The sequence below is a fragment of the Megalopta genalis genome, unplaced genomic scaffold (genome assembly GCF_051020955.1).
Source record: "Megalopta genalis isolate 19385.01 unplaced genomic scaffold, iyMegGena1_principal scaffold0095, whole genome shotgun sequence".
Lineage (NCBI taxonomy): Eukaryota > Metazoa > Arthropoda > Insecta > Hymenoptera > Halictidae > Megalopta > Megalopta genalis.
In genome coordinates, this window is record NW_027476164.1 from 170580 (window position 1) to 241149 (window position 70570).

General features: G+C 46.4%; 8 protein-coding genes across 8 annotated transcripts; all 8 read right to left on the minus strand.

Annotated features, from left to right (window-relative positions):
- Positions 1–2168: 2168 nt before the first annotated feature.
- Positions 2169–3107, minus strand: LOC143262186 (uncharacterized). The gene has a single exon (XM_076528052.1). It carries the CDS (start codon positions 3105–3107, stop codon positions 2169–2171), a length of 939 nt encoding a protein of 312 aa, XP_076384167.1.
- Positions 3108–5276: 2169 nt separating this feature from the next.
- On the minus strand, positions 5277–6053 carry LOC143262187 (uncharacterized). The gene has a single exon (XM_076528053.1). It carries the CDS (start codon positions 6051–6053, stop codon positions 5277–5279), a length of 777 nt encoding a protein of 258 aa, XP_076384168.1.
- A 1766-nt stretch (positions 6054–7819) lies between these two features.
- On the minus strand, positions 7820–8848 carry LOC143262188 (uncharacterized). Its single transcript, XM_076528054.1, has one exon. It carries the CDS (start codon positions 8846–8848, stop codon positions 7820–7822), a length of 1029 nt encoding a protein of 342 aa, XP_076384169.1.
- Positions 8849–19450: 10602 nt separating this feature from the next.
- Positions 19451–21266, minus strand: LOC143262189 (uncharacterized). Its single transcript, XM_076528055.1, has 3 exons — positions 20902–21266; positions 20500–20847; positions 19451–20318 (listed from the first exon to the last, which is right to left on the minus strand). The coding sequence occupies exons 1-3, from the start codon at positions 21264–21266 to the stop codon at positions 19451–19453; spliced, it is 1581 nt and encodes a 526-aa protein (XP_076384170.1).
- Positions 21267–21829: 563 nt separating this feature from the next.
- LOC143262190 (uncharacterized) lies at positions 21830–22438 on the minus strand. The gene has a single exon (XM_076528056.1). It carries the CDS (start codon positions 22436–22438, stop codon positions 21830–21832), a length of 609 nt encoding a protein of 202 aa, XP_076384171.1.
- Positions 22439–37910: 15472 nt separating this feature from the next.
- Positions 37911–41384, minus strand: LOC143262191 (uncharacterized). The gene is made up of 3 exons (XM_076528057.1): positions 41267–41384; positions 39956–41173; positions 37911–39658 (listed from the first exon to the last, which is right to left on the minus strand). Exons 1-3 carry the CDS (start codon positions 41382–41384, stop codon positions 37911–37913), a joined length of 3084 nt encoding a protein of 1027 aa, XP_076384172.1.
- Positions 41385–52819: 11435 nt separating this feature from the next.
- On the minus strand, positions 52820–56725 carry LOC143262192 (uncharacterized). The gene is made up of 6 exons (XM_076528058.1): positions 56717–56725; positions 55863–56652; positions 55351–55812; positions 54660–55301; positions 54219–54401; positions 52820–54138 (listed from the first exon to the last, which is right to left on the minus strand). The coding sequence occupies exons 1-6, from the start codon at positions 56723–56725 to the stop codon at positions 52820–52822; spliced, it is 3405 nt and encodes a 1134-aa protein (XP_076384173.1).
- A 311-nt stretch (positions 56726–57036) lies between these two features.
- Positions 57037–57759, minus strand: LOC143262193 (uncharacterized). Its single transcript, XM_076528059.1, has 2 exons — positions 57566–57759; positions 57037–57523 (listed from the first exon to the last, which is right to left on the minus strand). The coding sequence occupies exons 1-2, from the start codon at positions 57757–57759 to the stop codon at positions 57037–57039; spliced, it is 681 nt and encodes a 226-aa protein (XP_076384174.1).
- Positions 57760–70570: the final 12811 nt, after the last annotated feature.

Genomic DNA, 70570 nt, shown 5'->3' on the forward strand with positions numbered 1-70570 from the left:
TTCTTCGCATGCAGTTGAAGCTAAATCATGCATAGAACAAGAATTTGAAGCTAAACTATTTGTTTCGCATGGATTTGAAGCTAAACAATGTGCTTCGAATGAATTTGAAGCTGAGTCATGTGTTTCGCATGGATTTGAAGCTAACTCGTTTGTTTCGCATGCAGTTGAAGCTAAATCATGTATATCACAAGTATTTGAATCTAAACCATTTGATTCGCATGAATATTAAGGTGAACCATGTGTATCGTATGAATTTGAGGTTAAATCATGTGTTTCGCTTGGATTTGAAGCTAACACGTCTGTTTCACATGCAGTTGAAGCTAATTCATGTATATCACAAATATTTGAAGCTGAACCATTTGTTTCGCATGGATTCGAAGATAAGCCTTCAACTTCGCATGAAATTGAAGCTAAATCATGTGTTTCGTTTGGACTTGAAACTAACTCGATTGTTTCTGCTGCTTATGAAGCTAAATCATGTATAACACAAGTATTTGAAGCTAAACCATTTGATTCGTTTGGATTCGAAGATAAGCCTTCTACTTCGCATTAATTTGAAGCTAAATCATATGATTCGCGTGGATCTGAAGATAACTCGTTTGTTTCGCATGCAGTTGAAGCTAAATCATGCATATCACAAGTATTTGAATCTAAACCATTTATTTCGCATGGATTCGAAGATAAGCATTGTACTTCGCATTGATTTGAATCTAAATGATGTGTTTCGCATGGATTTGAAGCTAGCTCGTTCATTTCGCCTGCATTTGAAGCTAAATCATTTATATCACAAGTATTTGCGCTAAACCATTTGTTTCGCATGGATTTGAAGCTAAACAATGTGTTTCGAATGAATTTGAAGCTAAATCATGTCGGTGTGGACGTGTGCTGTCTCAAAAGTGTGCTGATTCGTTGATGCTATTTTCGATGTGATTGTCTAGTTGGTTCGAAGTCCGCCCACGTGGACCCCGTTGCAGGAAAGTAACATTGTGGGGGATGGTTGATCCTCTCGTTGCCTTGTGTCTGCGAGTTTCGCGGGTTCGACTCTGACAGGTAATAATCCCAAGAAGTTCCGTAACTCTGGGCAATGGTAAACGGAAACTGGAGAACTTAATGTTGGAATTTGGCATGCTAGGCGAAAGTGGCAATATCCTTATGGATATTATATTATATATATTATAATACCTTTATAGGTATTGTCTTCGGATTTCTTGGGTTTAGTACTTGTCTTATAATCGGAAGGTGAGATATTTTACGGCACGGATTGCTAGAGACGTGGCTATCGTACGTAACTCGCACAAATGATGGACAAGAAAAGAATAAAGTAATAAAACAATTTGGCCGGTTCGGGCCGGCTGAACATCCTCCCCCCGTTGAGAGAGGGTATCGATCAATACTGCACTATATGTTTAAATCTGAATTGCAACCCAATAAACTGATTATGGTGTAGAGGCAGCAACAATGCTAGTGACGGGATTCTGATGTTTGTTTCTTGGTAGGACCAATAAGATTAGGTATGTCCTTCATCTCGCCGTATGGTATACAGAGTCGTTTGGACACCTGCATGTAGTTGAGCGCGGTGTCCGCTTTCAATGATCACGGACGTAATCCGTACCTTTGGGAGAATTAGGGGGTGTTCCTGGTTGAAGGGCATTGGTGAATGCTTTAAGCGTCCACCGACTCGCAGCATCCTGTCATCATCTAGGAAGGGGTTCAATTGTTGCAATTTACCCTTCACTGTCTGATTCTTGGTGAGGCATCGAATTTCTTCTGCGAAGAAAGTTGGACTTTGTTGGATGATTTCCACCGAAGACAATATGCAATGACTCGCTGCATCTTCGTCCATGATGAGTATCTCTCTAGAAAGGATATGTCTGATAGCATTGTCGCTAGACAGATTGCGGTTTTTTGCTCTAGAACTATCGACGGTACGGCACCTTCCCAGAGTGGCCAAATGGGTGGTTCTTCGTGTAGCCATTCTGGGCCGTGGTACCAGATTGATGATCGTAGGAATTCTTCTGGTGTTTGACCTCTTGAGATTAAGTCAGCGGGGTTATCGGTGGTAGGCACGTGGCTCCAATTTTCCACGTTGGTTTTGCTTTGAATTTCTGCGGCTCTGCTTGCTACGAATGTCTTTAAAAGATGTGGGGACGTTTGTAGCCAGTGGAGAACTATTGTAGATTCGGTCCAAAAGGTGGTATGTTTGATTGGTAGCTGCAGGGCCTCTCGTACTGTGTCTGGTATAATGATGATAGCAGAAGGGCGCCGCAAAGTTCGATGCGAGGAATTGACTGAGTCTTCAGAGGTGCGACCTTGCATTTCGCGACTAAAATGGTGACATGGACATGGCCATGTTCGTCAATTGAACGCATGTATATGCAAGCGCCAAAGGCGCGTTCACTGGCGTCACAAAAACCGCGCAATTCGAGTTCTTTTGCTCCGGTAGCGATGGTTTTCCTTTGGAACACGACATCGTTCAGGAGTGGTAGTCTCTGATAATATTGGATCCATTCGGTATGGATCTCCATCGGTAGTGACTCGTCCCAGTCTACCTCCATGGTCCAGAGCTTCTGGAGCAGAATCTTCGCCACAATGATTACCGGGCTCAGAAGCCCTAATGGGTCGTAGATCTTCGCGATTTCGGAACTTATTGACCTTTTGGTGATGGGTCCGATGGATTTGGATGTGGTGACCGCGTAAGAAATGGAGTCGTCCGATGAATTCCACACAACTCCGAGCGTTTTTATTGTGGATGACTCTCCGAGCTGAGGCCTTTTATTCAGGTTTTCCTCTGCCAAACCTTGCAATAGGGCTGGATGGTTAGACGCCCATTGTCGGATGTTTAACCCTGCTGTGTTTAGCAGGTTTGTTAAGTCTTCCCGTAATGAGAGAGCTTCATCAAGAGTCGACGCCCCCGTAATCGCGTCGTCGATATAGAAATCCCGGGTCAATGCCTGTGCCGCTTTGGGAAACTGATGTCCCTCGTCTTGCGCAAGCTGTGTGAGGCATCGAATCGCAAGATATGGTGCTGCGGAGAGTCCAAATGTGACGTGTTTAATTCGAATGTTTTCACGATTCCGGTACTGTCGCGCCAAAGGATGCGTTGGCATTTCCGGTCTTCTGGACGGACGAGAAATTGACGGTACATCTTTTCGATGTCACCTGTCAATACGTATTGGTGATTGTCGAGTCTAAGTAAAATATACAGAAGATCGTCTTGGATTTTTGTCCCAGTAAGCAGTGTGTCGTTGAGGGCAGTTCCTGACGTCGTAGCTGCTGACCCATCGAATACTACTCGCAACTTGGTGATTAGGCTCGTAGTTTTCATCACTACGTGATGTGGTAAATAATGGGGTGAGTAGCAGGGGCACTCCCCCCGATTACCCATCCTAGTCGAGTTTTTTGCATGTACAGATCTGGACCATTGGGAGGTGAAAGGTTGATCTGTCCAATGCTTAAGATAGAGAGAGCTGCCCCAGCGCCCAAGAGAAGATCGACTGGAGCGGAGAGATGGAAACTTGGGTCGGCCAAAAGAAGATTTTTTGACACGCTTATGCGAGATCGGTCAATTGTTTGACCGGGACTGCATGATGAAATGGTCGGGATAACGAGGAATGTTAACGTCCGTTGATAGTTGCTAATTCGAGATTTGATGGTAGCCGTAACCGCGTGTTTCGCGTAGGTCGTCATGGTATTGACAGCTCCAATGGGAAATAAACATTTATTATGTGGAAGTCCGAGTCTTTTTGCGAGAGATTCACTCATGAAATTAGTGGTTGCGCATGTGTCGATTAAGGTTCGGCATTGGATTGGTTGAGTCTGATTGTTCAAGATGGAAACCTGTGCTGTGACTAAGAGTTCATTTGTTATCGTGTTTGCAATGTAGGTGTGGTGGTTCTGTATTCCCGTCGGAGTTCAGAAGCCGCGAGTCATTGTGGTGATGAGGACTGGAATTCGTCGGGCCTCTTTGACCTCGTGGGTGAGTTAAATGGAACCGCGCGGTTCTGATTATTCTTAGGCTGATGCAACAATCTGTTTCGCACTTATCCGGCTCGAGGGACCAGAATGTGTCGCGGATCCGGCTCGAAGGACCAAAAATGTGTGTGCGAAGCGAGTCGAGCTTTTTCGACCCGCGATTGCGTTCGCTCGTTAGCGAATTTATGCCACGGATGAGGATTCTACGGAATACCTCGTGATCTGGCTCGAAGTATCAATGTAACGGTTGATACTGAGCCGAATTGCAATCTCCCACTATTCCGTCGGTGTGGTTCCTGCCCGATCGGCCGCGTCGTGGTCGTGAAGATTGACGAAGTGCCCGAAAGAGTCTGTCCGATTGACTCCGGATGAACGACTCGAACGATTCGAACGACTCCGTGTGAACTCGAGAGAGTGTCCGATTCACTGACTGCCCGAATGCACGACCCCTTATCACCGACTGTAATGTACTCGAGAGCTAGAGCTAGAGCGAGAGAGAGAGAGAGAGAGAGAGCCGCACCCCGACTGGTCGCGTTGTTTTATACAGGTTACCCCCACTTGAGATTCCTGAAGGAACCTTCACCTCCACGCCGGGATGCACTGATTGGTTTTTCGCGAATATTACGATTTTCCAATCAGTGTCCTCTAAACGTTTTGTCGCCACCCTCTCGTATCGTCCTACACGGGCCTTGTCTAGGAGAGGGGGGTGTCGCGTAGTTGCGTGGTCGGGAGGTCCCCTGGGGCCTGAGATATCGTCCCAGCTGTTACGCAGGGTTTGAAGCACTTGTTTTTTTTAAAGGAGCTGGAAAGCTATGGCTTTTCAGCGTGTCTTTTATTTTACAATATTCCACAAATTAATTCACACCGGTCTGGGACCTTGTCCGCCGCGCACAATATGCACCTCCGGATTACCGATTGTAATGTCAATCAATCACTGATGCGTGCATAATTAGCTCCCTACTTATACCCGCGTCTTATCTCTTGTAGGGACTGAGAGTGGGGCGGGAAAGGTCAGCGTTACACCAGCGACGGTTGGGACTAAACTTTCCCTAGACCCGTTAAAATTCTCAAGTTTTATGACGGGGTTGTTTTCCGGGCCTTTCGGGTCTACGACGCGTCGCGGTCATTAAAAAGACGGAAGACACTGCACAGATGTTCGGCAGATGGAAAAAAGGTTTCCGTCTCTTTAGATGATCCTCGCTCCCCCCGTTGAGCGACCGAGTCGGTCAATACACGATCAGCGTACCTATTAACTAAATAGATCGCGATGCACTGGGTTGCTTGCGGTATGTTTAAAAATGTCTCTAAACACTGTTCTCGATGGGCAGAGGTGCCAGTTGTCTCACGTTCCGCTTGTAGACTCCTTGGGAAGTCCGCACGGTCACGACCCTGGCGACGTCGTCCTTTCCTGGGTGAAGTTGTGCCACACAACCGAGACGCCACTGCAGTGGTGGAAGATTATCCTCCTTCAGGACGACGATGGTGCCCTCGGTGATGTTGGGCGACCCCTTGGTCCACCCTTGGCGAACGTTGAGTTGGTTGATGTATTCCTTGTACCGGCGGGACGAAAAGTCTTGTTTGACCTTTTGGATATGTTGCCAATTGAACAGTCGGTTGCTGGGCGTTTTTCTGAAATCAATCTCAGGAAAACTCGTCAAGGAATCACCAATCAAGAAGTGGCCAGGAGTGAGTGCGATGGGATCGTTCGGGTCGGAAGATAGAGGAGTCAAGGGTCTGGAATTGAGTTTGGCTTCGACCTCTATTACGAAGGTGTTGAACTGCTCGAATGAGAACAGTTCTTCTCCCACCACTCGCTTCACATGGTGTTTGAAGCATTTGACGGCGGCTTCCCAAAGGCCGCCAAAATTCGGAGACAGCGCCGAGATGAAGTGCCACGAGATTTGCTTCTCCGTTAGGAAGTGGCGGATTTTGTTCTCCCCATTGTGCAAGATCTCGTGTATCTCGGACATCATGTTGTTCGCACCAACGAAATTGGTGCCGTTGTCCGAATAGATCTTTTCACAGATCTCCCTCCGCGAAATGAATCGTCGCAAAGCCCCGATAAATGTCTCTGTGGTCATGTCGCTTACGACTTCAAGGTGTATTGCCTTCGTTGAGAAACAAATGAAGACGGCAACGAACACCTTGAGTCGAGTGCGATTGCGATGTCGTCGCTCCTTTATATAAAAGGGACCACAATAGTCCACGCCGCAATTGGAAAACGGGCGGTGCTCGGTCACTCGTGCGGCGGGTAGGTTTGCAGGTTGTGGCAGGTGGGTCCACACGGAAGCACTTGACGCACCGCCTCACGATCTTCCGCGTTGCGTTTCTGCCGTCGATGGGCCAATAGGCCTGCCGGACGGCGTATAGGGTAGTGGTGCTGCGTGGTGCTTCTCAAGGTGGGCCTGGCGGATGATGAGCTCGGTCACATGATGACTCTTCGGCAAGAGGATTGGATGTCGCTGATTGTAAGACAGCGTCGAATTTACGAGACGGCCTCCGACGTGTAGCAGTCCTTGGTGGTCGATGAACGGATTCAGCGGAAGGAGCTTGCTCTTCTTGTGAAGCTCGGTGCCGGATCTCAATGAACGAAGATTGTAGGATGCGGACGGTGGCCGATTGGATCTCTTCGATGGTGAGAGGTCCTCTGGATCCGGCGGATCTCGAATATCGCTTCAGGCCACGTTGATTTGCGTGTTGAAAGCCAGGTGGGTCCGTGGCGCCAGTGTTGGTTCTTGCTGAACTGCGCTGGTGCTTGTCCCCGGGATAGCAGATCCGCCGGGTTGTCGTGAAAACGTACGTGTCGCCACGCGTTTATGTTGGTTTTTCTCTGAACATCCGCTACGCGATGTAAAACGAATGTTTTGAGACAGCTGGATTCCTTGTGGATTCGGTCCAGAAGGTGATGGCTTCGGGATCGGTGCCGAGTGCCCCTTAAACCAAGGTCATCAAAATAGCCAGCAGAGAAGCTCCGCAAAGCTCCAGTCGTGCGAGCGGAACGGTCTTCAGTGGTGCCACTAGAGACCTTGCGCAGAGAAGATGTACCCGTATCCTGCCGCTGGTGCTGATGGATCGAACGTAGATACATGCTCCATACGCTCGCTCGCTGGCATCACAAAATCCGTGAAGCTCGATCTTGCGATGACCAGATTGGGTGACGTTTCTCGGAAACCTCTGCGAAGGTTTACCATTCGGTGTGTATGCCAACTGGAAGGTATTCGTCCCAATCGACCTTCAGTTGCCATAACTGCTGGATCATGAGCTTCGCGAGGTTAGTAACCGGTCCGAGGAGTCCCAGTAGATCGAAGATCTTTGCTACAGATGACAGGATGGAACGTTTCGTTACCCGTGTGGTAACGTTGTGATTCACGGTGAATCTGATGGTGTCCGCTGGTGCATCCCATACGACACCGAGGGTCTTGACGGTGGTCGCGTCGCCGAAGACCTTGGGATGTACTTGTTGGGCCGAGAGGTCGGTCAAAAGCCTGGGTTCGTTTGACCTCCATTGACGTATGTTAAGTCCTTCCTCCGCCAACGAGTTGATGACCTGATCGCGTACGGTCTGAGCTTCCTCCAATGTATTGGCACCAGTCAGCAAATCGTCGACGTACAAGTCCCTCTTCAACGTTCTTGAAGCTGCTGGAAATTGGGACTCTTCGTCGTTCGCTAGCTGGTGTATGCACCGAATTGCTAGGAATGAAGCTGCGGATAGCCCGAACGTGACCATATTCAGCTCATACGTGGTGACCTCGTGTCGTGCGTTTCTCCACAGGATCCGTTGGTACTTGCGATCCTCTGACCGAACGAGGAACTGGCGATACATTTTCTCGATGTCGCCAGTCAGCGCTTACACGTGCATGCGAAATCGCAGGAGTAGCAGCAACATGTCGTCCAGTATCGTGGGTCCTATCAGCAGCGCGTCGTTTAGTGATATGCCGCTACTCGATTTGGAGGAGCCGTCGAACACAACACGGACCTTTGTGGTCGCGCTCGATGACTTTACGACCGCATGGTGCGGCAGGTAGAAACCCGGTGACTGGGGTTCATCGGTTCCTACCTGAGTCAAATGTCCGAGCGCCAGGTATTCATTGATGACGGTCGAATACTCCGTCTTCAATGCAAGATCGCGCGAGAACGCCAAAAATCGATTTAGAGCGCGAGACCGTGATGCACCGATCATTGATTCCCTTCCGTTGAAGGACAGAGCTACGACGTACCGACCTGTTTCATTTAGCTGAAGATGTTGAGTGAAATGATCCTCGCATCGTTTCTCCTCGGACGAGAGGCGCCGTTCGGATGGTCCCTCTTCCAGTTCCCAAAATCTTTTGAGGTCGAAACTCAACTTCGTCAGGAAGGTTTTCCGCGTCGTTTGGTGTTTCCTTGCAGGTGCGCTCCCCCCGATGATCCATCCCAGTTGGGTTTTCTGGAGGACGAGATCCGGGTTGCCACGTGCAGACAAGTTGATTTGCCCTATACTGAGTGATGCGAGGGCAGGACAGCTTCCGATGAGCATGTCTACGGGCGCTGGACGGTAGAAGTGCGGATCAGCCAGTTGGATGTTAGCTAGGATGTTGAATTGATCACGGTCAATCGGCTCCTCCGGTACGAACCCCGCAATGCGTGGGATTGTGAAAAATGTCAAATCCCGCTTGTAGGTCGAAACACGGGATTTGATGGTGGTTTTCACAATCTTGTTTGTGACCGTTCTCATGGCGTTCAGCGTCTCGATGGTTGCCGCCGATTTTGTGACGGGAAGCTGGAATTTCGCGACGAACTCCTCTGTGGTGAAATTCGCATTAGCGTAGGTATCGACCAATGCTCGACATGGGATTGAGGGTTGATCGCGACCTGCGACCTCGACGATCGCCGTGGTCATCAACCCTTTGGTCGGTCCCTCGGTGGCTCGAACGCGAATCCCTTCCTACGGCTGCTTCCTTCTTCGTTTTCGTCGTGGTCATTCGGGTCTGTCCGTAGATTTCGGCGGATCTTCGTGTAACTTGGTGTTGTGCCGTTTTCCGCATGTTCTGCAATTCCCGGCGTTGCAGTCCTTAGCACGGTGGTCGAAACGCAAACAATTCAAGCATAGGTTCAATCTTGTTGCCGTCTCGATCCGTTTCCTGACTGGCATCTCTAGGAACGCCTTGCATTGGAAGACGGGATGCTCTGCTATCTTGCAGATTGCACAATTGTTACCTTTGGCAGTTACGAAGGCTTGCCCGCTTGCTCTATTCGCTGATTGCCTGGGATGTTGTCTCCTCTGTTTCGTCCGGAAGGAACCCGGTTTCTGAACGTATCGTGCGGTCTCGGCTTGGCCTTGTTGGACTGTGGGAGTCGAGGTTGAAGGCGTTTCGCAGTCCCTATACTGATGCGAGGTAAGATTCAAAAACTTGAAGATGTCCTCAATTTTGGGCATCTCCGTAGTCGTCAGGGTGCGTTCCCACATCCTTCGTATGTCTTGCCCCATGCGCGACATGGCGATGTTTGCGAGTAAGTCGCTTGCGATTTGTTCCCACGTCCGACCGAGAGCTTGCAACGACCGTACATGTAGTTGCATGTAATTGGTCAGATCCCGTATGGATTCGGAAGTCTCGTTCGGCATGGTCGGTGTGTCGCGATGAAGCGCAGCGTGATGAAGAATGAGGGCTCGCTTGTTTTCATATGTCTCGATCATATGAGTCCAAGCGGCTTCGTAATTTTCTTCACTGACGGTGAAGGCCTCAATCGTCGTCGCCGCTCTGCCGGTGAGCGAGAGGCGCAAGTAGTTAAGCTTTTGGATGTTACTTAACCCAGCGTGCGTGTGGATCATCGTCGTGAATGCGTCCTTGAACGTGACCCATTTCTCCAGCCGGCCGTCGAATTTCGGAAGGTCGATCCGCGGTAGCTTCACGGATAATCCCTTCGACAACGCGGACGGTGTAGGTGAGTCTCGCCTTGCGGGATTAAATGACTGCGCGTGAGTCTGGTCGACCCGTTCCGACGTGGTGACTGCGATGACGATGGCGTGATCATAGGCATCAGTCACCGTTGCTCGTTCTCCTTTGGCCGTGTCGAAGTCTTCTAGCAGACACAACTCATCCTGGATCTTGTTGAATTCTTCAAACTGTTGTCGAATGCGTTGTGTGCGTTCCCGGAGTTTGACACGCTCAATAACGGAGTCTGCGTATGACTCGACGTATTTTGTGAACAATGTCAATTGCGCCTTAAATGTTCGGCGCTTCGTTTTCAAGGAATGGACGTAGGTTTCGCCCTTGTCCATTCCGCTTGAGAGTGCACTAGTCGTTGCCATTGTAACGGGATCGGCTGCACTCTGGTTTTTCACTCTCGAATTGTATTTCCGTAGATCGCGAATCCGGCTCGAAGGACCAAAAATGTGTGTGCGAAGCGAGTCGAGAGCTTTTTCGACCCGCGATTGCGTTCGCTCGTTAGCAAATTTATGCCGCGGATGAGGATTCTACGGAATGCCTCGTGATCTGGCTCGGTTACGGTTGATACTGAGCAGAATTGCAATCTCCCACTGTTCCGTCGGTGTGGTTCCTGCCCGATCAGCCGCGTCGTGGTCGTGAAGATTGGCGAAGTGCCCGAATGAGTCTGTCCGATTGACTCCGGATGAACGACTCGAACGATTCGAACGACTCCGTGTGAACTCGAGAGAGTGTCCGATTCACTGACTGCCCGATTGCACGACCCCGTATCACCGACTGTAATGTACTCGAGAGATAGAGCTAGAGCGAGAGAGAGAGAGAGAGAGAGAGAGAGCTGCGCCCCGACTGGTCGCGTTGTTTTATACAGTTACCCCCACTTGAGATTCCTGAAGGAACCTCCACCGCCACGCCGGGATGCGCTAATTGGTTTTTCGCGAATATTACGATTTTCCAATCAGTGTCCTCTAAACGTTTTGTCGCCACCCACTCGTACCGTCCTACACGGGCCTTGTCTAGGAGAGGGGGGTGTCGCATAGTTGCGTGGTCGGGAAGTCCCCTGGGGCCTGAGATATCGTCCCAGCTGTAATGCTGACCCTTCCCGCCCCACTCTTAGTCCCAACAAGAGATAAGACGCGGATATAAGTAGGGAGCTAATAATGCGCGCAGCAGTGATTGATTGACATTACAATCGGTAATCCGGAGGTACATATTGTGCGCGGCGGACGAGGTCCCAGACCGGCATGAATTAATTTTTGTGGAATATTGTAAAATAAAATACACGCTGGAAAGCCATAGCTTTCCAGCTCCTTTTTAAAAAAACAAGTGCTTCAAACCCTGCATAACATTGGGGACAATCGTGGAGCGGAGATTTCTTTTTCGATGTCTACGTGGAAACTGCTGGTAAAAACTAGAGATTATATAAACAGTTGCTTCGACACGGACAAGAAGGAGTAACGAATCGACGAGAATTTATCGTTACAGATAGTTAATTTTAATGAAATGAATCTAGTCAAGTTGTTCAATTTTCATACACCGATCTATGTTACCAAACAGACGATGTATAATTTGTACAAATTAGAGTTATGCATCGATCATATGTATTTATGGTTACTGGAAAATATTCCGGAAATTCGAGATAGATTCATAAAGCTCGTCGATATTCTAAGAAGTATCGAGAATAGTAATAATAAGAATTACGCTGCCGCGATTCTCGCAAAAGAATCGTTCCAACAAAATTGTTTAATCGATTGTGAACTGCTAGCTCTATGTTTAGATTCAACCGTGTCGAAAGCGGATCGTTGAAAGTGTGGGAGAGATTAATCAGTATTAATGTAAAAACATTTACGCTAATGTAATTTTTTATTTTCTTCAATAAAAAGAAAAATACATTATATATGACAGATGATTTGTTTATCCACAATAACCATTTTACGTATATTTCATTTCCTTTTCTACGCAATACTTGTTCCACTAAATACACGTCGGCATACTTGGTAGCGCGTATCTCGTGTTCGTAAAATCCCCCAGCGATAGGTTTGTTCTTCGAGTCGGTCAACAGGTATGTGACGGGATTGGTTCGCTTCACCGTAATGATCCTAAATACTTCCGTCGACCAGTTCGGCGTGTATCCTTTGTCGAACGCAGTTTTGAACTTGCTTATGCGCACGTAGTTGCCAACATTGAATTTCGCAGGACCGGCGATCTTAACGTTGCTGTAGACGGTGGACAAGAGAGTTTTCGCATTTTTTCGATTCACGTCCGCTGATCGCATACGGATGGTACGATGTTTTCGATTATTATAATTTTCGATCAATGCGGGAAGCTCGTCGATCCATCGATACTTCCCGCTCAACGAGAAGAATTTCCACACGTTGTTCTTCAGCGTACGATTGAATCGCTCGACTATGGATGCTTTCATGGTGCTGTACGTGGAATAGTGTTTGACGTTGTGTTTTCTCAGATATTCTTGAAAATCTTTATTGTAGAACTCTTTCCCCATATCGGTCTGCAAATTGTTCGGTATTCTGCCATACTTTCTCAACACCGACGCGAAAGCTTTGCACACATCGTTGGCATTTTTACTTTTCAGAGGGACTACCCAGGCATATTTGCTAAATGTATGTTGAACCTCGACGATGTCGGCCTGCCAGAGATCGTCGAGTTCTCGCACGATCACTCGCCTGCGCGGGAAGAAACGCCTCGCTGGAGCGTGCAATTCGTTCACCAACTTTACTTTTTCATCGCTCATGATTACCACTGACACCTCTCTCTCTCTCCTGCTTTATCGGGTTCGCGGTCGCTTCAAAACGAAAGATGAATGAATTCTTCGTTTAACTTTATGCAATCGAGGTTTCTTCAGTTGCTCCTGCTGCCGCTGCCGTAACATTTTCCTCGTTTCTCGGTTCAATCATTATCTTCTGCTCTTTCGACGATGTTTCGTGCAGCGCTTGTTGTTGTTTAATCTGATGTATTTGTTGACAAACGTGGTCGAGTCTCAACTCAATATTTGTAAATCTATCGTTCCAATTTTCGTCCACGAATATTGTTTGATTGGTTTCGCAGCAATTTCAACGAATGCTCGTTCTATCGAACCACCTGTTAAATTTATCAACAGGCATTTCATTCATTACTGCAGTAACGAGTATCGAACTATTTAATTTATAATCAATCTGGCTTCGCGAAGTTCTTCGATTATGGATATTATTTCGTTGTCGTGACCAGTGTGCCCGGCATTTTTCGATGCCATCAGCAATTTCAAACGATCCACCAGCTCGTTCGGATCGTCCCAATGCACGTAATCGATCGGATTGTTGGTTACATGCATCATCGTTGGAATTTGTATACCCTTTCCGCTCAACGTTGAAAACATCGGTTCTATGATAGTTTTGTACTTGTAACCCTTATTCCCCATTATCTGGTTATCTCGTTGATGCGCGCGCGTAGCGATGAGAATGTTTCTGTAAATATTCTTATCGGTCTTGGTGTACAGGTTCTCGTCGGGTATTCTTTTGAATATCAATACGTAGAGACCTGGAGTTCCCTCGTACCTAATTTTAATTGATAACGATATCGTCGTTACTTTCAACATCAAACGTGGTGTTTCCAAGCATCAGTTTGTCATTGTGAAAATACACTCCGTACACGTTGTTCAAATTTTTCGGTGGTCCGCTAAAGAAATTTTGCAAGTATTTGCTCGCTAAAGGTCCAAGATTGTTGAACACGATTCAAAAGCTTTCTCCTGTTGCGCCGAAAGTATCGTAGGTATCGGTTCGAGCGCTTTATTGTCACCCACCTCGTTATCGTCACTGTTGCCACCGTCGTCGTCGTCGTACAACACATAGTCGATGTCATCGATTTTCTTCTTCAAATGCATCCTTGGCGTTAAAGCTGCTTCGTCATGCTTCCTCTTCTTCTTCTTCTTGTTCCATTTTCTCTCCACCTTCTTTGTAGAGAACAGCGACTGCGTCTGCGGATCCGATGGCCGATCCACGATCGGCGTATTATCGTTCGCTTCCGTAGCTGTATTTTGAACCAGCTGTTTCAACGGCACCACGATCGGACGTAAATTCGTCTCAATGTTCGACTCCGTATCCATTTTCCCAATCTTCAGGGCTAAACTCTTTTTACGTATGACGTCACTGGTCTTGGCTATTTCTTTGGTGATCGCGGCTCGTCGGTTTTTCTTAGACCGACGCATATCGAGCGGTACGATGCGACTCCGACGACTCTTGCGGTCCAAATGAGCCCCGATCACAGCACGACGAATTCGTTAAATCCGCGCCGGTAACGATCACGATTCGCAGGGCTGTCTTTGTCGATTACAAGGAATCCATACTTGTTTCGCCAACACCTTCTACAAAGTGCGTTGAACGTTTCGAACGACATATCTGTATTCACATGATCCTGATGAACGTGTCGCAGATTCGTGACATCTTGATTGAATAGAATCACTAGATTCGCATTTTCGCGAATCAAATGTTTAGGTATTCTCGCGTACGATTGCGACAGATAGAAACAATCGACGTGCGAATGTCCGCCCATCGCGAAATATTCTCTCATGACATCCTGTTCGTCGCAAGCAACGTCGTCAAAGATAAATGGAACGTTTATTTTGAAAGTGATGTAAGTCCTTTAAAAAAAAAATGATATATGACGTAATTTATGCTTAATTTAGTGTAAAATTTTTGTTTATAACTAGTTAGTATTTAATATCTTAAAAAATGCCAATGCTTTGTTCAATTTAAAATTGGTCGGTAAAAGAAATTGCGTAACCATTGATTATGAAAGTGGTGGAAGTCCAATTTCCATCACGATGCCAAGCCTATTACATACGAAAAATATAAGGATATGCAGCAGCTATTATCTTATATACCTCCTGTGCATCATGAATATTTCAAATATTTATATTTTTTATTATAATATTTTTATCAATATTTCAAAACATGAAGAGCATAAATAATTAATAATACCAATATCTTGTGTTAAGTTTAACAATATATAAATATAATTAACGTTCAAAATAAAAAATGCTAATCCTATTTTATTTCTTGTTATTATTTATAAACAAAATTGGATTAATATGAGATATATTTTAAGTGATATTTGTTATTTCAAAATTAAAATTAAATGATATTTACAATTGACTAATTATGAAAGTGATGTAAGTCCATTAGCAGCCTGGAAATTGTATATTATTTTAGTTAAATTCGCCTAAAAGAAATTTATATAATCAAATTACATCTTGATAAATTAGTAAAAACATTCCCAGACTTCACATAATTAACCTATATTTTTTAATTGTCAGATCTGCTAACATTCAATTTTCTCGAAACGAAAGAAAATGGACTTGCACCACTTTCAAAATAAACGGTCCAAATATTGAATTCGGTCGACTGGGGAATCACGTCCGCGTTGTCCTACATCCTCCACGGACGAGAGCAAGTTGCTCAAGTATTGATACTTTGGTTGACGCAGCGATTTCGAATACACGTACACGTTTGTGAATCGCAGCCCATTCGGACTCTCCAACAGACTAATCATAACGTTCGTTTTACCACATCTTGACGGGTCGCTTATCACGCACCGTATAGTACTCGGTAGCAACGATCCGTGTTTCCGAATTATCTCATCGTAGTCGTCGAACGTGCGGCAGGTCGGAACCCAGATATTCAAGGACTGTCGTACGAAACGCATGCCCTCTCGCTCTGTTTTCTAATGATAAAATTCCTTCTCAAACGACAAAGTATTTATACGAGAGCTCGAGCATCGTTGAATTGACTCGGAGACGTAGGAAACGCGCGGGCGTTGAAATGAACCCTTCCGGGGTTGTAAGGCCCGGATTGCACGGTGGACGCGTATGTTCTTAAGTCGCCGATTGATTGCCCGCCAAATTAATTTTGGGCTATCGGATTCAAGTTTCGGATTAGTGGTTGTGCGTACTGTTGCGTGATTTGAAGACTGAGGGCTTGTGCCTTGTGAATGATTGCTCGCGGGATGACTGCTCGCGTGTACCGGGAGAATTGCAATAGACCGTTTTTCGGGTTTGCTCGACTATTTATATGGGTAGTTCCTCGTCGGAACTTGTCCTGGAGGGGGTAGGAACGCTAGTCGCTGGGTCGTGGAATCTCTGCGACCCTGGTTCATGCCCCGGAAATTCCGTCAGGTCAACTCAGGTAGCGGGCCCCGTCGCGCGCTCGACGTCGGCTGACCCTTCGGAAATTCCGGGTTTATGGGACCTTATGGCTGTCAAGGAAAACGGCTTATTTACGATGAGCAAAAAAAAGGAAAAAACGTCTGCCTTGTGATTTTATGCTATGTCCGGATGGCATCCGGACAATCTGGACGCCAAATGGTTGTGAAAGTGTCCTTGACTGCAGCCCAACTATGGTCACGTCCGTGTCGTAAACCCGGTCGTAAAGACTCCACGTGTTTGTTCCTTCGCGATGGAACAATCGTAGATATCAGTCTCCCCGTATTCCAATGATAGAGCGATTCTCCATGACTGGTAAAAACAGCTCTGTATACCGTTACAGACTGGTAAAAACAGCTCTGTATGCCGTTACAGACTGGTAAAAACAGCTCTGTATACCGTTATAGACTGGTAAAAAACAGCTCTGATGAGGTTAGGTATGGGTCTGAAGAAGAAGAAGAAGAAGAAGAAGAAGGAGGAGGAGGAGGACCGACGAGCGGCCAAAGGAAAGAGAAAGAATGGTGGTAGAAACAGTGTCGAAAGAATTCTACCGATCGCCAAACGAGGCGGTTTTCTACCGCTGTTGTTACCTGCTTTGGGAGCTTTGGGAGCGTTGACAGGTGCTGCTGCTGGGGTGATCAAAACGATAAACGATGCGAAAGCTGCGAAGAAACAATTGGAAGAAGCGCGACGACACAATCGCGCTATGGAGGGCCGTGGAGTGTATCACACCGTACAAACGTGGAAAAGGAATGAAGAAAAGAAAAAAAAAGACAAAAGAAAGGAAAAAGATAACTCGGCGACGGACGTTGAATTGAAAATCGCCTGAATTGAAAATTACCGCATTTTCGTGGAGTTTTTATGCGCGATGAATTGCCGAAACAAGTATGGGTAAACGAACGAGGAACAGTGAATCTGGATAGCGGTCATGGTTCAGGAACGCACTGGGTCGCGTATATAAAGCATGGTTCGCAAGTCAGTTACTTCGATAGTTTTGGAGATCTTCGACCACCGATCGAATTGATTCGTTATTTCGGACCAAACGCGGCGATCTCGTATAATCACAAGATTTATCAAAGTTACGACGAAAGCGTGTGCGGGCAATTGTGTGTGAAATTTCTGCGAGGAACTCTGATATAGTCCGTCGCAAGAATGTCATACACGTTCACGTTATCAGGAAGAAGTAGCATGTTATCGTCCAAGTACTTCCCGCCTATAGATCTCAACAATGCTGATTACGAACTGGGCCTGCTCGATTTGCAAACTTATTACACGATACCAAACATCAGTTCAAATATCGGAAACAATAAATACTATTTCGGTGACGAGGGTGAGGAGATAATCATCCCGGACGGTTCGTACGAACTGGAGGCGATCAACGCTTACTTGAGGCGTGAGATAAGCGCGCGGTATCCTTCTCCAACCAAAGATAACAACGATGTAGAATATCCGCTGATCTTACGAGCGAACAACAACACTATGAAAAGCGAAATTAAAAGTGCATATAAGATAGATTTTACGAAACCTGACACCGTGGGTCCTATCCTAGGATTCTCTAGGAATCGCATTCTATCACCGCATGTATCGGACACTCCCGTGAATATCATTAACACGAATATTATTCGAATAGAATGGAACGTAACTACCAGTTCGTACGATAACAGGAAACTGGTTCACATGATACACGAATTCGCGCCCAACGTGTCGCCGGGGTATAAAATATCGGAAACGCCAGCACGAGTCATTTACCTTCCAATCGTTACACGATCAATGGATGATTTAACGATTCGCATCGTGGACCAGTCTGCACGTTTGATTGATTTTCGAAACGAAGAAATCACGGTACAGATGCATGTTCGTCGAACCGTCTCATTTTTTTTTTTTTTTTTTTCAGGAGGAGGGGAATGCATTGCGCACGCCGCCCTAAGATGTTGGTGGGCGGGAGTGTGGGACTCCCTGGCGAAAAGGGTGCAATACCAAGTATACCCACTAAACCCCTCCTCAGGCGTCAGCCTTTGCGCAGAGCACCCACCGCGGTGTCCCCTCTCGGGATTCCTGCACGGTGGGTGTCTGGATCACAAGTCAAAAACCGTTTAACTAAGGCCACGGTAAGCCTATACTAAACCTAAAGTCAGAAAAAGAAAACCTAAAAATTAAAACATAAAATAAACGCCTAGCCTTAAGGCTGAGGCCTGTGTCTCGTAAGGTTGCTTCGCACCCTGCGGTGCCGTCGTTTCTCTAGCCTGTCAAATTCCTCTCGCTGCTTGATCACGTCAGTGACGTAGCTAACGAGAGTAGTCCTTGTATCTTCGTCCTTAAGCAGCGTCATGAAGCTCCCGAGACTGATGGCGGTCCCCATCGCCCTTTCGGCGGCGCCCCTCTCGGCAGCGAAATGCCTGCACTCCAGGAGCGCGTGAACGGGGCCATCAGGCTCCCCCCCGCATGCCAGGCAGAGATCACTATCCGTAAAGCCCATCTGTAGCGCCGTGGTTTTACGACGCCTTTTTGACGCGCGGGGATCGAACGTCAACCCTACCGGGGTTGTAAGGCCCGGGCTTCACTTGTCTGAAGACGCGTCGGTTTGTAATGGTTATCGGTCCGATTGACCGATTTTGAATGAATGAGTGATTGAATTCCCGAGTCGAATGAGTCTCCGGTTGCGACGAGTGAGTCTCCGAACGATTGAGACTGTTCGACGCACGGGTGAGACTCCGTTATCGAGAATGTATAATAATATTGCTTGAAAATTACCGAACCACTCTTGAACCACTACTCGGATTGAATTACGACTGAATATATGACTCGCCTCGACTGCTCGCGTTTTTTTATGCCCTTTTCCCCACTTGAGATTCTTGAGGGAACCTCCACCTCCATGCCTGGATGCGCTGATTGGTTTTCTCGAAAATTACGATTTCCCAATCAGCGTCCTCCGAACGTTTCGTCACCACCCTCTCGTACCGTCCTGCACGGGCCTTGTCTTGAAGAGGGGTGCGACACGTAATTGCGTGGTTGGGGAGGTCCTCCGGGCCTTGAGATGTCATCCCCGCGACGGTTGGGACTAACTTTCCCAAGACACGTTCAAAAATCTCAAGTGTTTTGAGGGAGGTTTTTTCGGGCCTTTTGGATTTACGACACGTCGCGATCATTTGAAAAGAAGGAGATACTGCCCGGATGTTCGGCAGCTGCCAAAAAAGGTCTCCGTCTCCTCAGATGACCCACACTGGTCCGTGCCATAAACCCTTCACGAGAGAGGTCTGCGGGAGGTTCTACGTGACGGAACATGCTCCCCCCGTTGAGCGACAAATCGCTCAATGCCCTGTAGTTTGATTAAAGCTATCTTAAATTTACTTAAGAATAGCGACTGTCTCTAGTGGGTGTTCTCGACTGGTAGCGGCGCCAACTGTTTCACATTGCGCCTGTAAACACCGGTAGATGTTCGCACGGAAACAGCCCGGATGACATTGTCCTCCCCTGGATGAATCTTCTCGATGCGACCCAGGTGCCACTGAAGCGGTGGAAGATTGTCGTCTTTTAGAACGACGATGGTGCCTTCTCGGATGTCATGGGAGCCCTGGCTCCACCTTTGTCGTACGTTAAGGTGGTTGATGTACTCCTTATGCCACCGAGTCCAAAAGTCCTGCTTAACCTTTTGGATATGCTGCCACCTCGACAGCCGGTTCGTGGGCGTTGAAGTCAGATCGGCTTCCGGCAAGCTCGTCAATGGATTGCCAATTAAGAAGTGACCAGGTGTTAAGGCTAATGGATCGTGAGGATCTGAGGATAGGGGAGTTAAAGGGCGAGAATTCAAAATCGCTTCGACCTCAGTGATGAATGTATTGAATTGCTCGAACGTGAACAATTCATCCCCAACGACTCGCTTGACATGGTATTTGAATGATTTCACCGCGGCTTCCCATATCCCGCCGAAGTGTGGTGAAAGGGCAGGCATGAAGTGCCATGTAATTCCCTTGCCCGCGAGGAAATTTTCTACCCTGCTGTCCCCCTTCAAGATTTCTTGGAGTTCCCGTAATTCATTGTTAGCTCCCACGAAATTGGAGCCGTTATCGGAATAAATGTTGCGACATATGCCTCGACGCGCGATGAGACGTTTTAATGCCGCGATAAACGCTTCGGTCGTCATATCGCTCGCAACTTCCAGATGAACGGCCTTGGTAGTCAGACATATGAATACGGCAACGTAAATTTTTACTGGTGCGATTGCGGAAGCGCCGCTCCTTGATATGAAAGGGTCCGCAATAATCTACACCGCAGTTATAGAAGGGCCGCGTTTCGGTAACTCGGGAGGCAGGTAGATTTCCCATGATGTATTCGGGTGTAGGCGGATTCACCCTGAAACACCTGACGCATTGTCGCACGATTTTGCGAGTCGCGTTCCTTCCGTCGATCGGCCAGTACTTCTGTCGCACGGCATATAAGGTTGTTGTAATGCCGGCGTGATGACTGCTCACATGTTTGTCGCGAATGATCAAATTGGTGATATGGTGACCTTTGGGAAGCAAAATCGGATGTTTTTGGGCGTATTGTAATTTCGAGTTTTGCAGCCGGCCTCCCACGCGGAGTATACCCCTTTCATCGATGAAAGGGTGTAGCGGCAAAAGTTTGCTTTTCGCATGTAAATTTGACCCGGTTTTTAGTTTTTGCAGATCTTGGGCGAAAGCCGATGCTTGGACCAATCTGATTATTTGCTCGTTTGCCGATTGGAGCTCTTCGACTGTCAGAGGTCCTTTGTTCTTGCGAGGCTGTCTGAATCGTAAGCAATACGCGGTGATTCTAATTAACCGAGATATATCGGAATACCTGGTTAAGATTTCATCGGTATGGCTAACGGTAGCGAGACACTTTAGACGTTTCACCTCTGGCACATCTTCCGTGATGTCGAACTTCGATTTTGGCCATGTCGATTCGATAGTGGATAGCCATTCGGGTCCGTGTCGCCAATTCGAATCGCGAAGAAATTGGGCTGGTGATTGTCCCCTTGACAGTAGGTCGGCTGGGTTGTCTTGAGATCTCACGTGTCGCCAAGCAGCAATGTCTGTTTTGCCTTGTATGTCGGCCACCCTATTGGCTACGAATGTTTTTAAGGTGCATGGTTCCTTCTGGATCCAGTTCAAGACGATGGTAGAATCGGTCCAGAAGTTAACATGCTCGGTTTCGATGTGCATAGCCTCTCGGACTGTAACGTACAGTGATGCCAGAAGAACTGCACCGCACAGTTCTAAACGGGCGAGGCTTACGGTTTTTAGCGGGGCGACACGTGATTTGGCGCAAAGCAACTTGCTGACTATTTCTCCGCGGTTGTTGACTGAGCGCACGTATATGCATGCCCCATACGCACGTTCGCTTGCGTCACAAAATCCATGAAGTTCGAGCCTTTGCGCGGAAGGTTGACCGACGTTTCGATCAAACGAAATGTTGTTCAATTGCCCGATTTCTTCCACGAATGCGATCCACTCCGTGTGAAGACTGGCTGGCAGCGATTCGTCCCAATTCAATTTCAACTGCCATAGACGTTGCATGATTAATTTTGCTACGACAGTGACCGGTGCCAAGAGACCTAGCGGGTCGAAAATTCTTGCGATAGTCGACAAGATGGTCCGTTTCGTGATCTTTGTTGGAGCGTGGAAGTCGACGGCGTACGCGATTGAGTCGTTTCGCGCGTCCCACGCGATACCGAGCGTCTTCACCGTGGACTCGTCGAAGAATTTCGGATGGATCTGCTCCTTGTTTAAACCCTCAAGAAGTTCAGGGTCGTTGGAGATCCATTGACGGATGTTGAATTGAGTAGTTCCATGATTTCGTCGCGTAGATTCTTGGCCTCTTCATGGGTGTTCGCGCCGGTGAGGAGATCGTCGACATACAAGTCCCGCCTTATGGTTGTAGCTGCTCGTGGGAAGTCAGCTTGCTCGTCGTCTGCAAGCTGATGGATGCTTCGTATAGCCAGAAATGGTGCCGAGCACAGTCCGAATGTGACTGTGTTTAGCTCGTAATCGGCTATTTCGTTGCGCTCGTTTCTCCACAGAACTCGCTGATAACGACGATCCTCTGGCCGTATGAGAACTTGCCGGTACATCTTTTCGATGTCTCCGGTCAAGACGTACGTATGTAATCGAAATCGTATGAGCAGTGCGAAAATGTCGTCCTGAATGGTTGGCCCTGTGTTTAATGCGTCGTTCAGGGACAGCCCGCTGCTTGACTTCGCCGAACCATCGAAGACTACTCGAACCTTTGTCGTTGAGCTCGAAGTTTTGATGACCGCGTGATGGGGCAGGTAGAAACCATTCGCGTTTTGTGGTTTCGTGGTGCTCATGTGGCCGAGCGTCAAATATTCCTTCATGACCGCGGAATACTCTTCGCGCAATGACGGATCACGCTGAAGTTTGCGTTCAAGCGAAAGAAACCGATTAATGGCTTGCGTCCGAGTTTCGCCTATCAATGTTCTCTTCGCGTTGAACGGTAACGCGACGACGTAACGTCCGGTGTCGTCTCGTTTCACGAGTCGATGAAGTGGTCTTCGCACTCGCGTTCTTCGGCTGTTAAATGATGCTCACGCGGTCCCTCTTCGATGGTCCAGAATTTTGATATGTCGAAGTCGAAATTGCTTACAAATGTTCGATGCTTCACGCGCGACGAAGCAGACAAAACACTCCCCCCGATGATTCAACCGAATTGAGTTTTTTGCAAAATCAGATCCGGTCCGTTGGATGTTGACAGGTCGATTTGTCCGATGCTTAGGCTGGCTAGCGAAGGGCCGGTGCCTATTAACATGTCCACGGATGCTGGACGATGAAAACTCGGATCTGCCAATTTGAGATTGACCGGGATTCGCAATTTAGATCGGTCGATGTTCGTGTCCGGTATGGGTCCCGAAATGTTGGGGATTACCAAAAACGTGAGATCTCGTTGAAATCTTGACGTCTTCGATTTAATGGCGGTTGAAACGATTTTGTCGCTTAGCGTGTTCAGGTCGTTCAATGCTTCGATGGTTGCGGAAGCTGCCCTTTGTGGTAAACGTAATTTTTTCGCGAATCTTTGTGTGATGTAATTCGCGTTCGAGCAAGTATCTATCAAGGTTCGACATTCTAATGGTTTTTGGTCGCAGTCTAACGCGTCGACAACTGCGGTAGCCATTAGTTCGTTTGTCGCGATCTTGACGGACGGAGCGCTTTTCCGGATCCTGTATTTTCGCTTTCTTGTACGGCGCGGCTTCGACAGCGATGCGTTCTGTCATTGATTTTTATCGTCATCTAGATGAAGCTTCGTGTTATGTTGCTTGTTACATACACGACATTTCCCGGCCGTGCAGTCGTTGGTTTTGTGGCTGGAATTTAAACAATTTAGGCACACATTCGCCTTGCGTGCCATCGCGATCCGGTCGACAATCGGAGCATCCAGAAATTTGCTGCACTTAAACACGGGGTGCGCTCCGGCGTTGCAGATGTTGCAATTTCGTTTAGTCGCGCGATCCGACGGTGACGAACGTGAATCGTTGGCCGTCTCGACCTTGTAGTTCGTGTTGTTGGTGGCGAAAGTCCGGCGTTTCATTCGCGGAGATGGGATCTGACGAGATCGGATTGGATGCGCGTTCGTCCGAGGCTCAGATTTTGGGGGCGCGGTGTCATCGTCGTCGCATTGATGCGACGCGTTATGCAAATATTTGAACACATCCGCGATTTTTGGAACTTGGGTGTCGGCCAGAGTTCGTTCCCACGTTTTCTTCGTCTCCTTGCTCATTTTCGATATGAGGATACTCGCTAATAGATCGTTTGCGATATCCTCCCATGATCTACCGAGGGCTTGCAATGATCGTACATGAAGCTGCACGTGGTTGGCCAAGTCGCGGATTGATTCCGATGAATCGTCGGGCATTGCAGGGGTGTCTCGCAAGAGCGCGGCGTGGCGTAATACGAGTGCGCGTTCGTTATCGTACAGTTCCTTTAGGTGACTCCACGCTTCGTTATAATTGTCGTCGCATATTGTGAAGGCTTGAATCGCGGAAGCTGCCTTTCCGGTTAGCGACAATCGCAGATAATTTAGTTTTTGTACGTTGTTCAGCCCGGACTGTTGGTCGATTAAAGAACTGAACGCATCCTTGAATGTGAGCCAATTTTCCATTTTACCGTCGAATTTCGGAAGGTCGATTTTTGGCAAATTTACCGGGACTGCGTACGTCGATGCAGTTGATACCGGAGAATTTCGCGCGGAATTGTTCTCTCGAGACTGCGAGTCGAATGATCGCTGGAGAATGACTGCTGATGCCGTCACGTCGTCGTATGCGTCAGTCACTTCTTCGCGCTCGCGCTCTGATTCGTCGAAATCTTCTAACATCATAAGGACATCTTGATCCGCGTTAAAATTTTCGAATGACTTGCGGAGTCTGCCGATTCGATCATCTAATCTTATTCTGTCCTTTTCTGAATCGACGTATGATTCGATGAAATTCCGAAGCCACGTTATTTGTGACTTGAATGAGCGGCGTTTCATTTTTAGAGCGCGAATTTGTTGGTCTCGGTCTTCAACTGAGGTCGACATGTTAGATGATGCGATGTAAGAGGATGGGAATCACGAAAGGAATGATCACGTTCTTGTTAAGAAATAGCAAATCCTTTTGGACGAGCTTACCTTGTACGATGTCCTTGCGTGATGGAAGCGTCTCTGGACCGAATGACTGCCGAAGACGTATCTCGATACTCTGCAAGGCTGGCTGCTCGAGTCCTGGTGCGATTCCCAAATCCGGCTCGAAGCACCAAAATGTAGCGCCGTGGTTTTACGACGCCTTTTTGACGCGCGGGGATCGAACGTCAACCCTACCGGGGTTGTAAGGCCCGGGCTTCACTTGTCTGAAGACGCGTCGGTTTGTAATGGTTATCGGTCCGATTGACCGATTTTGAATGAATGAGTGATTGAATTCCCGAGTCGAATGAGTCTCCGGTTGCGACGAGTGAGTCTCCGAACGATTGAGACTGTTCGACGCACGGGTGAGACTCCGTTATCGAGAATGTATAATAATATTGCTTGAAAATTACCGAACCACTCTTGAACCACTACTCGGATTGAATTACGACTGAATATATGACTCGCCTCGACTGCTCGCGTTTTTTTATGCCCTTTTCCCCACTTGAGATTCTTGAGGGAACCTCCACCTCCATGCCTGGATGCGCTGATTGGTTTTCTCGAAAATTACGATTTCCCAATCAGCGTCCTCCGAACGTTTCGTCACCACCCTCTCGTACCGTCCTGCACGGGCCTTGTCTTGAAGAGGGGTGCGACACGTAATTGCGTGGTTGGGGAGGTCCTCCGGGCCTTGAGATGTCATCCCCGCGACGGTTGGGACTAACTTTCCCAAGACACGTTCAAAAATCTCAAGTGTTTTGAGGGAGGTTTTTTCGGGCCTTTTGGATTTACGACACGTCGCGATCATTTGAAAAGAAGGAGATACTGCCCGGATGATCGGCAGCTGCCAAAAAAGGTCTCCGTCTCCTCAGATGACCCACGCTGGTCCGTGCCATAAACCCTTCACGAGAGAGGTCTGCGGGAGGTTCTACGTGACGGAACACCATCCTCGCCAGGTACTCAGCGAAGCATACGTGCCCGGAGATAAACTGGGTTAGGCGAAAGCTGAGTACTTTAGGGCCCCACTGGATCCACTCGCTGATATTGGGAATCAAGCGGTGGGTCCAGCGTCCATGCCTTGCAGCATCCCATCTCGCTTGCCAACGCTGCTGCGTGACAAGCTTCTCCTCAGCCTTCACCCGCCCAGCCTCCGACACGAAGCACTCCGAGCCCCTGTCGAGGGTGGACAGCCTGCGGAAAATACGCAGCCTTTCCTCCGCCACCAACACCAGGGGCGGCACGCCCGCCAGAACGCAAACGGCGTCGAGGGACACGGTCCTGTACGACCTGGCTACTCGAGCCAGGATCGAACGCTGGACCGCGTTAATGGCCTTATCGTTGCCACACCTCGACGCCACGTGCGCCCAGACAGGGGTCGCGTAGAGGACCACCGACTCGACCACCCTATAGTAGAGCAGCCGAGCCCAGTAGCCCCCACCCCGGATGTTGGGAAGGATTCGGGCTAGCAGGCCCGCGTACTTGGCTGCCTTCTCGCAGCTTCGCCTGACATGCGCGCGGAAGCACTGATTTCCCTCGATCAGCAGCCCGAGGTAGCGCACGCAACCGCCGCTACGGAGGGACGCCGAACCGAGGGCAAGTTGAAGGGCCTCCGGCGCCTTCCTACTGGTCAGGTGCAGGACCTCAGTTTTCTCCTCCGCCAGCTCAAGATGTTTATCCCGAAACCACGCGTGGATGCGGGCGAGCGTTTGCTCGGCCAACGCAACCACGCGGTCGGCACTACGCGCGCCGACGAGAAGGGCGACGTCGTCGGCAAACCCTAAGACACTACAGTGCCTGGGAAGAGGCATCTCGAGGAGACCATCATATTGGGCGTTCCAGAGCCAGGGGCCGAGAACGGAGCCCTGAGGCACCCCGGCATGTACTGTAAAACGCTCAGGTCCTGTCGGGGTCGTCGCCTCCACTACGCGCCCGCTGAGATAACTACTCAGTACGCGCAGCAGCGGAGACGGGACCCCTTTTCCCGCCAAGGCGTCCAGAACACCGTCCCACCGTACGGTGTTAAAGGCATTCCTGACGTCCAAGGCCACCATCACGCAATGCAACCCTGTACGCTTAGCAGCGTCCCATGTGTCGATGAGACGACACATGGCATCGACCGTGCTTTTGCGCTTGACGAAGCCAAATTGGTTGCTTGCGAAGGTAACCCCGGACGCAAGGCGCTCCTTGAGACAATACTCGAACGCCTTGGAGAAGTTCGAGAGAAGGCAAAGCGGGCGCCACGACACCACGCCCCCGGGTCCAGGCTTCTTGGGGATCAGCACAAGCCTGCCCACCTTCCATGCCTCCGGGAAGTATCCCAGTGTGATACATGTGTTGAAAAGGTGGGCAATATGGCTAAGTGCCTCTCTCCCAAGAGCCCAGACCACGCAGGACGCGATACCGTCGACGCCGGCCGCCTTCCTCTTGACCCTTTTGATGGCCGCCTCGACCTCCTCCTCTGTAAAAAACTGCCTAGAAGAGGCAGGGCACTCTAAACAAAAATCCTCAATTCGAGGGAAAGGAGCCCCACTAGGAGGCTCCGTTACAAAAAGTTTGCGGACGACGCCCGCAACCTCGTCGGCGCTAAGGGATGCTGGCGGGGAGCGTCCCTTGACCCTACCCCTGACCCAGAGGTACGGCCGGCCCCAAACATCCGCCTCTACCCTATCAGTAAAGGATCTCCACGCTGAGGACTTGGCTTTCGCAATAATGCGGGCCAAGTCCTTTTTTAGTGCTTTATACGCCGCGATCCTAACCTCCAGGACACAGGCGTCCCGGCCGCGCCTGGCCCTCTGGAGGCTTCGTCTAGCTCTACATACAATTTTTCTGGCCGTCGCAATCTCGCTACTCCACCACCACACGGGACGCTTATTGCGCAGCCCGGGGTGGAGAGTGCGAGACGCGCGTCCGGCCAGTTCGACGATCATGTCTATGTACGCGTCCACGTCCTCAACAGTAACAATACTGAGAGGGTTAGCTTCATGCGCAAATTTGTGATACCATTTCAAAAAACGTTTAATATCTACGCTCCGGCGCGGAGGGCCACTGTACGGTCCCCGCCCGGCAGCGCAGTCTACAAATTTATGTAGGATATACCGATGATCGGAGGCAGTCTCAACGTCGAGGATACTGCTCTCCATCAACCTTGCATAGGCGCCCCCGCCACAAAGCATAAAATCGATGAGGGAGCGCTGACTCCCCCGCTCCAACGTAAACGCCACGGTACTCCTAACCGGGACGAGGCCAACCCTATTAATGAGCTCGGGGACGGCGTGCCCCCTTGCATCGGAGCAGACCGATCCCCAGGCCGGGGACTTCGCGTTGAAGTCCCCGCCCACTGCAATCTGGCCCAAAGGAACTTTTCCAATTAGGGCTTCAAGCTCACCGAGAAGGGCACCGAATTCGGTGAGCGGGATATTCGGGGAGAAGTAGCAGCCAACGAGGGTGAGATCACCCACGCTGACCGCCACCGCCCCCCGAACGGCACCAACAGGCCTAGCTCCCGCCCCCGCAGCGCCCCTTCCCGTGACCCAGACGGCCGCCTTTCCGGTTTCGTCCCTGTGCCAGTCACCTGGAACGGTCCAGGGCTCCGACACGAGGACAACGTCGACCTCGAGCTCGTGCACGGCCTGCTGGAGCAGGTCGTGAGCTAGTCGACACCTATGCAGGTTGATCTGGAGGACGTTAAGACCCCCCAACCGGATTCTCTGCGAATTGGCCGTACTAGTCATCGCAGTACACTAGTATAAAAATAAAAATAGAGGACAATAAATTAAAATTAAATTGAAGCTGGATTTACCTTTGGCAAGACGCCGGTGTTAAGCCAGAAATAAATATGCAGCCGGGTAAAGTTCCTAATAGTAATCCAGTGCGGCACTTATTAGTTCGGCGTAGCCGTTGCACTCACCAAACTGCACTTTTAACAACTTAAATTAAAATTAAAATTCAAACTTATCGGTTATCGACCGATAAGCTAGCGTTAGTTTAAATTAAAGGAAAGAAAAGAAAAAGAAACGAAAAAGGTTCTATAAGAAGACCGACAAAAACTCTGCTCCGACAAAAACGGGCAAACAAAAACTGGCCGAGTCGGTCGCGTGTTGTCACAGGCGCTACGTGACGTCAGGCCCGTCTACCGTATTTTGACGGAGAGGGCCGGCCCCCTCCGCACGTCCCTGCTCCGAGTTGCTTGTAGAGCCGTTCGGCTCCGGTCGTGTACCGACGCTTCGCTCGGCCGCGCCTGCGCAGCCGCCTGCGCGTACCGTGTTGCGCGGCCTTAGAGCGACGTCATCCAGGCCGTCGAGCCCGTCTCCCCCCGCACGTCCCTGAGCCGGCGCTCGCCGCAGCCTAAGCTTCGGCTCCCCTCGGCTTGCGTCGCGACGAGAGGCCGAGTCTGCGCGCCGGTCTGCGCAGACATCGCTGCGCGTCGACGTCGCGCTCGTAGGCGCGGAGGACTCCCCCCCGGCCGTTGCACCGCGCGGTGCAGGCTGCGGAACGCCACCCGCACGAACGATGCCACCCTAGATACCGCTCATAGCCTGCCCCTGGAGAGGAGCAGTCTCCGACAGCTCTTTGACCCCGGTGGGCGAGCGAACCCCCTTCTCGACCGAAGGGGGAGAAGGCCGCGCGCGCGGAGTTGCCCTAGGGCGCCGATCGCTAGAGGGGGGCTTCCCCCCTTTGTTCCTGGCCTCATCAAGGGCCTTGCGATAGGCAGGGCACCGGGGACCCCCGTCACGGTGCCCGTCCTGATCGCAGACTACGCATCTCTCTCGCCCCTTACATTCGCCAGCCCGGTGGTCATCGGCACCGCATTTGCGGCAGACCTTGGAACGGTCTGGCCCTTCACATTCGGCGGCCCGATGCCCGTAACCCCGGCACCTGAAGCACTGGAGAATTTCCTCGCGGTCAGTTACCAGACAGCAGCTCCAACCCACACGTAGTGGGCTGAGAGCAAGGATACGCGCCGCCACCGACGCGGGAGCCAGAATGGATGCATTCTGTCTCCCGGCAAATGCCGGCCGGAGTGCGCGTATCTTGTAGCTGTCAGTCGGGAAGTCGGGCAGCCTCCGGTGAATGGCCGCCTTTATGTCGTCGGCGGTCGCATCGCCTTCGACACGGCGAAGGTGTAAGGTGCGGAGAGGACCCCTCCCCACACCGACCGACGCCCTAAGCCCCTGAACCTTCTCATTTACAAGGGAACTGAGAGCCCTGGCCTTAGCCCCGTCGCCCCTCACTTGTATGAGCATGTGACCCTCCCTGCTGGTCCTGACGTCGGAGACGAGAATCCCCGCGCCGTCAATGTCGACCATGTCCTTTACGGCCCGGAGCATTTGTGCGTAGGAGAGGTTCTCGCCCCTCACCAGGACCGTGTCGGAGGGCGGCTCTGGAGGGCGACGCACTAGGCCGTCCGGGATCCCCCAGATCTTAATAGAGATTCCGGTTCCCGAAAATACCGCCTCGAGCATCTTTCGGAACGGCTCAGGCGGAATGTTGGGGTGGGAGGCCATGGCTATGCACTTGCATGCCATCTTGACTCCCAACTCCCTAAGATGCGCAAGAGCCTTGAAAGCGTTCTCAGCAACAAAAACGCTCGTCCCGTTGACCCTGTCAGCTGCAAAAAATATTTTTTTCTCGCGAATTCTGGGGGGGGGGCATCGCGGCGCGGAATAGACGTCCTAATCGTTAAAAATGTGGACTCACCCACCGTTGGAGGGTCCGCCCTCAGGTCGGCAATCCCCGGGATGCGGTCCATGAGAAAGTGGGCAGGACCCACTCCCACCTCAAGGTCAGACGGGGCGAAACAATCCAAATCGTCGTCCGGGCAGTTAGTAAGAGGGTTGCCCTCGACGATGGTAGTTGTCGTAAATGACGTTTCCGCCCACCTCCTGTCCACCAGGGCTCGCAGCGGTAGCCAGTCCCTGGACCCGCGCGTCCACTCCACGACGTCGTGGTCGTCGACTTCCTGCGGGTCACAGGTCTGGGTGCCGCAAGACCTGTACTTCGGCGAAACGGAGCCACTAATGTCCATCTTCTCGGTTTCCTCCGTCTGAGTGCCGATCGAAACCGCACGGCCCTCAGGCTTCGTGGCCGGAGCTGGAGAGCTCCGTGTTGGATGCCGAGGGGTTAAGGTTGACGTTGCGGAGGCGCGGTCGTTCCTCCTCATCGCCTTAACAGAATGTTGCACCTCATTGAGGCTTCTGATGATGGAGTTGAACAGTTTCCTCGTGTCCTCCTCCAGCTCAGTGGAGGCGCCTAGCCTCTTGCAGAGCGCTCGCGTGCCAGCGACCGCCTTCTTAACCTGCGTTTCCAAGCCAGGCAGGGGGCTCACGCAGCCACTCGTCGTAGTCGACTCGTCGGAGGTGCCGTCGATCGCCTCCTCGGGAGACGATACCGCGGTCCTCTTTCTTTTGGGCTTGTTTTTTTTACCCGCCGACCCCTTACCAGAGCCGAGGGTGGGTGAGGAGGGAAAGGTAAATAGAGAGGAAGGGGGGAGCGGGGAGAAGAAGGGAGGAGAGGGGGGATTGGGCACCGGAGAGGAGGCCGAAACGGCCACCGTCCGGGAATTCTCGGAGTCTACGGGCTCACGTACGGGATCACGAGATCCCGACGGCGGAGACTGTGCCAAGCTCGTTCTCGGCAGGAAGGGCGAGCCCTCCTGCACAAGATCGAGGCGCTGACTTCCAGTAGCCAACGCTTCCAAGTCGGCCTGGTTGCCTACCGACTTGGAGGAATTGCGGGTGCCGGGAAGCACCCTTAACTCGGCAAAACCGAGAGACGCAGGCGGCACTGTAGGATCCTGCTTTTTTAATTTATCTACATTCATTGTAAAAGGAAAGAATTAAAACACATAGGGACAAAAAACAGTGTAAAAAGAAGTGTAAGTGTATGATATGGTCAGGAGGATCGCCGGGAGAAGGGGCACCGGCAGCCCGTCCTGAACCCCCCCGATGTCCGAGCGTCCCTACAATCCGGTGGCCTCGTCGGTTCCCCCCCCCCCCGCTCCCCGCAGCAGGGTACCCGTCCGGACGCCACTCGGCACTACTACGGGAAGCGGGATTTAGCGTAAACGCCCTACCACTGTGCAGGGCTGCCTCCCAACTGGCTGGGCTGGGTTCGGGCCCCCCTACTAATGGCGGCCCGGCAGTGCCCACCGGTGTTAACCGCTGTACCCTCCAGATAGGGGGCGCACACGGACACGAGGAAGTCCCCTCAAGACCCCCGATCATTCCCTCCCCCGACGATCACTGCACCGCACTCCCAGACAGCAACCCTTCGAACTCGGAGACTCATGCATATTCCGGTGTACCTATTGACCAGGTACCCGGCCCATTCATAACCCGCCGGGGCATTCCCGTTTATAGGTAGGCCCCCTTCATTCAAGAGTGAACCCGTTTATAGAGTTACTCAATTCACCCACTGGCTCCCCGGAAAAAGGGGAAAGCCTCTCTTACACTCACCCCGAGACAAAGGGTGCCCGGAAGCACGCGTAGAAACGTGTGTGTAAGTGAATATGAGTGGTTATGCCCGTCGACAGCTACCACTATTGCTGCGTCATTCGAGAGCCTGAACCCCTTCGGCGAGAACAGCCGGTACCACGTGAAGGTGAGGAAGACTTGAACTGCAGAGGCTATGGCCAAAAGGCCTTAGTTACGCATGACAGTCCCTTATCCGACCAAATGCACGAGGCCTTGTCAGTTGCCTAACCCGCTCCGAGACACGGGAGCGCGAAATTGGGTTTACTTTACCTGTCCCTTAAAAAATCGACGCTCAAGTACGTTCCTCGTTCGTACTCCATTCGGTTGCGGTCCTGTTTAAGCGATTCGCTCGGTACGTCCTGTTTAAGCGTTGTTTGTATGTACATTGTTGTCTAAAATTAAAATCGAGCAATTTTCGATCTCCAGTCGAGCATTGCGTTTTTACGGGTATCACCTGTGTCTGTGCATACGAACTCCAGCGCGACGTCAGATTTTGTACATTTGTATCGCTGCCATGTATTTGTCAAATCGAATACTCTTCCGACTCCTCTCCACTTCGTATCCGATACTTTTCGAATACACTCCTATTTCTTTTCCTTTTCATTTGTTATCATTTTTGTTGTACTCATCACTTCGTCATGGAGAATCTCATTGCGAAACAACATACCCTCTTCGGGCGCATCTCGCGTACCAGCGAGAATTTAAAGAAGGTGGGCGAAGAGAATATGTCGAGGAGTGTAGTCCAAAGCACCTTACCTAATCTGGAGGTCAAGTGGCAGCAATTTATTAACATCGATCTGAAAATCCGGTCACAGTCTAAGGCGGCTGACCGGGATAACAAGCATTACACGCTCGATTCCTTTTCTACCGCCGAAGACAGATTTACGATGGAGAAGTTACACCTCCTGGATCAATTGGAGTCTATGGAGCCAGCTCCACCAACTGTGTCTGGAGTTCACACCACATATTGACGATGAATTGAGTCCGAGCGACATTACCGAAATCGAACTCCCTTCGTTCTCTGAGTCCTACCGGGACTGAACCCGATACATGAACCTCTTCACTTCTCTCGTCCTCGAAGATCCATCTTGGAGCGACGCTAAGAAATTTCACTACCTGACAGCTTGCCTCAGCTCTCATCCTCCGCATGCCAGTTGCCTGGCAGAACTGAAGCGAGTATTGCACAACTGATTGAAGTGAGTATTATACATCTCATTTAACGTCGTTGCCTTGTTGAACTCATTGGATGTTCCAGTGGACAACTCGTCTCACTAGATGGTTCAACACATTGTTCGAGGATTAGACAATGACACGGCGAGAGACTGGGAGCGGGAAGTCGACAGTCGCACCGAACCAGCAAAACTCTCCGCACTTCTCGAGTTCCTCGATACAACGATCCGAAGCACAACCGCATTCGAAGCCAGACATCAATACTTCCGCCCAAAAGCTCGCTCGGGCCCTAAGCGAGTCAGAGCTCATATTGTTACCAGTGGGACAAATGACAACAGGAAGAGCATCTTCTGCCAGGGAACGCATATTGTGTTTCTGCCCCGGATTCCAAGAGCAAATTCCAGAGGAACGGCTGCAAAGAGTGATAGCAAAGAAACTCTGTTCGAACTGCCTGCGCCCACACACACTGTACTGTACTACCAGCCTGCCACTCCTGGACAAAGGGCAAGACACAGTACTTCTAGCAATTACAATAGTTCAAATACATCAAGAGGGTCGCATCCCATGGATTCCGGATGTCGGGTGCAGTGCATTGAGCTTCAAATGGCACGCGGACACCGACGCATTGTCATTCGGTGCCACCGACCCCACAGATGCAGCTGATATACGCCGACTCACCAAAACGGTGAGTGCTGTCGCTGGTGTTCCTCCAACTGCTTTGGACGAACAACATGAACTGGGATTACCAGCTGCTACAGACACTATCGGCACAATGGTCAACACTGACCGTCGAGATGGGAGCACTACAACATATCCGCATTACTCAATGGTCAGGAGTGACAGCAAGCAGCGCTGCCCATCAACTACACGTATATATGGATGGCTTAGAGAATGCTTATGTTGCAGCAGCATACTTACGTAGCTGCGACTCCTACGGTCCTTTTCGGGTGAATTTTTTAGCCGTGAAAACCAAGGTGGCGCCCTTGAAGAGTGTGTCACACCCACGACTCTTGGCTCATCTAAGACGTCAACTTCGTGTCAAGACCGAAGCAGTGCACCTGTGGTCGTATTCCACAGTCACCCTTGCCTGGCTATAAAGAAAGCCGACCCGGTGGCACACATACGTGGCAAACAGAGTGTCCGAGTTCCAGATCCGCGGGATCTCGACGCAACAGCTAATGGATTACCCACTTTGGTGGCACGGCCTAACCTGGCTCCTTCATCTGGAGTCTACCTGGAACAAAACACCATTATTCCACACCACAATCGTACCGATCTGCTGTTACGGCACCACCACTTCGGAGCCGGCCTTCTTCCGCCGCTACTCATCCATGGAAAGGCTGATCCGGATCAGCGCGTGGTGTCTGCGATGGACGAATCCCAGACGGACTGAACCAACACGGCCCAGCACGTCCTCATTATGCCTTGAAGAACTCCGTTGGCACGAGGAGTGCTGGGTCAGACTAGCCTAGCAACAGCACTACACGGACGTCTTCGCCTCACCTACGAGGACTTCAGCATGTTACTTGCTCAGGTGGAGGCCTGCCTAAACTTACGACCGCTCCAGCCTTTCACGAACGACCCAGAGAACCTCAACCCACTAACGCTAAGGCATTTTCTGGTCGGATTCTTATTGCAGTTAAATTATTGCAGTCCATTATTGGAGTTCCCGAACCTTCCACCGAGGACATCTCGACGTCCACGACGTCCCAGTGACAAGATTTACAACGCCGATGTGACCAGTATCGCAAGCGATGGTCTGCAGAGTACCTTCATCAGCTCCAGACAAGGTCGTAGTGGACTTGAATTCAGCTGTACGTGGTTGTCGAGGACCTCGTCAAGTCGGAACTAACTCCACCGCCGAGATGGCCACGAGCACGAGTAGTCGAGATCCATCTCGGAGCGGATTCCTGCGTCCGCGTCGTCACTGCCATGGCAGCGTCCAGCCAGTTCAAACGATCGGTGACGAAACTCATTCCGCTCCGACGTTGAACCTACTTATAATTACATCTATCCATTTCTAACCATAAGAACAAGTATTGGTTTACATGGCATTCATGCGCTCGTACTTGGGTACAATTTAACACATTCGGCGATAGTAGATGGCGGGCGGAATGTCTAAGATCAAATTCGATCAATTTTAGATCGTCAGTCGATCACTGCGTTTTTACTGGTATCACCTGTGTCCCACGTATAAGAAATAAAATCAATCTCAGTTCGAGTTCGACGCCGGCCCAGGTGAACGACCCGCGTTGTATGTATTTAACGGTATTATATTTGCATAGTCGCTATGCACAGTAAATTCTCCTTAATTAACGTTCAGATTATACATTTAAATGGATAATTCGGGAAGAGGAGGTACGATTATTCGAGCCTTACGGCTCGTTTTTATAGTTGTTGACAATCGGCAACTATAAAAATGAACCACAAGACTCGAATAATCGTATCACTTCTTCCTAAATTGCCCAATTTCTTTTTTACACAATCTGAGCGTCAATGAGAGAGAATATACTATATTCGTCAAATGGGCCATCCTTCCAAATAATCCCAATATCAAATCCGTTACCTATTTTCCGTTATTTTCTATGAAGCGCTGTTCGTCAGAGCATTGTCCTCATGCGCTGTAACGAACGTTGAGCACTACTCAATCCTTCTAATTTTCAAATTCCCTACTCCTTTATCTCTCATGAACAATGAGCCACGACAATATAAATAGACCCGCACAACATGATCGAACTAGTGAGTTCTCGCTAGTTACGCTTGTAATCTGCCAGCACTTGCAGAACAGTTCCGCTCTTTTCTATTGCGCTTGCAGTTGTGAGGCAAGGCGACATTCCGACGCCTAATCTAATCGCACCGGATATGCTATTATAAACACTTACATGTATAAAAACGCGCGGATCTCCGAATAAAGCAGTCATTGACCAGTTCAATTCTAACCGAGCCACACCTTGTTCGTCTCATTAAAACCTTCATTACTCGCTCCGTGTTCTAAGCGTTACTTTGGTATTTTCTACGGAAATACTTAATTACTTTGGTTCAGACAAGATCTTTTGTGAACTTTAAGTAATAATTCTAAGTTTGTGATTATTTGAACTTAATCTTCTTCATACGAATCGGTGAATTCGCCCGTACGATAGAAGAATATAAAGGAGCATACGTCATTTCTTCAGGACCTGCCACGGTCCCGTGACATATAATTGGCGATCCTGCCAGGATTCAATCAATTCAAGAGGAGGAAACAGCCTACGGTGCGATCTACGGAAAACCTACCGCTGGGACTACGTGTGCCACACTCACTCTGGACCATTGGAACGAATCATTCAAAGGTAAGGAGTTCACGACGTATCGGAACACTCATCCAATTCTGTCCTCAGACGGCCAACTATGCCACACCACAATGAGCAACTCAAGAGCAAGCTCACCCACACGAAGCTTGACGAATACCCTAAAATCCATAATGGCTCAATTAAAACGTATCCAAGATACGCAAACTCAAATGCAGGGAACTCTACGGAAACTGCAGCAGAGAATCGAAACTACTGATCGAACATTCGAAGTGCAAACGAGCGAATTTCGACGAGCATTCGCCTCGCTAGAAATCAACGCACTTTCTGATGGAGCAGCCATCACCGAAGACGATGACGAAGAATATCGCGAGGGACGGCCATCCGTACCATTACCAAGGAACGGACCAGCAGCTCAGCAAGAACAAAGCACGTTGAGCAGAGCCAACGAAATACTTCGCACTATCAAGATCCTACGAGGTAAGGACGACATGGGAGTGGAAGAATTTATCAAACAGGTAGAGTTTGCCTGTGCCACCTGTAGCGAACCACTCATCCTGCTAAAACTCATTATGGCGGAAAAAATTACCGAGAATGCACAACGATGAATTGACTCGGCAGACGTAGGAAACGCGCGGGCGTTGAAATGAACCCTTCCGGGGTTGTAAGGCCCGGATTGCACGGTGGACGCGTATGTTCTTAAGTCGCCGATTGATTGCCCGCCAAATTAATTTTGGGCTATCGGATTCAAGTTTCAGATTAGTGGTTGCGCGTACTGTTGCGTGATTTCAAGACTGAGGGCTTGTGCCTTGTGAATGATTGCTCGCGGGATGACTGCTCGCGTGTACCGGGAGAATTGCAATAGACCGTTTTTCGGGTTTGCTCGACTATTTATATGGTTAGTTCCTCGTCGGAACTTGTCCTGGAGGGGGTAGGAACGCTAGTCGCTGGGTCGTGGAATCTCTGCGACCCTGGTTCATGCCCCGGAAATTCCGTCAAGTGAACTCAGGTAGCGGGCCCCGTCGCGCGCTCGACGTCGGCTGACCCTTTGGAAATTTCGGGTTTATGGGACCTTATGCCTGTCAAGGAAAACGGCTTATTTGCGATGAGCAAAAAAAAAGAAAAAACGTCTGCCTTGTGATTTTATGCTATGTCCGGATGGTCACGTCCGTGTCGTAAACCCGGTCGCAAAGACTCCACGTGTTTGTTCCTTCGCGATGGAACATGCTCCCCCCCGTTGATCGGTACGATCGACTAACACGATTAACTATGTAATGTCTATTTTTCCTTGATTCCCGTCGTACTGCGGTGAAGGTCCTGGATCGGGAAGTGGTGCCAGCTTCTTCACGTTTCGTTTGAAGACGCCGTTTGCGGTTCGAACGGTGACTGCTCTGATGATTCCATCAGCTCCTGGATGGACCTGCTGGACTCGTCCCAGGTGCCAGCATAAGGGAGGAGTGTTGTCCTCCTTCAGCACAACGATGGTCCCTTCTCGAATACAGTGTGAACCACTTGTCCATTTGTGGCGAACGTTAAGTTGGTGAATATACTCCTTGTGCCACCTGGTCCAGAAGTCTTGTTTCACCTTCTGGATGTGTTGCCAGGTCGACAGTCTATTGTCCGAGGTTGCCCTGAAATCGGTCTCGGCAATTGCCGTTAAACAGCTGCCAATCCGGAAGTGACCAGGAGTCAAAGGCGATATATCGTTTGGATCGGGAGAGAGGGGAGTGAGCGGACGCGAGTTTAGAATGGCTTCGACTTCGACTACAAAAGTGTTTAATTGTTCGAAGGTGAATAATTCTTCACCGACGACTCGTTTGATGTGATGTTTGAAGGCCTTTACAGCGGCCTCCCACAGTCCCCCGAAATGCGGAGACAGAGCCGGCGTGAAATGCCACGTGATTCCTTTTGTGGTGAGGAAGTTTTGCAACCTCTCGTCCGTTGGGAGTGTTCTGCAAATTTCCCTTAGCTCGTTGTCGGCCCCGACAAAGTTGGTCCCGTTGTCCGAATGCATGTTTTGGCAGGCCCTCCTGCGTGCGACGAACCGTTTGAGGGCCGCCATGAAGTCATCCGTCGTCAAGTCGCCTGCTACTTCGAGGTGTACTGCCTTTGTCACGAAACAGGTAAATACGGCAACGTATACCTTTATGCGGGTGCGATTTCGGTGCCGTCGCTCCTTTATGTAAAAAGGGCCGCAATAATCGACACCGGAGTTCCGAAATGGTCGACTCTCGGTGACGCGTGCCGCAGGTAAATTTCCCATCAGGTAGTCGACCGTGGGGGGATTAACCCGAAAGCACCTTACGCATTGCCGTACAATTTTTCTGGTTGCATTCCTTCCATCGATGGGCCAATATGTTTGGCGCACGTCATGCAAGGTTGCGGTGATGCCTGAATGAAGACCTTTCGTGTGAGCGTCGAGGATGATTAAATCAGTCACGTGGTGACTCCTTGGCAATAAAATTGGGTGCTTCTGAGCGAATGCTAATGTGGAATTTTGGAGGCGACCCCCCACGCGCAAGATACCCTCGTTGTCGAGGAACGGGTGCAGAGGTCGAAGTTTGCTTCTAGGGTGTAATTCTCCGGATTTTAGGTTTTTTATGTCTTGTGTAAATGTGACTGACTGAACGGACCTGATGATGCGGATGTTGGCTTCTTGTAGCTCTTTGATGGTCAAGGGGCCTGTGTTGCGACGGGCAGGCACCAGACGTAGACAATATGCTACAATTCGCCGTAGTTTTTGGATGCAGGAATACCGGGTAAGCATGTCGTTGGATTGGTTGATTGCGGTGGCGAGGCACGTGATCTTTTTTGCTTCTGATACATCGTTTGAGGGAATGTGTCTCGAGTTGGGCCATGTGGCTTCTGTTTGAGAGAGCCATTCTGGTCCGCATCGCCAAAGTGCTTTGCTGAGAAATTTCCCAGGCGTGATGCCTCGAGAAAGTAGATCGGCCGGATTATCCTTCGATCTGATGTGGCGCCATGACGAGATGTCGGTTTTTCCTTGAATGTCGGCTACGCGATTCGCGACGAAAGTTTTTAATGTGGACGGTGGTTTATTTAACCAGTTGAGAACGATCGTCGAATCGGTTCAGAAAACGGTAGTGTGGATGTCTTGTGTGATGGCGTCGCGAACTGTTTCGTAAAGTGACGTTAGGAGGACGGCGCCGCAGAGTTCCAAACGCGCGAGCGTGACGGTCTTCAGGGGTGCGACGCGGGATTTTGCGCAGATTAGGCTGGTCTCGATTTGGCCGCGTGCATTGATAGTCCGTGCGTATAGACAGGCGCCGTAGGCCCGTTCGCTTGCGTCACAAAACCCGTGTATCTCGAGTCTTTCCGCGTTCCTGAGACTTACGTGTCGACCGAATTCGATTTGATTTAGTTCTTGTAATGACCTCTCGTATTCGGTCCATTCTGTATGGATGTTGGCCGGCAGGGATTCGTCCCAGTCAATCTTCAATTGCCAGAGTTGTTGCATGATAATTTTGGCGTGTATTGTCACGGGTCCGAGTAATCCCAATGGATCGAATATTTTGGCGATGGTTGCTAGGATGTGACGTTTGGTCACCTTGTTGGCTGTGGCTGTCTGTACGGAGTAGCGAATGGTGTCGTGCTCCGCGTCCCATGAGATGCCCAACGTCTTCATCGCGGTTGCATTGCCCAGGATCTTTGGATGGATAAGATCCGTGTGCAGTCCCGCGAGAAGTTTGGGTTCGTTGGAGGCCCATTGTCGAATGGTAAGACCTCCCTTCCGCAGTAACCTTGTGATTTGCCGTTGGATGACCTGAGCCTCTTCGATCGTGTCGGCACCGGTCAACAGGTCGTCGACGTACAAATTACGTTTGAGGATTACTGATGCTGTTGGTGTTGCGTCCTGCTCGTCGTCTGCCAGCTGGTGTAAGCATCTTATGGCAAGATATGGTGCTGAGGAGAGTCCGAAAGTGACAGTATTTAGCTCGAATGTAGCTATTTCGCCGCGACTGTCTCGCCATAAGATGCGTTGGTATGCACGGTCGTCCGGTCGGACAATGAATTGCCGGTACATCTTTTCGATGTCCGCGGTTAGGACGACTGCGTGCATTCGAAACCGAATCAACAAGGTGAATAGGTTGTCCTGTATGGTCGGACCGGTCAGTAGAGTGTCGTTCAGCGACAGCCCGCTGGTAGATTTGGCTGCCCTGTCGAAGACCACGCGAACCTTGGTGGTTGTGCTAGTAGGTTTCTCGACGGCGTGGTGTGGTAGGTAGCACCCGGGTGTATCGACGGTGTCTACCTGTGTCATGTGCCCGAGCGCGAGGGACTCGTTGATTACTTGGTGGTATTGTTTTCGTAATTCCTCGTTCCGCGCTAATCTCCGCTCGAGTGCCAAGAAGCGTTTGAGGGCCATCGACCGAGAACCTCCGAGCTGCTCCCTTTTTTCGTTGAAGGGTAACGCGACCATGTATCGTCCGGACGCGTCACGCTTGACGTTGTTGCTGAAATGTGTTTCGCACTCCTGCTCTTCGAGTGTTGGATGGTGCCTATGGGGTCCTTCTTCGACCTCCCAGAAATTTTATAAATCGAACTGTATGGTGGCAGAAAACGTGTTGCGTATTGTTCGCGGCGTAGGGATCGGGTCGCTACCTCCAATGAGCCATCCGAATTGAGTCTTTTGGAGGATTAACTCGTCGCTGGGTCGTTTGGAGATATTGTATTGCCCGATGCTGAGACAAGACAGCGCCGGTCCGGTCCCTAGCAACATGTCGATTCGTTCTGGTCGATGGAAATTCGGATCGGCTAATTTGATGTTCGAAGGAATGCCTAGTTTCGCTCGGTCGATTTACACGTCGGGTAGCGGGCCTGCGATTCTCGGTATCGTCAGGAAAGTCAGTGTCCGTTCGTAGTTCGTAAGTCTCGATTTAATGGTTGCCGTGACCATTGGTTGGTGATGGTGTTCAATTGGTTTAATGCCTCTATCGTCGCGGTTTGTTGTTTCGTCGGTAACCGTAATTTTTGCGCTAGTTCGTCCGTCATGAGATTCGCGTTAGAACATGTATCGATCAATGTTCGGCATGGAACCGGTTGTTGATCGCGATCTAACACGTAGATTGTCGCTGTTGTCAATAAACCGTTCATCTGTCCGTCCGAAATGAGGGTTTTGAGTCGTTCTGTTCGCATGTCCATGGTCGTGTCGTTTTGTCATTCGTCCTTGTGAGACGCGTTCCCGGATGCCGCGTCGAGGTGCAATTTGGTGTTGTGCTTGCCATTGCACACGCGACACCGTCCCGCCTTGCACTCTTCGGGTGCGTGGCCTGGCCACAAGCAATTTTGGCACAATTTGTGCGTTTGTGCGGTCGCGATTCTTTCTTGTGCCGTCATAGAGCAAAATTTCGGACACGCGAACGCTGCGTGGTTATCGAGATTGCAGATTTTGCACGCTCGTGTCGAGGTTGCGACAGATGTTTGTCGTCGAGGTGTCTGTGGGGAGGTCGGAGGACGTCGTCGAGGTGTCTGTGGAGAGGTCGGAGGACTCCATCGCGTCTTATTGGGCAGCCGATATGTGTTCGCGGCAGTGGGCTCTCGCTCTTGATTGGTCCTAGCCCTTGCAGTCCCGATTGATTCGGCCGTTTTGCAGCTATGAGACGCGTTTCGGAGATGTTTGAATACCGCGTCGACATTCGGCATGCGAGTGTCGGTGAGTGTGGTTTCCCACGTTTTACGAATCTCGGGATTCATTTTTGAAATTGCGACGTTGGTGATGCGATCGTTCGCAATGTTTTCCCACGACCGTCCGAGAGCTTGTAATGATCGGAAATGTGACTGCATGTGATTGACAAGATCGCGGATTGAATCGGCAGAATCGTCTGGCATCGCGGGCGTATCTATCAATAGCGACGTGTGCCTAAGTACGAGAGCGCGCGTATTGTCGTAATCCTCGACCAATTGGTGCCACGCGGCCTTGTAATTGTCTTCACTGATCGTAAGTGACTCGATCGCGGATGTTGCCTTTCCGGTTAGGGATAGTCGTAAATAACTTAGTTTTTGGATGTCCGTGAGACCTGGATGTGCATGAATTATGTTTTTGAACGCATCCTTAAATGTAGTCCACCTTTCAAGACTACCGTCGAATTTGGGCAGATCTATCTTAGGTAGGTGGATTCCGAATGTTGTCCCGGACATGGTAGGTGTGGGAGAATCGGTGGTGACTCGAGTAGCGGATCTGAGCTCCGTATCGGCTTTCGTGAGCTTGCCTAACAATACGTCTGCGTTGGCTATGGCGGTATCATAATTTTCCGTTACCAATTCTCGTTCGGCGTCGTTTTCGTCAGGGTTCTCGTGTTCATAAAGATGGTTTTGAACGTCGTTAAAGAGTTCGAATTGGATTCGCATTCGTTCGACGCGATGTCGAAGTTTGGCGCGTTCGACGTCGGATTCGCGAAATTCACTAATGAATTTTGAAAGATTGGTCAGTTGTGATTTGAATATACGGCGCTTCAGTTTTAATTCCCGAACGATCGGTTGATTCTCGGTTTCGTTTGCCATTGTATTCGAAGTCGCGAATGAGAATTAATAGGAACGGGGGATGATTGTATGAAAGGAACCTGATTGGCAGTTCAGTAACAAGCCTACCTTGACTGGATTCCGGCTCCTGCGTGATGTTTCAAGGCTGAGCGTGGTCTGACTGGACTGCGGCTCAGGGTGGCTGTTGCTTGGCTGTACTGCCCGTTGATGTGGTGTGCGGTCTTTCTGGTTGTTGTTTCTGTTGTCACCACACAGATCACTAGAATCCGGCTCGAAGGACCATGAATTGACTCGGAGACGTAGGAAACGCGCGGGCGTTGAAATGAACCCTTCCGGGGTTGTAAGGCCCGGATTGCACGGTGGACGCGTATGTTCTTAAGTCGCCGATTGATTGCCCGCCAAATTAATTTTGGGCTATCGGATTCAAGTTTCAGATTAGTGGTTGCGCGTACTGTTGTGTGATTTCAAGACTGAGGGCTTGTGCCTTGTGAATGATTGCTCGCGGGATGACTGCTCGCGTGTACCGGGAGAATTGCAATAGACCGTTTTTCGGGTTTGCTCGACTATTTATATGGTTAGTTCCTCGTCGGAACTTGTCCTGGAGGGGGTAGGATTGCTAGTCGCTGGGTCGTGGAATCTCTGCGACCCTGGTTCATGCCCCGGAAATTCCGTCAAGTGAACTCAGGTAGCGGGCCCCGTCGCGCGCTCGACGTCGGCTGACCCTTCGGAAATTCCGGGTTTATGGGACCTTATGGCTGTCAAGGAAAACGGCTTATTTACGATGAGCAAAAAAAAAAGAAAAAACGTCTGCCTTGTGATTTTATGCTATGTCCGGATGGCATCCGGACAATCTGGACGCCAAATGGTTGTGAAAGTGTCCTTGACTGCAGCCCAACTATGGTCACGTCCGTGTCGTAAACCCGGTCGCAAAGACTCCACGTGTTTGTTCCTTCGCGATGGAACAATTACCGCGACACAATCGAAAAAATTATAGCAACGTATAACAAAGTTTTTACCTTAGACTCAGATCCCTTACCCTGTGCCTCCCTTACCCAACATGAGATCACTCTAAAAAATCCTCGGCCCATTAACATCAAATCCTACAGACCACCAGAATGCCATAAAACAAATCAACCGACAGATTCAAGAAATGTTAGACAAAAATATCATAGAACCGTCAGACTCCCCTTTTAACTCTCCAATATGGGTATTTCCCAAGAAACCAGACGCATCAGGCAAAAAGAAATGGAGAATAGTAATCGACTTTCGCAAACTAAACGAACAAACGGAACAAGACGCGTATCCTCTACCCAACGCCGACGAAATAATTCAGCACCTTGGTAATGCAAAATTCATTTCCGCACTCGATCTATCTGCTGAATTCCACAAAATTCCTATGAACGCCGACTCGAAAAAGTATACCGCCTTTTCTACATCCGAAGAACATTTCAACGAATGATGGACACTGCTTTACGTGGACTAATAGACAAACACTGCTTCGTATACATGGATGACATTATTATTTTCGGACAGACGATTGAAGAACACAATAAGAATCTGGTCATCGTATTTCAAAGACTGCAAGACTGAGGACTGAAATTACAGATTGACAAATGCGAATTTCTAAAACCAGAACTCGAATATTTAGGACACATAGTAACTGCAGACGGAGTAAAGCCAAACCCCAATAAAATCAAAGCCATCAAAGATTTCCCTCAACCCACAACATCTACCCAAGTAAAAGCTTTCCTCGGACTAACCGGATACTACAGAAAATTTATTAGAAATTTAGCGAAAATCTCCAAACCCCTCACAATCCTTACGAAAAAGAACGAACCATTTAGATGGACAATTGATCAAGAAACGGCATACAGAGACCTGAAACAAAAATTGTGCTTAGCACCAATCCTCAAATATCCCGACTTTTCCAAATCATTCACCTTAACCACAGAGGCCAGTAACGAAGGCATAGGAGCCGTCTTGTCCCAAGACAACCTACCTTGTAATTTCATATCCCGAACACTCAATCCTGCCGAACGAAACTACTCAACGACGGAAAAAGAACTCCTAGCGATTGTATGGGCAACAAAACGTTTACGACATATCCCATAACTATTAAATCCAACATCCCAGTAAAATCAAACGTAAGGGTCAAAAACCCAGATAATTTCCCAGAAAAAATTAACGACATGTTACCCGACATCGAAGAAATAGACTCTCCCTCAAATTCGGAAACCGACATCCTATACGATCTTTATAACGATTGGAAACTTGATCCTACACCGTCCCCTTTATGCTTAAAACCTAATCGAAAATCCTATACCCAACTATCGCCTACATTATTCGGAACGTATAACGAAAAAACATGGCTTTGCAGATTACATTTGATAATGCTTATGGAAGATGAAATAGAACTCGGAATAGAAACAAGATTCTCTAACTATGAATCAGCTTCACATCAGTTAATGATTTGATTTCTCTCCCATCACTTGAAACAACCCGTCACCCTAGCTACAAACCCTATTAAAGAATATACGCGAGAAGAAAAACAAAAGATCATCGAAGAAACGCATAACAACAATCTGAAACATTTGGGAGAAAACAAAACCATTGATACAATTAAACGAGAACATACTTGGCTCAACCTGGAAACCGATGTTCAAAATTACATAAAACATTGCAATACCTGTCAACGTAACAAGCTCACGCGTATTAGACCTAGGGAAGAAGCTATTATAACCGACACCCCTCTGAATCCCAACGACAAGATAGCAATGGACATAATCGGACCCCTCCCACTAACGAATAAAGGAAACCAATTTATTCTCTCAATGCAAGACTACCTTACTAAATACCTAATGCTGATCCCTTTACAAAACCAGAGAACAGAATCTATTATAGATAAACTGATATCCCATTATATTTACGTCTTCTCCTCACCGACACACATCCTCACTGACTAAAAGCAAAACTTTGTTAGTAAACTCATGGAACAATTCGAGAAAATATTCAAAATTCAGCATATTAAAACAACCAGTTTCCACCCACAAAGCAATGGAGCTCTCGAAAGAACTCAGGACACGGTCAAAGATCTACTGCGGACCAGTATTGACGAAACACGAACTGATTGGGATGAACAACTCAATCTAATTTCTATGGCATTTAATACCTCCGTTCACTCAATCACGGGATACACACACTTCGAAGTAACATTCGGTCTACCAATGTTCGGCCAATCTACCCTCATCGATTGCGTTAACACCCGCTTTATCCCATAACGAATTATTTAAACTTTGGAAGCAACGGCATAACGACTATATCAATTACGCAAAAATCAATATCGAAGTCAATAAGAAACGGTATAAACAAGACCAAGACAGAAAGATCAGAATCCAAAGTTTATATAATGTCGACGACTTAGTACTCTTACACAACGACCACAAGCGAAACAAGCTATCCCCGGAATTCCTGGGCCCTTACAAAATACTCGAAGTGCGAAAACCTAACTACCTCATACAAATCTCAGACAATAAAACCTTGCTAACACATGGAAACCGATTAAAACCTTACCATTTACCTTCCAGGCTAAAACCCGCGGATTAGAAATCACCAACCTCAATCACTCACAAATCATAGACGAAAATATAGAAACGGTCTACATGTCGGTACGGTTAATGAGATAAAGATTAACATGATTATTAACCCATCCGACATTAGCAGCGATCTAGACAAAGCAAGTCAACTCATAACCGAAATAAAAAAATACATGCAAAGTTTGTAACAATATTAACACGGCTTACCTCATAGAAAAACTGCGCAAATTAAACATAGAATACAACCGCTTAAGTAACCTTTTACACCTACGCACCAAGCGAGGAATTCTGAACGTAATAGGCTCAGCTTCCAAAGCACTTTTCGGAACTCTCGACGAAGATGATTTAATCCTGATAAATCAAAATAATGACAAATTATTCGACGAAAACACAAAACTTTCCAAGATCATACAAAATCAAACTGCTATGTTCAGAACCGTCCTCAATAGTCAAGCACTCCCACACTTTATACAACGATACGAAGAATTCACTCGCAACACGCACAATACCGAAAGAACACTTGGATTACTGTTATTAGCCGAAATTATAGTTACAGACATTAGGGAAAACATCGACAACTTACAAGAAACAATCACTCTAGGAAAACACGGCATTATACGACAAGAAATTATTGACTCAGTACAATTTATGGACGCTTACGAGAAAATCTTGAAAACACTTTCAATTATATCACATATATCACCTAAATTGCATAACTTCCAAACATTGATCGACATCAGCCAACTCAAAGTCTATAAACCAACCGCCAAATTATCTATTCAGTTATTATACCCATATTAGAAGAGAATGAACGGACAAATACTAAATTGTACACCATCCCCTACAAAAAGGGATCCACCTTCGTAGCGTCCCTGCTTAAACACGAACTCTTACTAACATCACGAGGGCAATTCATACCAGTTGACATCACTTACCTAGACCACTATTGTAGATCCACCAGCTTTGTGAAAATCTGTAGACGTACTCAACCCACACAACACGCTAATGCTTTGGAATGTGCAAATTACAATGAATGTACGCTTACCCTCTTCAAAATCCACGAACTTACGTTTTTACCGATGTACGCGCCTAACACATACATTGTCATACCGGAACACACGATCACGATTACCTCACTTTGTAACAGCGAAAAACAATTTATAATTGACCAACCCGTCAAAATCACCAACAACGAAGATTGTACCTTTTTATACAACAATAATGTGATGAAACTTGGAGGTACTACGCTTTCAGCCAAGATCTAGATAAACTCAAGGCGTTATCTATAGTACCCAAAGTAACTCCAAATTTCAAAGCTTATACCAACAGCCTAGATAACATAGAATCACAACTCATTGGCATCTCACACAAACACAGAATCAAATCAGCCGTTGAAATATCCGTCTCAATCATCACGTACCTTAGTTATGGAACATAGTTGCTACTGTCCTATTTGTATTATATAAATGTAAACTCTTCTCATTCCTAGGAAAGTGCATACCTTCGACCATTTGTGTAAAAATATGCTGTCAGGAAAATGTTCAAACCAATAGCCCTCAACAATTCGAAAGCGTACGGTACTCAACCGCCTCGGAAGACAACACTACACAAATCTCGTGGCCTAGCGATCTACCAGCCTACGAACCACCCCAATGGAAACCATCAAAACTCGGAAAAAGAAAGATTGTTCGATTTCTGGAACCAAATCGAATCTAACAACGGGGGTGTGAAGCAAGGCGACATTCCGACGCCTAATTTAATCGCACCGGATATGCTCTTATAAACACTTACATGTATTAATACGCGCGGGTCTCCGAATAAAGCAGTCACTGACCAGTTCGATTCTAACCGAGCCACACCTTGTTCGTCTTATTAAAAACCTTCATTATTCGCTCCGTGTCCTAAGCGTTACTTTGGTATTTTCTATGGAAATACTTAATTACTTTCGTTCAGACAAGATCTTTTGTGAACCGTAAGTAATAAATTTCGCGATTATTTGAACTTAACCTTCTTCGTACGAATCGGTGAATTCGCCCGTACGATAGAAGAGTATAAAGGAGCATACGTTATTTCTTCAGGACCTGATATGGTCCCGTAACACAGTCATCGCTGCAGCTTTCTTTCGTAAGCTTCACGAGAGCATCACATCATCACATTTCATCATTTTATTGTACATTTCTTTCCTCTGTATATATCTTATTTATTAAAATGTATATAGTTTATTACATCAGCGTCTTATGACCATACAGTCCACGTTTCTACCTTCCAATACCACTAGAGCCCTCAACAATTGTACTTGCGAGAAGTTTTTGTAAAATTCAACAGTCTATGCCGCTGTTATAACGCTGCCGTTATAACAATTGATCGTGGATTAATTCATAGTACCTGAAATACCCCTTCTTTTTTGGTTGGGCTTTACAACTCTCACCCAGCTCGTAATTGGTCTAGAGTCGGACAAGATAGGACGAACCTACAGAATATACGAAGTGTTTCAAAAATATCTCGCAATCCTGAAATTGAACGTCCCTGAGGTCATTTGAAGTAATTTCTTCCTTATGTAATCCGCGGTTATGTTTATAAATTATTAACGAAAAACGCTGTTCAATAAGAGACGAGCTCGGCAGGCGCGAAGCTGCCCAGCCAAGAGTCTCGCATCTCTGATCTCGCCTCTCATTGTTCACTGTTTCTCGTTAATAACTCGTAAACAAAACCGTGGATTGCATTTTCGCTAAGGAAAAATTACTTCAAATGACCTCCAGAACTCTCACTTCTAGATTGCGGTACGTTTTTAGGACACCCCGTATACTTAATGTATAGAGTACACAAGAAGAATTACAATAAAAGACAATGGGTGAAGCTACTTAAAGAAATGGTAATTAGAAATAACAATAGTTTGATGGGAGTTCTCAACGCAAGGTGCCCTCTATGGAATTGTTATACGTCCAACAAGGATCCGACATGGAAAACTAATAGGATACAATCCTCAAACTGAAAAATAAAGATTGAAAAAAAATAACTTGGGGAATCTGGAGAGAAAAATGAATGGAACAGAAAGAAAATAGTCAATAGAAGAAAATATCTGAAGAGCAAGAAACTGCATTAACACATTCCGTGCCCATACATACCACCGGTGATACACGTTAAACTTGATCTTCAGGTCACGTGTACCACCGATGGTACACGCAGTCATATTTATTTAATGCGCTCAAAACATATATTTTATGACAAATGCAACTCTGTAAAATATATTACTACCAAAAAAAGAGGCATTATACGAAATGCAGGATAGAACAAAACACATAAGTTTATTTAATTTTTATATATACAATGATTAATAATTACATTTGAACATGCGATAACTTTAATTATCTAGCAAACTGTCGATTGTTAGACATTTTTTTCTGACGGAAAGTTTTGCTACGATGCAATTGTTTCTCTGAACCCGGATTATTCATGCCTTTAAAATAACCATAACCACCTCCGATTAACCTCTTTCGAGGTCGCAAATTCTTGCTCACTGCCACTTCTACGACGAAATAATGATAAGGAAAATGAGACTTGTACTTACAGGATTGTTCATCTTCATTACGTGAGTTTAACGAAGAAGATGTCACGAAAAACAATTATTAAACCCCGGCACGAAATAGACAGACTCTACGACACTAGCCAATCAGCCATATTGAATAAATGAAGATCGACAATTCTATGCTTAATGATACCCATTCGATTATTTCGAAAACAAACGAAAATTTGAATTAGGAAACATATGAACCTCAGGAAACAATTCAAAATTGTTTTAGTACCTATTTTTAAGAAGGATACTCAAATCTATAGCTGGTGGAACAAGGAAACCAAAGGATTTCGCAATTTCTGCCAAGTCGTCTTGATACGTTTTTTCAATTAATAGACGGTTCGCGGCACACCTTTTCCTAACAAACAGGAGAAATGTCCTAACGCTATTTTCTTTAATATGTTCATTGACTATTACTTGATAGATCTTTGCTAATTAAACGATAAATCAAATTCAGAAGTTTCTAATGAATTGTTCAACTATCCAATAAGTTACAATTATTTCCTTCGATATTTTCGTTTAATTATCATACAAAAGAAAATTGCGAAAGTCTAACGAGCCTATTAATCATTCCAGAATTTGTTAAATTATTTAACAAAATTTCTCCCAATGACTAGCCTATATATTAAGATTTTAAATTTTCGTGAAAATAAAAATACCGAGATCTGTTAATGATGATAATTAATGACGATTAAATTATTTACTGGCAACTTCAGGAATTAGATCCTGATGTCGGCAACATGGCGACGTTGGTCCGCTTTCATTAAGTCTTTCAGATAGAGAGGTTTGTCTGGTTAGTCGAATCGTGTGTGTTATAGTATTTCTGAAGACAGATTGTCTGAAGAAAGAGAAAAAAGCGACAACGAAGAAAGACCGACTAGAAAAAGATATGGAAATTACAACGTCTCCCAAGTGGTGGGATAGCGAGTGTGCAGAACTACATGACAAAATAAAGTATCATACCAAAAAAGCATGCAAATCGTAACAAATTGATGAATTGAGAAAGAAATGGAAGAGATTAATCAAAGAAAAGAAAAGGCAAAGCTCACTAGAAAGATAAGAGGTCAGTCAAAGCTCAGTAAAATCTGGAGAACTATTATAGGTATAACGAAAGCCATCATGGGAGAAGCATTGAATACAGAAATAAGAAACAGGAATGAAAAAGAAGACAAAGAAATTAAATTCATAGAGAATAAAAATAAAAAGATAAATCGAGGTAATGAATTTATTGTACAAGAAGAAGAAGAACAGATAAATCAAATTAATGAAGAGGAAATATGGAATAAACTGCTAACAAGCAACGAAATCCAATGGAGAATTGAATATTTGAGGAAGAAAAATCCTACCCTGGAAAAAATAAGATTGACTACATAGTAATAGGAAATCTTCTAGACATTATGAAAAAACTGTTGGCAAAAATAATAATGGAAAATTGGAAAACAGAAACAGTAATTGAAAATTGGAAGGAAGGCTATATTTTCCTTATCGACAAACTGGATAAGAATACTGTACGTCCTATGACCCGTCATGCATTGGTAAAATAGCAGGAAGAGTACTAAATAAGGGGCTCAGTCTGTTAGGGCCGTACGAATATATCGCACGGTGCGCAGATTGAAAGTTGCTCCTTCAGATGCTGCGCCTCCAACGGCAACTTAATGGCGGTGGAGTTGATTTGTAAAAAAGCTCAAGCTGTGTCGTAATGCAAAGCAACACAGTTTAGGTTTACAGTTGTGTGAGAGTGCTTGACACGTCTCTCGTGAGAGTTACCGAAAGACTCCTGGTTTCGACAAGTTTTGTTTTGCAGGTTGACTTGCTCGGGGTGGAGTCAATTTTGTTCGGCCCATTTTTGAAGCCTGATTGGCTTCTCCCCCAACCTGCCCCCACTTCCGAAGACGTTGCTCTAGGGCCTTGAGAAAAGGGCAAGTCGACGGAAGGCAGTTGAAAACCACCTTGGGTCTCCGGCTAAAGTGCAGTAAAATAGAACCATTTCCTTATTTTTTACTTTACCGGTACTAACCGTTAAAGTAAACGGTATAAAAATGTAGTTATAGCGGGTCGTCGTTGTAAATCTGCCGAAATATTGAACCTTGTCCCGTAGGGTTCGGTTTATTTTATTGGTCTGTCAGGCACCTTTTCTCGGGGCCGTAGATTAGGCCCCGTAGGCCCTCGAGTGACCTGACAGATTGTCTGGTGTTGATCCGTCCAGGACCGAACATGCCGCCCCCTTGAACGGCTCTGTTCAACATTCGTTAACAAAACGCGTTACACCTTCAGATCCGCAGCGCTTATAACTAGACTAAATTACTAATTTAACTTAGAACACATTAATAACGCATCGCAATGATTGCTTACATAAATATGCCTTAAATACAATGCTTAAGCTACTTGAGTTGGTAAAGGACACAGTTTCTTTACACTTCTTTTGTACAGTCCATTCGCGGTTTTAATGGTCGCTACCCTTACAACACCGTCATGTCCCGGATGGATCTCCATGATCCGCCCCAACGGCCATCACATCGCTGGTAGCGTTTCGTGTCGAAGGAGTACCAGCATGTCCACCTTGATCGCATCGGAGGCTCCAATCTTCCATTTGTTACGAATACTTAATTCGTTTAAGTACTCTTTATGCCAGCGCGTCCAAAAGTGTTGTTTAATACGCTGTATATGTTGCCACAGAGATAACCTATTCGTCGCAATAGTCGTGAAATCATGTTCAGGCAGACTAGTAAATGACTCACCGATTAGGAAGTGAGCAGGTGTTAACGATTGCTGATCGTTTGGATCGGACGAAAGGGGTGTTAGGGGACGAGAATTGAGGGTGCCTTCAATTTGAACTACGTACGTGTTTAGTTGTTCATACGTCAACAAAGTGTCTCCAACGGTTCTTATTAGATGGTGCTTGAAACTCTTCACAGCAGCTTCCCATAAACCACCAAAATGGGGTGACCTGGGTGGTGAACAGTGCCATACTATTCCTTCGTTAGCTAGATGTCGCGCAACTTGATCATCGTGATCCCTTGATCTTACTAACGTCAATAGCTCTGCGATCTCGTTTTTTGCACCAATAAAATTTCTAGCATTGTCGGAGTAGATATTTTTAGATCTGCCTCGTCTTGAAAAAAGTCTATTTAATGCTGCGAGGAAGGCTTCTGTGGTCAAATCACTAACTAATTCTAAATGTACAGACTTTGTCACGAAACAAATAAACACTGCTACATACACCTTGAGGCGTTTTTGGTTCCGAAATCGTTTCTCTTTCATAAATAATAGACCGCAATAGTCTACGCCGGTGTTCTCAAACGGTCGAGTCGCTACGAGCCGATCGCGGGGAAGGTTGCCCATCAGGTAGTCAGGCGGACCTGTCGGTTTAGCCTTGAAGCATCGCACACATTTGCGAATTATGTGGTGTGTCATATTTTTGCCATCAACTGGCCAGTACCGCTGCCTGACCGCATTTAGTGCCCCTTGTATGCCAGAAAGCAAGGTTTGTTGGTGTTCGAACTGAATTATCAGTGTGGTGACTGGATGCGATTTGGGTAGTATTATGGGATACCTTTGCGCATACTTGATGTCGGCGTTTCTCAACCGACCACCTACACGAATTATACCCTTATCATCGAGGAAAGGGTTTAAATTAATTAATTTGTTACGTTTATCGAGGGGCCCTTTTGCTTTCAACTGTTCGAATTCCGAATGAAAAGTCTGAGCTTGCGTTCGTTTTATAATCCTCTCGAGCGCTATGCGTAATTCTATTACGGAGAGACTACCCTTATGATTACCCTTGTTTAATTCTAACTCTTTAAACCTCAAGCAATAAGCCACACAACTCTCTGTAATTTGGAAAAAGATGAAATTCTAGAGAATATGTCTTCCCTTTCTAGTACTAATTTACTAAACAAGGAAACATTACTCCGTTTTTCCGGAATCTCTATGGTAGGCAATGACATATTGGGCCAGGTATCTTCGTCCCGAACCAACCACTCAGGGCCATAAAGCCAGGCTAAATTGTGAATAAATTTGTCGGTCATTTGCCCTCGAGAAATGTAATCCGCAGGGTTGTCCTTTGTGGGTACATGTGACCAATTCATAGATTCTGTGAATTTTTATATCTCGACTACACGATTTGCAATAAAGGTTTTTAATTTGTGTGGCGACGATCTTATCCACCATAATGTTATAATTGAATCGCTCCAAAATCTAACCTTGTTCAATTTGACCTTTATATTTGAGACTGTTGCTCGATATAATTTGACCAATAGTACGGCAGCACATAATTCTAACCTAGGTAGTGAAACTGTGTTCAACGGTGCTACTCGTGACTTAGCGCAGATCAATCTAGAAATTATGCTACCATTGCTATCTGTGGACCTAAAATATATACAAGCTCCATAGCCGCGTTCGCTAGCATCTGCAAACCCATGAAGTTGTATGCAGGTTGGTTGTGTGACTAAAACCTTTCGAGGAATGTGAATATTGTTAAGGCTGGGTAACTGCTGTAAGTAATTTGTCCAAGCAGTGTATATGCTTTGTGGCACCGATTCGTCCCAATCTAGCTTAATTTTCCAAAGTTCCTGCATTAGAAATTTGGCTAAACTAATTACCGGTCCTAATAACCCTAATGGATCGAACAATTTCGCGATTTGTGATAGCATGGTTCTCTTCGTAATAGGCTGCGACGTTGCACCAATATTGACAGTATACGAAATTATGTCAAGTCTCGCATTCGAACAGACACCTAAAGTCTTTTTTGTTTCCGATGCGTTAAAGTGCACAGTCTCGTCCCTACTTTGTTCGTTGCAGGCTTGAAGTAGAGTTTCCTCATTGGAGGTCCATTGTCTAAGATTAAAACCGCCTAATCTAAGCAATACTATTAACTCGTCTCTAAGCTGAGCTGCTTGTGAGACAGTATTTGCTCCAGTTATCAAGTCGTCCACGTAAAAGTCGTGTTTCAGAGCATCCGCTGCCAAGGGTAAAGCTTGACCTTCGTCCTCGGCTAATTGTGTCAGAGATCTAACCGCGAGAAACGGTGCTGGGTGCCGTACCATAAGTCACGGTATCTAATTGATAAGTTTGGACGGTATCATCCTTAGAATTGCGCCAAAGAATCTTCTCGAACTTTGCATTAGTTGCGTGAATTCGAACTTGTCTAAATATTTTCTCTATATCTGCCGTTAACACATAATTGTGTGTTCGAAATCTAGTGATTAATTGGAAAATGTCATCTTGTATTGTAGGTCCTACTAGCAGTGTATCATTGAGGGATATTCCACTAGAGGATTTAGCTGACGCATCAAATACGACCCGTAGCTTTGTTGTACTGCTAGTGGTTTTTAGCACAGCGTGATGGGGTAAATAAAATCCTTCATCTACGCGATATTGTTTCACGAGCGACATGTGTTCTAACTGCAGATATTCATTGATGAATTCTTTGTATTGTTGGTTTAATTCAGGCTGACTCTCTAAGTGATTTTCAAGAGTATAAAATCGTTTCAATGCCATTTTACCTGAAGTTCCTAATTGAGATAGGGTCTAGGAAGTCTAACTACGTACCGACCTTGCTCATCGCGATACGTATTCTCCTGAAAGTGTTGCTCGCATGCCTTCTCTTCGACGGAAAAATGCTTTTCACTTGGACATTCCTTTATCTTCCAAAAATTTGCAACCTGATCATTGAGATCGTGGTTGGCCAGATGACACTTAGCGCTCCTAAATGAGTTGTGCTGACAATTGGTTTCTCCCGAGATTAGCCAGCCTAATCGCGTCTTTTGTAATACGCACCTCCCATTAGGTAGCCTGATTTGTCCTACACATAATAACTTGTAGAAGAGGTATTCTCCTAGCAGAGCTTCAATAGCTGCTGGTTTATTGAATTCCGGTATAATGGGTATACCTGACCGATCTACGTGGCGAGAGGGTAGACGACCCGTTATTGACGGTAATACTAAAAACGTTACGTTTTCCGAGAAGCTGGCTATTCTAGATTTAATAGTGCTTTTTGCGCAATATCTAATACTATTACTAGTATTCCCGAGTCCCGTAACTGGCATATTGATCGCGTGCAAATTTAAACCTAAAGTATTTGCGAGTTTTTCTGTGATAAAATTCGATTGAGAACCGGGATCGAGTAGTACGCGGCAATGATGTTCCCTGTTGTTCTTATCCAGAATCACAATTCGTGCTGTGGATAACAGAATTTCTGCATTTTCCTGAGAAAACAACGTCACCGCACCTGACGATCCTTGTTCGGCCTCTTTGGGAGTGCTTGCAGAGTCTACCTGACACGCGTTGGCCTCGTCGAAATGCAACAAGGTATTATGTCTTTCGTCGCATCGACCACAACTACTCTACATACATAGGGACTCTATGATCTGGACGGAAACAATTTAAACAGAGTTTAGCCCGTTTTACCTCCTGCATTCTGGCTCGGGCATCTAATTGTAGAAACTGTTCGCAAGACTGTATAAAATGTCTTTGTTTGCACATTGGACAATTAAAAGAGTCCTTAGCACTAAGCAAGGATTTACGTGCGTCTTGCTTAGTTTTTACGAAGCGTTTATCTCTAGCAGCGGATGATTTAACACTAGCGAGACTTACAGGCTCAAAAAAAAATTACAAATGAACTTAAATAGGTCGTTTATGGTAGGACTGTCGTTCCCAATAAACCGTCCCCAATGAATGCGCGTAGTTCTATCTAATTTCGCGGTAATTATGAATATCATCATTTCGTGTCAGTCGACCGGTTCTTTAAGCGATCTTAACGCGTTGATGTTCATCTCCGCGCAGTCCGCCAAACCACGTAAAGCCGATGGGCAATTCCGATCGATCTCGGGTAGGTCATGTAGAGCCCGAATGTGTGAATGAATAATTTTACGTGGATTATTAAATCGCTTCTGCAAGAGGCTCCATGCTACCCCATAATTTTCCTCCGTTGCGTTCAATGCCTCAATCACTGTTAACGCATCACCGCGTAAGTAAGATTTTAACAAATGGAATTTATGTACGGCGGGTATAGATTCGTTTTCATGCACCAAATTGAGAAACATGTCGTGGAAACTATTCCACTCCATGTAGCTTCCATCAAATGGTTTAATTTGAATTTTTGGCAACAGAGACGGTACCTTGACTAGCGATGACGCGGGTATAGAATTTAACGAGACTGTACTCTCCGAAAGGGATGGTAATTTATGTTTCATATCCTTAATATAATCGCTACACCTATAATAAACCTTTTACACCTCATCGCGTGTGTTTTCGTGCTCTGGGTTGTCTTCCAGAGTTTCAATTTCCAATTGAATGTTGCAAAAGCTTGTAAATAGCTGCTCTAATTTTTCTTCGCGCTTCTCAAGTTTTTCAAGATCCCAATCTTCCGAATTTAAAGAATTGGAGAATCTTGTCAATTGCGCCTTGAACGATGTACGCTGCCTTACAAGCTTTTTTACCTCCTCCGACATTGTTTTGACGTAATTGAAGGCAGGTAAGGGACAGAAGGAAATGGATGGTGGGTATATGGCCTATCTGAGCTGATTCACGCTTAGCCGCTATTGATGAGCAGAAGGAAATACGGGCTGCTGACACGCGTGCCTTCGCCGTTCCCTTCGTTGACGATCCGAATGACCTGGGCTTGTTGTACCGCAAAAGTCGCCTCGCCACCAAATAGGGTAGTTAGGAACCGTTGTTTCGTAGTCCTGGTCCCTTGGGCAGGTGGTCGTTACGAGTCGTAGGTGGTTCGCCTGTTAATTCTCTGCAGCAGGCCGTCCAAATAATTGTTACAGATATATTAGGGTGTCCCATAAGTTCCTTCCGCGCCGCGCTACGAATGACTTTAACTGGCTGTGTTTATATAAACACGAAGGCTTATCTCTTGGCTGTTTAGGGTATCGGTTGCAGTCGTTCGTTGGTGACAAAGTTCCTTATCAATTTTTTTCTGCGCCGTTCGATATGGATAGCCAAAATAAGCATTTGCGGCATGTTATGCTTTATTGCTTTAAAAAAAGTGATAGGGCAAAGGACACTGCAAACGAGATTTGTACCGTTTACAGTGATGGTTCTACGACTATTAGGACAGTCCGCAATTGATTTGAGAGATTTAAAGCTGGCAATTTTGATTTGAAAGACGAAGACCACAGCGGCCGACCAACAACGACGGATGCGGACCTTGTCAAAGATATGCTCGCTGAAAATTCGCGATATAGTGTGTGCGAGATAGCGAATGCCACTAACATACCCAGGACAACGGTACATAAGCATTTAATCAAGATGAGATATGTGAATCGATGCGAAGCTCCACACCGTCGATAGGTGTTGACACCAGCCTTATGAACCGCGTCTCTACGTGCGATTTGCTTCTCCAACGACATGGAAGAAATCCTTTCCTAAAGAGACTTGTCACTGGAGACGAGACTTGGATTTTATACCAAAATGTGCATCGAAAACGAACTTGGTCAAAAGGAAATAGTCCCTCAATTGTTGCGAAGTAAGGACTTCATACGAAGAAAGTTCTTTCGTGCGTTTGGTGGGACTGGAAAGTCGTAGTCTACCACGAGCTCCTTTCTCAAGGTGAAACGATCAATTCGGCTAAATATTGTAATCAACTCGATGAATTGAAAGCCACCATAGCAGAAAAACGGCCAGAATTGGCGAACCGACGCGGCGTCGTTTTTCATCGCGACAACGCAAAACCGCGTGTTGCGTTGTTCGTAAGACAAAAATTATTGCAGTTCGATTGGAACGTTCTACCTCATCCTCCGTACTCTCCAGACATTGCTCCATCCCGATTATTACTTGTCCTTCTCGTTAAAAAATTCTCTCCATGAAAAACGGTTTAAATTCGTAAGCGAAATAAAAACGCACCTTGAACAATATTTTGCAAATAAGCCTCAACAATTTTGGAAAGAGGGCATAATGAGGCTTCCTGAGAGATGGAAGAAGGTTATAGAACAGAACGGTTCATATATATCATAATAAATCCATCTTAAACAAAAAATATCGTGTATTCATTTCGCATCAAAAAAAGGGAAGAAACTTATGGGACACCCTAATATAACTCTCTTACAGTTTTCTGTAGCCGGGGAGAAGTCCGTTGCGATTGTCTCCCTTTGCAGCTAACAGATGAGTCGAGAAGATGTCACACAACAAGATGTTGGACACTTCTTCCAAGGGTGTATCCGGCTCGAAGGACCAAATGTTAGGGCCGTACGAATATATCGCACGGTGCGCAGATTGAAAGTTGCTCCTTCAGATGCTGCACCTCCAACGGTAACTTAATGGCGGTGGAGTTGATTTGTAAAAAAGCTCAAACTGTGTCGTAATGCAAAGCAACACAGTTTATTTAAAGAAGTCCCAGGTCTACAGTTGTGTGAGAGTGCTTGACACGTCTCTCGTGAGAGTTACCGAAAGACTCCTGGTCTCGACAAGTTTTGTTTTGCAGGTTGACTTGCTCGGGGTGGAGTCAATTTTGTTCGGCCCATTTTTGAAGCCTGATTGGCTTCACCTCCAACCTGCCCCCACTTCCGAAGACGTTGGTCTAGGGCCTTGAGAAAAGGGCAAGTCGACGGAAGGACCACCTTGGGTCTCCGGCTAAAGTGCAGTAAAATAAAACTATTTCCTTATTTTTTACTTTACCGGTACTAAAGTAAACGGTATAACGGTATATTATACCGTTATATAACGGTATAAGTAAACGGTATATAACGGTATAAGTAAACGGTATATATAAATATATCGAGTGACCTGACAGATTGTCTGGTGTTGATCCGTCCAGGACGGAACACAGTCTATGGTCTGAAAGATAGAAACTTCTACATGAAAACCAAACTGGGTTTAGAAGTCACAGATCTGCAATGGACAACTTCAATATCCTATTGATGGAAGGAAAAGAAGAAGGTCCTTACAACAACATTGATCACAAAATACTTACAGACACATCGCGAAACAAAGGATGCCCCATAAAGATGCTGATTTGGATTAAGGAATAATTGAATAATGGGAAGGTGAAGATCCGGAGAAGATTTAGAGAAGAAATAGAAATTGAATGGAGGAAGGGAGTCCCGCAGGGAAGTATATAAATTCCTCTCCTTTTTCATCTCTATGTTACAGACCTGCCAGAAGAGTTTAAGGAAAGTCAAGTAAAAATATTATACATCAATATGCTGGCGATATCGCAATTATAGCAATAGTTAAAGTAAACCAGTTTATTAAAAAAAAAACAATCTTCAACTCAATATCGAAAAAATCAAAGTTATCAATTTTTCAAGATTCCCCGAATCACCAAAAGAAATAGGAATTAAGAAGAAGAAACAGGAATAAAACTCAAAACAGTGAATTCGGCAAGGTTCTTAGCTATAGAATTCGATAGCAATCTGTTGTTCAATGAACACATCTTAGCGGAGGTTGAAAAAAGAATAGGAATTATCAAATACCTGTATTAAGGAGGAAACAGAGTAGATCCCTTCTTGGTAATTCCAATTTATTCGGTTATGATCGCTTTTATTATGGAGTACGGTTCGCAGATATACCTGAGAACCCACAACTGCACAAACATAGAAAGAAAGACAGACAAGTTGAAAAGAGTTAACAAACAAGAAGCGTATGGAATCTCAAATTTAAGAAGCAGTATCTCGCTGAAAGATATTGGTGTAAAGAGACGGAAAGAAAGACGGAAGAAAACCTTGTGTGGAACACTGCAATTAGTACGGTCATAAAGAGAAGAATTATGACTGATAAAAGGATAAAGTCTAAGATAGTCATGATTAGAGAGGAAGCATTTCAAAAAATCTCTCAAAGAAGGAAAGAGATTAAGAAAATCGATTGGTTAAAAGAATAAAAAAGATAATAGGAGAAAACTTTTTTACAGGAGAGTTATAGTTCCAATAACCCGGATAGAAGATGACATAATCGAAAAATACAATATTGAAAAAAATAGGACAATTTTTACATGTTGATCAGGCCGATGTACGCTCGACTTTCAACCGCGAACGAAATCACGATGTTTTTCGGCAGAAAACGGCGAAAGGATCAGAAGACAGAAGGCACTGGAGATCCCCGTATCTCGCAGCAGAACGTCGATCACGCAGTAGATCGACGCCGACACGTCACGTGACCTTACTATGAAATAGCCAACCACTCTACGATCACGCAGTCAATCGTGGGATGAACTTACTGGGGTGAGACTTACTGCGGTGAACTGCTGCTGCCGCCGCACTAAAAATGGAGGAGCTCATTAAGGAGCAGGAGAACCATGGTTTTTGTGTAATAAAGAATGCGTCCTAACCATTGTTATTTGAAAGGATCAAAATATATAAAAGGAATCGGAACCACAGGAACGTGCGATTGTGGTTAGGACGTAGAATCCGTGGACCATGTATTGTGTTCTTGTTTCACCTACAACCTATACCGCAGTTAGCTGAGGGATAAGCTAGAGGGAGGAGTTGAGAAAAGATGGAGGAGATGTGTGGAAACTTTTGGGCATGAACAAAAATGAGATAAACAATGCAATTACCAGGTTTATAGAATATAAGTATGGAAGAATGAATGAGAGATGAATGGAAAGAAAAGATGCAATAGATAATAGGATAGGTAATACAAAATGTTATAATACAAGACTGAAGAAATGATTACTTTAGTGTATTACAGAAGCAATATAACATTATTGAAGTACATCCTTCCTAACAGGTTGGACGATCCAGCGTATACAATTTTTTTAAAACATGTTCTGCCAGAGCTTTTGGAAAACATTCCTTTGGAGATCCGGCAGAACATGTTTTATCAAATGGACGGTGCTCCGGCCCATTTCGCCACAGAAGTTAGCGCTCATCTAGCCGAAACTTTTTGAGACAGGTAGATCGACCTTGACGGACCTGTGCCGTGGCCTCCACGGTCACTCGATTTGAATCCATTGGATTTTTATTTTTGGGGAAATTTGAAGGTAATTTTAGCAATGAACATTTTCAAATTATTATTGCATATTTCTACCGTTTCTTTAGATTAATTTTGTCTCCTTCAAGGAAGCAGTAAATAGCATCGATGAGATAGTAATGAGAATGCATGCTGCTGTTGCAATGATAACTGCAGGAACATTGGAGAAAGTCCAACGACAAATTGTAAGCCGTGCTGAGTGGGGTTTACTGAGATTGGAGGGCGGCATTTCGAGCAGCGTTACCACTAACATTAATCGGCCCTTTTCAGGGCCACCAATTTTTAACGAAGGATTAAACGATTCAATAAAAAACACCCTACCCCTCCATAGGATACCTTACGATTTTGGGTCTTCGGTGTATGGAAAATCGGCGACGGGCACAGCGCCATATTAAATAAACAAGATATGCAGGGACATAAACTGCGGCCGACTCGCTGTCACCGACGGTACCCTGCGCTCTTAGAACATAATTAACGGCCGTTCGAGGAAACGATTATCCGCAAACGAGTCTCAGTGATATTTCGTAATATCCACAAGTGTTTCCGGATTATCGGTGATTAATTAAGTGATCAGTGTTTGGTGACAGTGCAGTGTAAGTGAATTTCGTAAATAACCATACCAGAGGTTCCTCCGACAGTATCTCTCGAATGTTGCGGTCATCGACCTAAGATCAGCTGTACATTGTACGAGGTCTGTGCCCTTCGACATCGTGAGCCACAATTCCAGCCAGCAAATGCATCCTCAACTAAATGGGTGAGTTACTTATTGATAATATTTTTCACATTTCTCTAAGAAACAAATCCTTTACGCGATTATTTATTATTAACTTAGCTTTGCAAATCATTCGTTGAATTTTGTTCGGACACGGAATTATTTAAATTAAAATATCATTTACGAACCTTGTTAATCTTCACTGTACACCTTGCATAAAAATTTTATATGGTACACGTGAGGTGTCATGCACACCAGAAAATTAAAACGGCTGTCACGGTTGACCTACGGGTCCGAAAAATTAGAAAATATTCTTCAGACATTCTGAAATAATGATGATAAGCGTTTTTCTTAAAATTATCACTGTGACGTGATAAAAAAAATATCGAAACTTTATGCTCCGTGACTTGTTCATTGATTCGAAAGCGGCACAGAATCCCCCTTCAGGTGTCAAATTCAGTGGTAGGAGCACGTGGCGCTCGATCTATCGAACACGTTATGGTTCGCGCCATCGCCTCTGATTGGTTAGTGTTTTTCGTTAATAACTTGTAAACAAAGCAGTAGATTGCATTTTCGCAAAGGAAAAAATTACTTCTAATGACCTCAGCTATCCCTCATTTTCGACTGTTAAAATAATTGTGGAACACCATGTATAGTAGTTTTAGAGCTAGAAGTTATGTTAAGTAGTAATAAGTAGTTGGTAAGATGCATCTGTAAATGATGCGACCCGATTTCTCAGCATGCTGTTCAGCACTGACCAATTAGAGAAAATTCGTAACGAACAGCTCCGGTGTAAAACGAGAGAAAAATAAGATGTAGACACTTTTGCTGGCGACTTAGTTGGGTAAAGCAACTCTCTCTGTATATCAAAATGAAGTATACGTGTACTGTTCAAGACTCCGGACTCATTTCACGAGCACATCAGACACGAAACCCCCGATATTGGTGACCGTGATATTCATTCGAGTTCGGAAGTTTTGTTTTTGAAGTGCACACAGTCCACATTAGTTATTCCTCCTCGATATAATGCAAATAACGCAACTCCCGCGAGTGTTTCAGTTCCGGAGATGAATCGTGTCGGCATTCGTGTTCCACCGTTTTGGCCGGAGCAACTAGACATTTGGTTCAACCAGATAGAGGCGCGGTTCGCACGAAGTGGCATCTCATGCGACACGACGAAATTTTTCTACATTATGTCGCAGTTAGAGCCAAAAATTGCGCTAGAGGTGCAAGATATATTCAACAATCCGCCGGATACTGACAAATACGGAATACTGAAGAAGGAGCTGATACGGCGTCTATCAGCATCACAGACTCAGCGGATCCGATAGCTATTAGAACAAGAGGAGATGAGAGATCGGACGCTATCGCAGTTCCTAAGACATATGCGAAATCTAGCAGAAGAAACAGTGGGGGACGATTTCCTGCGTACGCTGTGGTCCAGCCGCCTCCCCGAAGTGACCCGTGCGGTAATATCCGCACAAACAGCCAACCAGATATTTGAGAGCAGTCACGGGACACAAGTCGCCGCCATTTCATGAGATTCTGTGAACGAGGCGCTACTTAAACAATTAGAGAGCCTGGAATACAGGATCGCCGAATTGACGAGATCCCGTCCACGAGAGCGATCATGGAGCAGGCACCGACGCCCCGGATCAAGAAGCGGTAGCAAGAGCAGACGATAACTTTCCCCAACAGTAAGGGGGTACTGTTGGTACCATAAAAGATTCGACAGCAAGTCTACCAAATGCCGCGAACCTTACAACTACCAGAGCCAACCAGCGGGAAACGAACGAGATTGGCACTGAATTCGGTCATCAGTGACAACCCGACACCACGCCGCCTCTTCGCAGTGGACCAGGACACAAGGGAGAAATTCTTGGTCGACACGGGGTCGAGCTTTTGCGTATATCCTCGCACGCGGATAAAAGGACAACTTACGAAGACGAAATACGAAATGTTTGCGGCTAACGGGTCGACCATCAACACATACGATCTACAAACACTGTAGTTAAACCTCAGCCTTTTTCGAGCGTTCGATTGGAAGTTCATCATTTCGAACGTCACAAAGCCCATCATCGGCGTGGAATTCCTAATCCACTTCGATCTTCTGGTGGACCTACGATGTCGACGACTTTTGGACCAGAAGACGTCGCTGTCCGCTGCTGGTAGGGGAGTCAGCGAACACGCCGAATCGGTGAAAACCATCCCGGGAGACTCGCCCTATGACCAATTGCTGGCCGAGTATCCAGGCATTACGAGACTGATGGCGATTCCCCGAAAAGTAACGCATGATATAGTACATCATATTAGTAGTACATCTGGCTCTCCGGTCTTTTGCAAATTGCGTCGTTTATCGTCGGAATTATTTAAGGTCGCCAAAGCAGAATTCGAGGATCTATTGAATCTCGGTCACATCCGTCCTTCTAAGAGCCAGTGGGCTTCAGCCCTGGATATGATGGCTAAGAAGTATAACGGATGGAGACCCTACTCAATGGAGACCTTACTCAATGCCCACACAGTCTCTGACCGTTACCCGATTCCACATATCGAGGATTTTTCGAGGATGTTATCCCGGAAGACAATTTTTTTGACAATCGATTTGGTACGAGCGTACCACTAAATTCCAGTCCACCCGGACGACATCTCGAGAAATTCTGCGCTGACGTTCCAGCGGTTTATGGATACCGTGATAAGGGGACTCGATTTCTGCTACAAGTATCTCGACGACATTTTAGTGGCGTCGAGTAGTGAGACGAAGCACAAAAATCACCTACCCGCGCTTTTCTCACGCCTTAAGAGTATAGCATGATAGTCAATTCGAACACGTGCGTGTTCGCGAAATCGTAGGTAGGCCCCCTTCGCAGGTAGTCAATAGGTTTACGCGTTGGCTCACACCTAAGGACAACTGCTTACCAGCCCGCAGCGAACGGTTTTGTGGAAATTCTCAACCAACATTTTAAGATCGCGATAAAGTGTCGCGCCAACGACCGGTGGATCGATGTGTTACCTGCCGTTCTTTTAGACATCGGTGCCGCGTACCGTGATAACCTTAAGTCACCTGCTGCCGAATTGGTATACGGCGAAAGCCAGCAGAAGTGATTCCCGAAGAGCCGAGCCGGGAATTCGATCCGGCAGAATAAATACGCAAGCTCCACGAACATTTTAGGGAGATACGACTGATGAATGGCTCACGTCACGGACAAAGGAGGATATTTGTATTTAAAGATTTAAAGTCAACATCGCACGTTTTCGTTAGAGCAGACGCGATGCGGACATCTCTCCAGAATCCTTACGACGGTCCATTACCAGTCGTATCTCGAAATTTAAAACATTCGTAGTGCGGGTTCGAGGCAAAGAAACTACCATCTCAATCGACAGGCTCAAACCCGCCTACACACTAGAAAACGGGACAGAAGGGCACGAAAAGAGAGCATCGAATGACGAGCATAGCTCGCATACACCAGCAACTTGAACGCAGAAATCCGTTCGAACTCGTTCAGATAGGCGATTACAGTTCCCCGATCGATTAGATAACAGTCGCGTAAATACCTTATAAATAGTTAGGATAAGATACCTGTATATAGTAGTTTTAGAGCTAGAAGTAAATTAATTTAACTAGGATAAGTAGAATTAGGTAACTATGGCGGCTACCTCCAGACCCACCAATAGATGGCCCCTCTTCCCGCAAGTAATCGATCCACCTAAATTTCTATATATACAGACTTCGTCTATAATAGCCTTACTGATGAGTCCTCTAGCGGGTCCCATACGAAACGTCTTCCCTCTCGTTTCGTCAGCTCCGTCACGTCAGCCACCGCCAAAGTAACATTTGCTCTGGTAAGGAGGTAATGTAGGCATCCGGTCGCACGCAGAAGAGAAGAAGCCATTTTTGCGTTGATATTTTCCAGACCTTAGCGTCGCGTGTGTAGTAGAGTTTTCCTTTCCGAGTCCTCAGTAGCAAGCAGAGACCGTCGTAAATTAAAAGGGACTACATAACAATTAATTCAGATGGATATATCAGCCTTTCGCCAAGTGGGTCCGGCGCAGGTGGTCCGAATGAAAGTCCCACGGCATCCCCGCCGATCACCTTGCCGTATACACAAGCAAGCACGCTAAGGGTGTAAGGAATAAGGCGGTGTTACGGAAAAACGAACGGCGCTAATTGGAAAAAAAACCATAGCGCGGGTTAGCCAATCAGGGTTGTTTGGGATTTTACCAGGACAAACACGGAGATGAAAATTCGACGAGCGTCTTTTAAGTGCGATCCGTCGGGAGATAACGATCGCAACGAGTTTAACGCTGTATACAGAGTGTCCCAAAAATGTCTCGCAATACGGAAATGTGGGGTAGCTGAGGTCATTCTAAGCAACTTTTTCCTTTGCGAAAATGCAATCTGCGGCTTTGTTTACGAGTCATTAATGAAAAACACTGACCAATGAGAGGCAATGGCGCGAACCACAACGTGGTCGATCGATCGAATGCCATGTGCTCCTACCACTGAGTTTGACAGCTGAAGGGGGAAGCCGCATTCAAATCAATGAACAAGTCACGGAGCATGAAATTTCGTTATCTTTTTTCACCACGTGGCTGTAGTAATTTTAAGAAAAACGGTGTTCATCCTTATTTCAGAATGTCTGAAGAATAATTACTAATTTTTCGGACCCGAAATAATATGTAGTTTAACCGTGACAGCCATTTTAATTTTCTGGTGTGCATGACACCTCATGTGTACCATATGAAATTTTTATGCAAGGTGAAGATTAACAAAGTTCGTAAATGTTAATTTATTAAATTTTAATTTAAATAATTCCGTGTCCGAACACGATTTAACGAGCGATTCGCAAAGCTAATTTAATAAATAATAATCGTGTTAAAGGACGTGCGAGATTTGTTTGATAGAGAAATATGAACAATATTGTCAATAAGAAACTCACCCATTTAGTTGTAAATCCACTACATGGTAGGAAATGTGTGTTGGAGGATGATGCATTGACCTCGTACAATGTATGATGAACTGCACAGCTGATCTGTATCCGACGGCGACGAACAGAAGGATGTTTCCAGGCAGGCTATTCCAACGGCCACTTTTACTACATTGTCACTAAGCACTGATCACTTATCAATAATATCTGCGGACGAACTTTCCTGAGTTAATATGTATGACCCTGAAAAGAGCCAATTTTTTAATGCTGCGCGTTCAAAGTTCGTATCGTCAACACGTAGTGCGTACGAACTGCAGCAGATTGGCACGATGGCCGACAATGTTTCGTTTTCCTACGAGCCAGTTTCAACTGTTTCCCATCGGACGCGAACATTGTCGGCCATTCTGCAGTTCGTCCCGAGAATTAATATGAAAAGGACGTCGCGAGAGAATTTTCTTAATTATTCTTGTACGGCGCAATCAACTTGTTTACTCCAAGGATGCTGCAAAGGCTTCAGGAGAACACTACGAAATGTGTCAACGCGGTGCATGTTGTTAACGGTGCGAACTTTGAACGCGTCGCATTAAAAAATCAGCTCTTTTCGGGGCCATACATATTAATCCAGGAAAGTTCGTCCGCAGATATTATTGATATGTGATCAGTGTTTAGTGATAATGTAGTAAAAGTGACCATTGAAATAGCCTGCCTGGAAACATCCTTCTGTCAATACACAAGGGCGAGTTTCTTATTAATAATATTGTTCATATTTCTTTATCAAACAAATCTCGTACGTCCTTTAACGCGATTATTATTTATTAAATTAGCTTTGCGAATCGCTCGTTGAATCGTGTTCGGACGCAGAATTATTTAAATTGTATTTACGAACTTTGTTAATCTTCACCTTGATAAAAATTTCATATGGTACACATGAGATGTCATGCACACCAGAAAATTAAAACGACTATCATACTTACTATTTCGGGTTAGAAAAATTAGTAAATATTCTTCAGACATTCTGAAATACGAATGAACAGCGTTTTTCCTAATTATCACTGCCACGTGGTAAAAAAAAAATATCGAAAGTTCATGATCCGTGACTTGTTCATTGATTTGAACGCGGCACAGAGTCCCCCTTCAGCTGTCAAACTCAGTGGTAGGAGCACATGGCATTCGATCGATCGACCACGTTGTGGTTCGCGCCATTGCCTCTCATTGGTCAGTGTTTTTCATTAATGACTCGTAAACAAAGCCGCAGATTGCATTTTCGCAAAGGAAAAAGTTACTTAGAATGACCTCAGCTACTCCACATTTCCGTAATGCGAGACATTTTTGAGACATCCTGTATATTACGGAAGATATCAGAGGAATTATGTTTTTCTTAACAATTATAGTGCATATCAAATCGAAAACTTTTTATAAATTATTTCAAAATCTATTAGAAAAAATGATAAAGTAATGGAAGATATAGTGTAACGGTATATGGAAAAATGCAATATATTTGTAAAAGGAAAGGTAGGAAACAATAAATTTCTTATTTTTAAAAATGAACATTTCAAGGGACCATTAATAAATAATGTAAATATTACGAAACAATTCAAACGTGTTGATTTCCATAATTTCAGTTTAAAAATGAGTGAGATTATAACCGTTGTTCTCTTGTAAATAAAAATACATTCTTGTGGACAATTTAATATTCTCAAGCGAAACACAAAATAGATGACAAAAAATTTTTATCTAAAAGATTTTTATGAGAGTCCCTGTAGATCACCTGATTTTGAAATTTTCTTGACAAAACCTCCATCTTTCGGTCCATTCGAAATTTTTAATATTACGGATGTTCCTATAAAACATGTAAAATTAGAAATTCAAAGTAAAGTTGTCGTTTTCCCATTACTATATTATTCATCACATGTATGACCCAATTACCGTGCCTTTAAGCAAATTTTTGTTGTGCCGAAACTCTCATTAAATACTAGAATTTCTATTTAATGCATTAAAAATATATTTCGAATTAATAATTTAATGTTTTTCAGGAGCTCTGAATAGCATTCTGTGTCCCATTTTCCGTGCCTTGCCATATTTTTGTGCCATAAAGCACTGAAATATGGACACGTTCTAAAATCTGACCCTATTTCCGGATTTATATTAAAAATATAAAAACATGCATGATTAGAGTTTTCTTATCTTTGTTAGTATTCAATGAAACCTTCTTACGACATAATATGTTTCTTATGATTTTTAACAAGACTTAATTTCATCAGAATTACTGTAACATCAATTGAAACATGTTTATTACATTTTAACACATGAAATATGTAATACCTCTTACATGTAGGTAGATAAACATAATAAATAAACATTGTAAAAAAATATAGATCCAATTTAAGCTGGCAACGCAAAACGATACCATGCGTTACGTCGAACATACGCTCACCAATTTAAAAAAAGACTAGGCAAGGAGAAGATAACCGCTGTCGTAACAAAAAGCAGCATCAGATTGTTAAAAGAATCTATTAAAAAATGACAGGCACTCAATACCGAGCTGCGGACTCTCGTCGAAGACAAGGACAAACTCAGGAGAGAGTCAGTTCACCATTGCGAGATCCTATGGTATGAGGTCATGGCCTTCAAGGCAGAGTGGCACAATTATCCGTACATGTCGCCACTACTACACCGTTATCGTGCCCACGTTCATCTGTCAAAGACATTCAT

Excerpts from the sequence above, each read along its gene's own strand:
- LOC143262186 (XM_076528052.1), bottom strand. The coding sequence starts at position 3,107 with ATGCCAACGCATCCTTTGGCGCGACAGTACCGGAATCGTGAAAACATT.
- LOC143262187 (XM_076528053.1), bottom strand. The coding sequence starts at position 6,053 with ATGACCACAGAGACATTTATCGGGGCTTTGCGACGATTCATTTCGCGG.
- LOC143262188 (XM_076528054.1), bottom strand. The coding sequence starts at position 8,848 with ATGACCACGGCGATCGTCGAGGTCGCAGGTCGCGATCAACCCTCAATC.
- LOC143262189 (XM_076528055.1), bottom strand. The coding sequence starts at position 21,266 with ATGCACATCGAAACCGAGCATGTTAACTTCTGGACCGATTCTACCATC. Across the intron at positions 20,848-20,901 it reads ACCGATGAAATCTTAACCAG|ACAGCCTCGCAAGAACAAAG; the intron begins GTATTCCGATAT and ends CTTACGATTCAG. Across the intron at positions 20,319-20,499 it reads TTATATGCCGTGCGACAGAA|GAGCGGCGCTTCCGCAATCG; the intron begins GTACTGGCCGAT and ends TTTCATATCAAG.
- LOC143262190 (XM_076528056.1), bottom strand. The coding sequence starts at position 22,438 with ATGAAGGAATATTTGACGCTCGGCCACATGAGCACCACGAAACCACAA.
- LOC143262191 (XM_076528057.1), bottom strand. The coding sequence starts at position 41,384 with ATGTTGCTAGGGACCGGACCGGCGCTGTCTTGTCTCAGCATCGGGCAA. Across the intron at positions 41,174-41,266 it reads ATTCGGATGGCTCATTGGAG|GACCCCATAGGCACCATCCA; the intron begins GTAGCGACCCGA and ends AGGTCGAAGAAG. Across the intron at positions 39,659-39,955 it reads ACTCGAGATACACGGGTTTT|CCGACATTCAAGGAAAAACC; the intron begins GTGACGCAAGCG and ends CGAATCGCGTAG.
- LOC143262192 (XM_076528058.1), bottom strand. Across the intron at positions 55,813-55,862 it reads TACGTATCGCGATGAGCAAG|GTAAAATGGCATTGAAACGA; the intron begins GTCGGTACGTAG and ends TAGGAACTTCAG. Across the intron at positions 54,139-54,218 it reads AGAGATTCCGGAAAAACGGA|AGAGTTGTGTGGCTTATTGC; the intron begins GTAATGTTTCCT and ends TCCAAATTACAG.
- LOC143262193 (XM_076528059.1), bottom strand. The coding sequence starts at position 57,759 with ATGTCGGAGGAGGTAAAAAAGCTTGTAAGGCAGCGTACATCGTTCAAG. Across the intron at positions 57,524-57,565 it reads ACTCTGGAAGACAACCCAGA|GTGTAGCGATTATATTAAGG; the intron begins GCACGAAAACAC and ends GGTTTATTATAG.